Source organism: Oryza brachyantha, chromosome 9 (assembly GCF_000231095.2).
Source record: "Oryza brachyantha chromosome 9, ObraRS2, whole genome shotgun sequence".
NCBI lineage: Eukaryota > Viridiplantae > Streptophyta > Magnoliopsida > Poales > Poaceae > Oryza > Oryza brachyantha.
In genome coordinates, this window is record NC_023171.2 from 2391968 (window position 1) to 2463238 (window position 71271).

The 71271-nt window shown below is 47.4% G+C and overlaps 4 protein-coding genes across 5 annotated transcripts in view; 2 read left to right on the plus strand and 2 right to left on the minus strand.

The window, feature by feature from the left end:
• The first annotated feature begins 12416 nt into the window (after positions 1-12416).
• Positions 12417-16923, plus strand: LOC102704081 (SAP-like protein BP-73). The gene is made up of 4 exons (XM_040527526.1): positions 12417-12425; positions 12519-12647; positions 12753-12966; positions 15641-16923. Exons 1-4 carry the CDS (start codon positions 12417-12419, stop codon positions 16744-16746), a joined length of 1458 nt encoding a protein of 485 aa, XP_040383460.1. The 3' UTR covers positions 16747-16923.
• A 4210-nt stretch (positions 16924-21133) lies between these two features.
• LOC102701937 (protein CELLULOSE SYNTHASE INTERACTIVE 1) lies at positions 21134-25935 on the plus strand. The gene is made up of 2 exons (XM_006660980.3): positions 21134-22965; positions 25378-25935. The coding sequence occupies exon 1, from the start codon at positions 21199-21201 to the stop codon at positions 22945-22947; it is 1749 nt and encodes a 582-aa protein (XP_006661043.2). The 5' UTR covers positions 21134-21198; the 3' UTR covers positions 22948-22965; positions 25378-25935.
• A 786-nt stretch (positions 25936-26721) lies between these two features.
• LOC102704359 (probable tyrosine-protein phosphatase DSP4) lies at positions 26722-30557 on the minus strand. 2 transcript variants are annotated; one of them, XM_015841051.2, is made up of 5 exons: positions 30106-30557; positions 29925-30018; positions 27463-27559; positions 27345-27388; positions 26722-27254 (listed from the first exon to the last, which is right to left on the minus strand). In XM_015841051.2, the coding sequence occupies exons 1-5, from the start codon at positions 30549-30551 to the stop codon at positions 27078-27080; spliced, it is 858 nt and encodes a 285-aa protein (XP_015696537.1). In that variant the 5' UTR covers positions 30552-30557; the 3' UTR covers positions 26722-27077. The 2 variants fall into 2 exon arrangements, with proteins under 2 accessions (XP_015696537.1, XP_006660436.2); XM_006660373.3 differs by having other exon boundaries at positions 27463-27520; positions 30106-30555.
• Positions 30558-69281: 38724 nt separating this feature from the next.
• LOC102712960 (protein CLMP1) overlaps positions 69282-71271 on the minus strand; it is a 2495-nt gene continuing 505 nt past the window's right edge. The window contains exon 1 of the mRNA XM_006664893.2: positions 69282-71271. This exon is cut by the window's right edge and continues 505 nt beyond it. Coding sequence (XP_006664956.2) covers positions 69398-71271 — 1874 coding nt within the window. The 3' untranslated portion in view covers positions 69282-69397.

Below are 71271 nucleotides of genomic sequence, written 5' to 3' on the forward strand. Positions count from 1 at the left end.
ACCAGTTTAACAAGATGGTTCCCATATATCTGTTGTTTCCAGTTGCCGCCAAATCCGTGATAATCTTGTATTTTCGTCAACATGGTCGTGTGTTTAGGGATGAAAACGGTTGGAAACGGCTTCCATATTTTTTGTTCGGAAACGAAAACGGGGCGGTAAAGGTGTAAACGAAAATGATATCAATATTGTTGGAATTCCGAAAACGGAACAACCGGTACGAGAATATATCGATATCGGTCGGTAGGCAGAAATGCACATCAAAAATAACAATATATATAACATTACATATTTAGTATAAAGATGTGTACATAACAACACCACTTTATACTCGCATCATTTCAATTAATACCATACTAATTATAGAGAATGAGAGAGTAAGGGTTGTTTAGAGTTAGTGAGTTAGATGAGTTGATGGGTTGCGTAATCATGCCTATGATACTTGGCTAGGTTAGGGTTTTTGTGGGCTTTCAGAAATTTTTCGATAATTTTCGTAAATTTTCGGTTCAGCACGGAATTCTGACAAAACGGTCGGAAGAAATACATTACCGTTTCCGTTATTATTTCTAGACAACTTTACCATTTCCATTATTATTTCCATGAATTTCCATTACCGGCTAAAACGGTCGAGAGAAAGTGGAAACGACAGTCGGTACGGTTGGGATTTTCCGTACCGTTTTCAACTCTACCTGTGTTTATATGGTAGCGTGTGTTTGTAATTTTTGGTTGCTCAACTATAAAACCGTCCCTGTTAGGGATGGCAATCGGGTATAACGGGCACTGGTATTAGCTACCCATACCCGTACCCGTCATAAAAATCTATGCCCGCGGGTATACCCGTTACTACGTCACGGGTATAAAATCTGCCTATACCCGTTACCCGCGAGTGTCGCATTCCCACGGGCCTACCCGTTTACCCGCCTTTTCACGGGCACAAAATACCCGTGGGTATACCCGCCCAAAATCACCAGCATATATAGACACGCATATGCATCTGATGATCACATATGCCTCAAAATATACAGGCACACATATGAACATCATATACAGGAACATATGGGAATACAGGCACAATGTAAAAAATGTTGATATTATCAAAGAGGGAAGCGTACCATGCTGAAATTATCACTACTGCAACTAAAGAAGTTGTCAAAGAGGGCAGAATACAGATGTTTTAGACTTCCTTTGCATATTCCTAGCAGCACAGAACAAAAAAATCGAAACATTCATCAAAATATACCCAGCGTCGACGGGGATGGGGACAGGGGCACAGGGCGGCGGCCTTGGCCGGCGGTGGCGTCATTGGAGCCTCAGGAGGGGGGTTGGCGTTAGGGATGAAAGTGGTAAGGATAGTTTTCGAGTTTCGGAACTGTTTTTGAATTCGGATAGCTTCAGTTCGGATTTTTTTATATTTTTTCGGATTCGGATTTGAATTCGGATATTTTTTATCGGATACGGATTCGGACACGGTAGCGCTTTTATCCGGCGGATAGCAGAAACGGTCGAAAACTATCTGAGACTTTTTCCGGATATCCGCAGCACATATGCCAGCCCACCAGACCAAACTTCATTAAAGCCCAATAGCCACCAGTTAACCCTAGAAGCCCAATAGCCCATTACGTATTTACGTGCGTGCTGTATGTACCAGTACTACCTACTACGCCACTACGGTCACGGGTAACCGTTCACCGAGAGCAAGACCGCAAGACCGAGTCAGTAAAGTCACCGAGACACGAGACCGTGAGGGGCAGAGGGCACGCCGTGCTGCCGCCCCTGCCCCTGCCGGCTGCCGTCCTCACCCGGTTTTTCATAATGTGCTTCATTGGAAGTAGGTGGATTCTACAGCCATTTTTCTAGATAAATAATGAGCTATACCTCTTCATTGATTTTAGAAGCTCGGTTTGAGGGGTTTTTATACTTTGGTAATTATTCGTTACTGTATTTATTCCATCTCGTATCCACTCCGTATCTGTATTCGACAATATTCGATTTTGTTTTCGTATCCGGAGTTTCTAATTTCGATTCTAAAAAAAAATATGAAAACGAATATGGTAGAGCTAGTTTCCATCGTATCCGATCCATTTTCATCCCTAGTTGGCGTCATCGTTGGAGGGGCGGTGGGGGGCGATGGCCTCGGCCTCGGGCTCGACAGCCGGCAGCGCCGGTGGATCATCGTCGTCGGAGGGGTGTTGGGGGCGGCAGCCTCGGCCTCGGCAGCCGGCGTCGTCGGAGAGGCGTTGGGGGCGGCAGCCTTGGTCTTGGCAACTGCTGGCGGCGACGTCAGAGCCGTGCGAAGTCGAGGGGCGGTGGCGTCCGGAGCAGATCTGCATTAGATGACAGCGCTGGCGGTGAGGGGATCGACGACGGGGGAGGGAGGAAGTGATGCTACGGGACTGGAGGCTGGTGGGTGGGGGATTTGGGGCTAGTGGCTGGGGCGGTGAGAGGGAGAAACCCTAAAAATTATATATATATATATATATATATATATATATATATATATATATATATATATATATATATATATATATATATATGTGTGTGTGTGTGTGTGTGTGTGTGTGTGTGTGTGTGTGTGTGTGTGTGTGGATTGTTGGCCCCACATGTCAATCACTATAAATAGGTAATGCGGGTATGGGTAGGTGCGTACCTGTACTCGTACCCGTTGGGTATTGATTTTGACCCATTAAAATATCCGTGGGTATTAAATAGAGAACATACATGACCCTATTAGGGTTTTTACCCACGGGTAAACAGGTATAATTGACATCCCTAGTCCCTGGATGTAAGTTTAAAATGATGTGGCGTGAGTAGACTGACAGTTGGACTGAAGAACCAAAACCAGTTACCACAATGATCCGGTTCACCTAAAAGATCTATACAATCAGACTGCTAATGGAACCGATGAACCATTCGGTTTCATGTGACCCGAATTGGTTTGTTTTTTTACAATGGGGTCCTCTCTAATCGGTACAACTTATGGGTATAATTGAAGAGTAAAGTACATAGTCGATCTTTAAACTTGTGACGTGATACCACTTAAGTCCATAAACTTAGAAATACATGTTTAAGCCCACGATCTCGTTTCAATGTACCATCTCGGTTCAATATGCGCTTGACCGTGTCTGATCAGCCATACGTTTGCATCTGCCCCTCTCTGTAACATGTAGTAAGCACTGTGTCATATTGTAGCATATCAGAACTCCAAAATTCCCAAATCGGCTAGGATTTAGATGATAGGCAGCGGCGAGGTCACGGCCGGACATGGCCTAGTGCGGTGTCAAGGGCGTGACTGGAGGCGGCTTAGTGCGGTGGCAAGGTCGTGGAGGGAGACAGCCAAAGTGCAGGGCGTGCTTCCCATGGCTTCTAACTCAGCCTTCTCTTGCAGTCAACGGAAGAAGGTACATTGTCGTTGATCCTCTGCCCATTATGCAAGGATAAAACCATCGTTAAGCGTAAATCGAAGACCATTGCTAACCCGGACCACATTTTCTACACTCAACTCAGACTCACCTCGTGATCAAGGCAAGTGTAAAAAATACGGTCTTCGATATGCGTTTAACGATGGTTTTATCCTTGCATAATGGGCAGAGGATTAACGACACTTGTACCTTCTTCCGTCGACTGCAAGAGAAAGCTAAGCTAGAAGCCATGGGGAGCATGACCTGCACTTGGCCGCCTCCCTCCGCGACCTCGCCGCCACACTAGGCCACCTCCAGCTGCGACCTTGACGCTGCACTAGGCCACGTCCCGTCGTGACCTCGTCGCCGTCTATTGTCCATATCCTAGCCGATTTGGGGATTTTGGGGTTCTGATATACTACAATACGACACAATGCCTAGTAAATTTTGAGGAGGGGGCAGATGCAAATGTACTGCATGCGTGGAACGCCACGCTGGCGGTCAGGCGGTCAGACGCGTTCAAGCGCAGATTGGACCATAATGATACATTAAAATGAGATCGTGGACCTAAACATGCATTTTCTAAGTTTATGGATTTAAGTGATACCACACCATAAGTTTAAGAACCAGTCATGTACTTTACTTATAATTGAAAGTGAGTTTTTATCCACGTTGAGGATTTAGGATTATATGTGAGGAGCTGTGCTTGGGATTTGGAAGAAAAATTTGTGGCCGACCAGTGCGGCACCGACGAGCAGAATGACGGCAGCGAGCAACTGAGTAGGGTGCCGCCGGCGAGCAGGCGGCAGCGGTGAGCTTTGTGAGTTGGTTTGATTTTTGCAGTGTTTCCCCCTCTCTCTATGTATTGCAATACTTGGGATTTGGGAGTATAATTGAGGAGTTTTCTTTATCATGGTGAGGATTTAGGGTTACATGGGAGCACCTGCGCTTGGGATTCGGAAGAAAAAATTGTGGTCGAGCAGGGTGACACCAATGGGGCATTCAATATTTTGCTATAGTTATAATATCACATTTACAGATTGACAACTTCAAATATCTATATATGAATGATAAACCTATATTTCATAGACATATTGATTAAATGTAAATGTAAGAGTGACTATCAGTTAAATATCCTGACACCAATGAGCACAATGGTGGAAGCGAGCAGCTGAGTAGGGTGCAATCGTGTCACATCCAGAAATTTCTCACATAAATTTCTGAACTTAATTGTGTATTAAAATCCCTGTTCAGGACCAGCCAGGGTACACAAAAAGACAATATGGATTACATAACCATCGTTCTTAGAAACAACTGAAAATAACACTTATTCTAACGAAAATGCAGCGGAAAGAAATGTAGACTAGCTCCAGCGGGTACGGCTCCAGTCCACAGGCAAAGCTTCAACAGTAGGCCAGCTTACTCCTGAGAGTCACCTCCATCGGACTCAACTTCTAGCTCTGCAGGGGGAAATTGAGCAAGGCTGAGTACAAACCACTGTACTCAACAAGTAGCACGGAAAAGAGGGCAATAAATGATGCATAAGGATCATCAAGGACAGGCTTAGGGTTAGTTGCAATAAATCAGTACTTAAATAAATAACAGAGAATAAACCGAATAAAATTAATTAAATACGTTAAAGGATAAGTAAATAACAGTTGTAAAATACCACAACACTGTCCAACGTTACACCACGTTGCAACAGGCCCAACCACTACTCAACGTTACACCACGTTGCAGTAGTCCTAAGTGAAAACCAGTTTACCCAAGTCATTAAAGGTTCACTAATCACAGTGAAGCTGGGAGTTCACCCGTAACCGTGGGCACGGCTATTCGAATAGGTGTACTACTGTACCCACAAGACATGACTCCACTACTCTTGAACGTGCGCCGACATACCACCATGGCATACCGGAAAGGAGACCGTGATAGGACCCATCACATAACCCTCCCTATTTAATCGCACCGCACTTCAGGTTTCACCCCCTCCTTTACACCAAGTCGGGCAGTCTCCTCTTGTGCCTTGGTAGATCCGGAAGCAGCAGAGGCTTTCGTTACACCACGATTGCCCGTCCATACTCCATCACGCCTACCCTTGCCTTGGTACGTCAAATAGTTCGAAGCCATGCTTCAAATCCCACCTTACCCATTCAGCATGTGGTTAGCACTAACTTACTTCCAGGGTTTCCCGTGAACCGGTCCTTAATTGCGATGGGTGCGACTCTCAAAACCATGCACCCACAGCCCACCATTAGCAATATTTTATTTGCCATTAACCTGAACCGGGTAATTAATCATTATTACAGCTATTCAGAGCTAATCATGATTAGATTAAATGTGATCCCATGAGCTACTTGTTCTAAGCACGGCTAAGCATTAACCTAGGCCTAACTCTAATCAAGTTACCCTTGGTCTAGCATGAATAAAGTTGGATAAACAACGGCATAGTAATAAGGATTACCCGAGAAATAAATACAGTAAATACTTTAATTAAAACAATGCATATTTGAATAAATAAAGCGGGGAATTTGCAATAATGGGTTCAATATGATCAAAGCTGAGTGCCACTTGCCTTGCTTTGGCCCCTGGGGTACTTCGGCGACGATCTCGAAGTAAACCGGCTCTTCGGTGGGGTCCAAATCTAAGCGACAAAGCACAAAAATAAATAAAACAGGCACAAACTCTACTGAAATAGTAAAAGAAAGTATTTTTAATGGATTCTTGACAATTTTATGAATTTAATGAAATTTGAATGGACCTAAACGGAGACTAGATGAATTGCTTATGAATTTTAGAAGTTTTCTGGGTTTTAACTAAACAGAAAAGTCCTAAATCAATTATTGCGCAATTAATGTGGCTGCTGACGTCAGCGAGGAGAGAGGAGGCGCTGACGGCTGACAGGTGGGGGCCACCTGTCGGTGGGAGAGAGGGAGAGAGAGGCTGGCAAGCAGGCCCGAAGGAGGAGAGAGAGGGAGAGAGGGGCGTGCGGCTGCCAGGTGGGCCCCGGCCAGCAGAGGCACAAAACAGAGAAGGGAGAGGGAGACGGCGGCTTCGGCCGGCAGAGGGAAAAGGCGGTGGTCGGTCCGGCGAGCGGCGGAGGACGGCGACCGACGGCGAGCAACGGAGACGGCGGCCGCGCCGAGAAGAGGGCGGCGGCGGCTCGGAGAGGGCAACGGCAACGGCGAACCGGCGGGCGACGGAGACGGCGGCTGCGCCAAGAGGAGGGCGGCGGCGGGTCAGAGAGGGCGACGGCGTGCTACGGGCGCGGCGATACGCCGGCAGCGGCGGGACTACATTGGTGACGGCGAGGCGGAGGTGACGGCGAGCGAGAAGCCGACGGCGACGTCCTGGGCGCGGACGTGCACGGCGGCGGCACCGGCTTCGGCGGCCACGGGTGAAAACGAAAAGAGAGGGAGAAGGGAAGATTGGGGCGCTCACCGGCGGTGGAGGGGCGTGGTCGCGTCAGTGAGGACGAGGCGGCGGTGGTGACGGGGCTCCGCGGCGGTGGCTGGCGGCGAGGCATGAGTTCAGGTGGCGGCGGCGAGCTGATGCGGCACGGCGGCGGCTCGGGTCGGACGGGGAAAAGCGGCGGCGGTGCTCGGGAGAGGGGGATTTATAGGGGAAGGTGGCGCGGTTAGGGCGAGGAGGTGGTTGGAGACCGCGTCGTCCACGTCGCGGATTCGGCGGCGGCGTGGCGGAGGTGGAGTCAGCGCCGGCGGCTTCGGCGTGGACTCGGTTCGGCCGGCGCGGGGAGAGAGGCCGGACTTTGGCGCGTGGCGTGGAGCTAGGCCGAGGCGTGGCGGGGGAGGCGCGCTGGGCCGAGACGGCCCGGGCGAGGAGAGGGGTGCGCGGGGAGGAGAAAGGAGAGGATGGGCCGGCTCGGCTGGGCCGGCCCGAGAGGGGAGGAAGGAGAGGAAGGAGGAGGGGGAAAAAAGAGGGAGGCAAATTGGACTTCGGCCCAATTTGGGAAGGAAAGGAAAAAGAAAGAAAAAGGAGGGGAAAAAGGAAAGCCCCACTTTTGCCAAGTTTTAAATTAATTTGTTTGGCCAAATTTTATACTTCTTCAATTTGAGTTTAAATCCAGTTAATCGATTTGCGAACATCAATTTAATTAAATTAATTTCTTTTAGAGGGATTTTTCCTGAGTTGATTAGGCCAATTATTATTTACGAATTTCTTTTACGAATTTAGGCTTGGGATAAAACTCTGGGCGTGACAAATCGGCAAGCAGGACAATAGTAGTGAGAAGATGCCACTAAAAAACCTAGAAATAATAACAACCCTGAGAAGATGCCACTAAAAAACAAAACATCTTCGTAAAACATAAATAAGTTTTAGCATAATCACTTCTAAGACAAAAACGTCGCGGAAGCATTCATATATATAGAAATAATTGATCGGATATATTACGGAAACGTCATACATCAACAATACATGAGATCTTAACTTCTATATAACCATAACAATTCACATGAATAAACGAGTGTTTAAACATTTAACTAACATAAGTAATAGTTTCATCGTTCATTATGTGGTGAGAAAATGGTGTAACTACACCCATTTTCCCATGCTTGTTAACACATCAAGATAAACTTGGGTAGAGAGAAATAAGGGTGAGATTAAACAATATCAGCAAATAATTCTTTAACAAGCTATTGAAATATATAAATTTCTCGTCAAAATTAATACAGGTAGATCAATACTTCCAAGTATTATAAAGAATACTTTATTACAAGTCACAACAGATTTCTAATAAATGCACCTGTCATGACATGTTTTTCCTCACTGTACCCTTTCTCGACGACATACGGGGGTGTACGATACGGTCACAATGTTAATGTTACGTGACATAACTTCCAATGTATTATATGCAATACACGCTTAATACATGATAATTACTTGACTGACTTAACCAATATTTTTATTCTCTTACTCATTCTGAACAGAAGTATGAAAGATCAATAGCCATATGTAACACTCCGTTTTTAACCAACTTAATCCGAAAATTAGGGTACCCTAATCCTTTCTCCCAAATTTCCTAATCTCGAAATTCAATATCAAAATTCTATTTTTTTTGTTGCAACTCTCCAAACTCCAAATCTCAAAATCCAAATTTTACATCAAAATTTCCAACTCATCTCTCTCTCCTCTCTCTCTCTCTCACCGCCGGCGAGGGGCATGGCCAAGCAACTGCACCAGACTCGGCCGCCGCTCGTCGCCTCCCATCAGCCCGTCGCCCACACCGCATGAGCTACTGCCACGGCCCGTCGCGTCCCGTCGTCGCCGCTCACCGCCGCTCGCCGCGTCCTGTCGAAGCCGCCCGTCCCCGCACGCCACCGCTAGCCGAGAGCCGCACGCCATCGCCGCCGACCACCGGGCAAGCTTCGGCCACCATCGTATCCCGTCAACCGCCGCGTCTCATCGCCCTGCCATCGCTCGCCACCACCGCACGCCACCATACCAGCTCGGCCGCCGCGCGTCACCCTCTATCGCCGCCGCCGCGCCACGCCACCGCCGTCCGACGCGTCGTGTCACCGCCGCCCACACACCACCGTCTGAAGCACGCCACCGCCGCCGACCGTTGGACTAGCCCCGCACGCCACCGCTCCCGTCGCCACGCCACCCGCACGCCGCACCGCCACGCGTCATGCCACTCGCGGTCATGCCGCCACGCGCCGAGCCACGCCGGCGCTTCGAGCGAGCGTGACACCCTTGTCCCGCCCGTCACAGCCCCTGAAGCCACGCCACCGCAGCCGCCGTCCGGTCGCCGTCACGTCGCGCCAGGGGGCTACCGGCGTCGAGCCCGGGCGCGCCTATAAGAGGGGGGGAGGAGACGGCCTCCCGTCGCAGCGCCCTCATCCCGCGTCTGCCGCTCCCCTCACCTCGCTCCGCCGCTGACCCCCGGGAGCCGCCAACCGCCGCCGCCGCCGGTCAAGCCCCGTTCCCCTCTCCTCCTCTGTCCAAGCTCGCCCCACCCCCCCCCCCCCTTCCCCTTATTCTTTCTCTCTCTGTCTTGTGGGCCGGCCGGCTGGGCCTCAATGGGCCCGCCCCTCTTTTTTGCTCTTTTTCCTGTTTTTCCCCTTTTAAAACAAGTCTAAATTACCTCCCCACACATCCAAATTTCAGTAGCTAGTATTTATTATCTTTTAATTCTAAAAACCAAAATTAATTCCTTTTCTTCTTTTAAAAATACTATTTCTAGAATGTTTTAATTATGTCTTTCTTTCCTTTAAAATTTCTTATTTTAATACCAAACAATCTAGTATGTTATTTTAGAACTCAGACCAGTTTCGATTTAAAAATCTTTTGCCACCCGAACCAGAGCCATCAACTATATTTTCTTCGGCCACATTAATTCTAGACTTGCGAAATATTTTGGCTAGTCGGCACCTTTCCGTTACTTTCTTGACCACCCCAAGACCAATTTTTATCTCGCGACTTACCGACCCTTTTCCGTTTATCAGATTCCGAGGTCGCGAACGAGTTAGGCGAGGAACCGAGTTCGCAAGACTTCGAGCAAGGCAAGTCACCGCACCTTTGACCATATTGAACCTATGTTTGAAAATGCATTCTTCTACTTTAAATTGCATGCAAAACAATTAGAGACCCACTGTAGTTAGTTATACCCGTCGTATGTTTGATTACCCTGAAACCCTTGTAGCCTCATTACTCAATTATAACTTAGTCATGGCATTACTCAGTGGCAGTAATTGCATGACGGTGGGTGGAGACATGAGCACCACCCGGTTGTGTTGAGAATGAGTTGTTAAGATAAAAATTGTTTTTGATTGGGGCGGAATGGTGAGAATATGAGTGGTTCCAAGGAAAGATTACCCGCCCTGATTAGTTAAGGACCGAGCCATGCAACTATACATGAAACGACCACCGTACAACCGTGTTTCTCGAATGGGTACATACCTAGCTTAAATAGCCGAGCAGAGGTGGTGCCTAAGCCGTGGTGGTTCTTATGAGTAGTTGGGGAGCCTACTGCACATGGAATGGCCGGGTAGGTCAGTTCCAGTGAATTGTAGTATGTTGTGTTTATGTTGTTGGTTTACTCCTCCCTCGGGAATGTCAGAACTCCCATCACTGCTAGTAACAGTACGTCTAGAGTGCAATGGGAAATAAAGTTCATGGAGCGGGCACTCCAAAGTAAGGTTTTGCCACAACCGTCTCATGTGTTGGGACGAAGCTCATGTGTTGGGTAGTCGTGGAGCACGGGGAAAATGTACAACCACTGTAGTGTGTTAAATCTATTCGAATAGCCGCGCTCTTGGATATGAGCAACGAGATATGGCATACACTTGGCTACACTCATAAAACCCAACATATGAGTAGGAGATGAGAATGAAAGTGTTGTATGTGTGTCTAGGTGATTCACTCCTTGAGATACAAGGGGTTAAATTATCTAGAAAATGACATGGGTGTCGTGAAGGGAAACCATCAGTGGATGGCCGACATAACCTTTATGGCTATTTAATTACACTCATGGTATAGAAATTGCTGCTAGAAAATAAGTCTTGTGAAAACTATTTGCGAATGTTGCTTTTATACAAAAAACCCTATAGTTTCCTTGTTATAACCTTGCATGTGCATATTTCTGTGATGACCTGTTAAGTACCTCTGTACTCACCCTTGCTTTATCCACATCAGTGTACGAGGAGGAACCAGTCGCAGATTCCTACGTATGTTTCGAGGACTTCCCGGAAGGAGCAGACGCTTAGTGGAGCCTTGCCCTCCAGTTGTTGCCTGTGTGTACCGCTGCTTAGATGCCGCCATCTCTTCCGCTCTTGTTTAATTACTGTTGTCTAGTCCAGACTCTTTATCTGGTCAAGCGCCTGGTTGTAATAAGCCATGTGAGGCACTGTTGTATGAACTACTAATGCTACGACTCGATATCATGTGTACCATCTACTCAATCCAGAGAATGATATAATTAAGCACGAGGTAATCCCGATACTCGAGATCGGGGTGCCACACCATAACATAAACATCGGGTCATATTACGGAAGAATGTCACAACCTGATTTTTGCATAAATATCTTACCTTGATTGGCAGGGACCTAGGCGACCCTCTCAGTCACACCCTAATTTTCACATCTGAAAAAAAGAGTAGCATAGCTTACCACTTCTCGACAAAATTAGAGGGTGACATTCTTACACTGAGGGATTCACCTAGGTCCCTGCCAATTGCAAAGAAAAAAAAGTTCCCCACACCCCTCACAAGAAATAATTCTCTGCAGATTCCCCATCCATACTAAAACAACATAGCGTACATCTCAAATTATATATGTAATCGACACTTTCTATCAATAAATCAAGATATATATTCACTAATTTACATAATAAAAACACAAGATTGTTATTTATTAAATATAAAAATGAATACAATAACATGAGATAACAAAACAAATTAAACTTAAACTAATATATGCATATTAATCGGGTCTCCCCGAGTAGCAACGAAGAGGGATCAAGGATCATCCCCGTCCATACAAAATCTGATGGGTATATGTCTCTTGCATTTAATTCCTCGGGAAAAACCAATTACAACTATTCTAATCCCCTAATGGGAAAACTCCTTCGGGCAATGTGGCTCAGTGCCATATCTAGCGTTGAGCAATCTATATGTTCATGAGAATTGAGGTGGGTCCTACTAGGTAACGGTGGATATTGAGGAAATTGCAATACAAGTTTTTGTCTTGCATGTTTCAAACACATGATAGCATACAGTCCTAGGATACTTAGATTACGGAAGCATCGAAATGCGTAAATATAGTACTTAATTATCGATCACCATCCTCTATTAACGATACATCTTTTAATGTTCCCTAAACTGCAGGTGGGTCCCGCCCACACATTAGGTAACAATGAATGCTAAAATGTTATTTTGTGATAACGTAAACATTAATTTGTAGTTTTGTGACGATAGGAACACTAAAATTGTTGTTTTGTATGACAGGTGCATAATAGAGTAATCAAAATACCTGTAATTTTGTCATAATAGTTCTTAGAACTGTGATGGAATGGGTAAAATACTCGTATAAAATTTATTCAATTTATGAAGACAAATATCAAAATGTGTTATTTAAGGAGTATATCCACTGCAAGGGTGGCGAATAGTTAAATTTCCCTTGGTTAATTAGCTGCCTCTCACTCCCTCCCTCTCGGCCGGCTCGTCTCCTCCCGCGCCTATCTTCGGCGAGCCGGGGCGCCGCCGTCCCGTCCTCTGTTTCCGCTGCGTCCTCGCCGGTGAGAATCCATCCATCCATCATTCCGTTACGCAGCCACATCCTCTTTCTCATCTCTCTATCCACACGCTTTGTTTTTTTCTTCTGGAATTTGCATGAACCCTAGGTTCTCCTCAAGCACCGTCCTCCGTCGTCCCACAGCCAGCGGCGCCTCTCCAGTCTGCGCGCCATCCTCCCGGAGTCGCCGGCGCACGGGGACTCCTCCGTAGATCCGCAGCCGCGCCGGCCCATCTACCGTCTGCGGGTACGACGCCGCCGGCTCCTCCTCCTCCCCCCATTCTTGTCGTTTGTTGTTTGCCGCCGCCGGAGGAAGCCCACCGGTAATGACCTTTCTTCCTGTTTGCTGATTTTTCTTGCTGTACTCAGTCGATCTTGCTTGCTGTTTGCTGATTTTGGTTGCATGTTTCGTATGATTGGAGTGTTGTTTGTGTGATTGTTCTATACAAATATCATAGATGTACAGATCCATGGTTGCATAAGGCATCTTTAGACACTATCCTATATTTGTTCACATCCTAATAAGGTGTACTGTCATGCATGTGCAAACGATATGTGGCATTTATTTCCGTTCTTCACAGAAACTGCATGGATGCAACAGCGGTAGTGACCTACTCAAAATCAGAAATTTCCGTCAAGCAGTTTGTTGATTATTTGTGTTAAGGATATAACAACAATGGTGGTGCTTGATTATTTTTGTGACTGCTTGTGTTCTGTACTGGAATGCCTAACCAGTGCTACCATGTTTACTGACGATGCTTACTATTGTTTCGCAATTGACGGACTGCTGTTCAGCCATATATTTTACGTACAGTGCTACCATGCTCAAACCACTATCAGAAATCATGCCATATATTTAATTGTTCAGCACATGGTAGTATATATATAAGTCCTTTAGTTTATTTTTGCTAATAAACACTTTGTTCAAATCAACTACTTAAACTGGTTGTTAAAAAATTGCTACTCTCTACCCAAGATCATAGGGAAATGCATGTCAATGTTTGAAAAAATACAATAAATTTACTTGATATTTTGTTCACTAAGGACTTAAACAATTTTTCATTGGAATGAATCATGCGACAACCTCATCATTCCTAATAAGAAGAGGTGACTACACTTAGGGTCCAAACATCCAACCAAACACCATCTTTTGGATACAACATCCAGAGATACAACCAACCAAACACTACCTCAGGTCATCCAGGACAAATCCATGCAAGCAACCAAACAGGGTCAATTGGACTACTCTAGCCAGGCTGTCAGGCTGAGAGCAGCCTGGATGAAGGATACGAACCAGGCTGGGGATATGGTAACCAAACAGACCCTTAATACTCCGTCCATCCTTGGAAAAACAATTTCTAGGGATAAATCTGGACTATCCCTAGAAATTATTTTTTTTCCTGGGACTGAGGGAATACCAATAACAGTATTTTTGTTCCTAAAAACTTTGGGGATTCAACTGAAACCTTATGACACACGATAGATCCGCCCTGTGCTTGGTGCTGCACAAATTCTATTTTCACATTATAATTAAATGCTATATAACTAAGTTTTGTTATTTATTAGCTTAGTTTTGATTGTGATCAAATATATGTTGCTCCTTATGACTTATATATTGCACTAAGTTAAAGTATTTGTGCCCAGTTCAGTTTAACCGGTCCAAAACTATTGAATCGATGGTTCAACCAGATCTTCACGGTTGAACCAGTGAACCGACACCCTAGACACCCTTGCTGGTTCGATGACAGGCCAGTCCTAATAACGTGGTGGCCACTTCACTGAAAATAGTGATAACATGCACTAATTACAATGACATCAACATAGTAATAAATAAAACAAAATACATTAAAAATAAAGAAAAATACTATATTCCTCTTCTATCCCATACCCTATATATAATTTATTTTAGGGGTAATTTTGTTCTTGCCCCTGTTTTGAGCTTCAATTGTGATTTTACCCCTATATTTCAGGGTTTGTGATTTTGCCGTTGCTTTTCAAACCAAAGCTTTCGTTTGCCCCTGGATTGGATGTCCATCATGTGGGCCTAGATTAAACGAGTTAAAGAAAAGAAAAAAGTTGGAGATCACAGCCATTGGCAGGAAGATATAAGGCTAATTGCTTTTGCAAGTAATGTTGAGAGGAAACATTTTAGAGTGGCATGGTACTCGTAGGTGAACTAGAGTAATGCGGTTTGGTTGATGAGCTTAAATTGTAATGAACCTTCACACTGACATTAAGCAAGGGGTTCTGAAATTGAATGGTGTCTTCTTTTTCTTGATCTCCCGATTACCCTTCCTCTTCCCTGAGTCCATCCAGATCAGATTAAATTGTTAGGACACATAGCAGGGCTATATTAATTGGACCATACTTTTTGTACAATCTTATCCATGTCACCATGTCTCAGATGTATATGATTGGATGCTTTTATCTGCAGCAGCTTATATCTTTCTTCATTTGTTTGTAACTGATAAGTTGGGGTCAAGATGATTTTTTTATGTTTTGGCACTACAACCTTTATGTAAAATAGAAATCTTTTTTTTTAACATACAGACACTTCCTGTTTTTCATTTCATTTTTTTAAAAGTAATTATGTGCGAATAATCATAGTGGGTTATGCATGTGAGCACTGTTGGCTCAGTATAAAACTGCCACCGGCAGAAAAAAAAAGGTTTAGAGAAGGATCTGCCATTCTGGCACTAAAGAAGTGAAAATGCACCTGTCTTGTTTTATTGTATGCGCTTTACATACACGTATATTCCAACTGCCATGTAAAGAGAAGTCAGTTTCACGGTTGATTATTGTTTTGAGGTTGGTCTAAACAGAGACCAGGCCTCACTGATTTTGTTTTCCACCATGGCTATCCTTATATCCCAACTTCTATGCATGTATATGTATATCTAGTGTCCCAACTTCTCAACAATTGATTTTCACCTTTATTCATTAAGCATCTTCTAAAGCTATAATTAATTTGCTATGCTATTCTTTCCTCGGTTTCAGGCAGAATGTTACCAACCTATCATGGAGATAGCAGATTTCTTCTGGGAGCTTGTTTCCTGAGTAAACTGCCTACACTACGCCAAATGAAGGTGTCTTTGGTATGTAGTGCTAACCCCAACAACCATAGGTCAAGAAATTTGGATATCACACGCCAACAGAAGGTTGGATCAGCACGGAGGAAAAGTAAGTCTTACCAGGAGAAAGATGACTCTGAGAACATTTATGATTTTGATACTGATATTATGTCCTCCAGAAATGGACCACCCATCTCGTTAACAAGCAATTCCCGTCCTCAAGCAACATCAGTCCCAGGGGAAAGAGAGAAGGAGATAGTAGAGTTGTTTAAAAGGGTTCAATCACAATTGAGAGCAAGGGGGAAAGGCAGGGACGAGAAGAAACCTGAACCAACAAAAGCACAGGGTGAAAGGGGCAGTGTTGATTCCCTTCTTAATTTGCTCAGGAAGCACTCGGTGGACCAACGAAGGAAGAGCAGTGATGAGAAAGAACAGAGTGTTGACCAAACAAGGAGAAGCAATGAATCAGGAAATAAACAAAACTCAAGCATCTTCATAAAGAATGATACTCAGGAAGAACAGAAAAAGCCACAGCCTGCAGCCTTCAAAAGACCATCTTCGAATTTTAGGCGAAGATCACCTGTTCCTGGTGTAAAATTCCAGCTTGTTACCAGTGTGGATGCCGAGCGAGCCACCAATAACATCAATGATGCAGTTGAAGAAACTAAGGCAACTTTGGAAAATAAGGTTGCCGCAGATGAACCTGACTCGCTTTCTACATACCAACCTGATTCTGTAATACCACCAGAAAATCTATATTTGGGTGACGTTGGTCTTATTTCAGATGATGAAACTGGTGCTTCAGATACTGATGAACCCAATGGAGAATATGATGAGCCATCTTTGCAAATTCCTAATGTTCCAATTGCTGACGAATCTTGTGATATGAGTCTGGAACCTTCCACAGGAAGTTCTGATTTAAGCTCTTTGAAGGTCACAGAACTAAGGGAACTTGCGAAATCTCAGGGAATCAAAGGATATTCCAAGATGAAAAAGAATGACCTGGTTGAAGTGCTGAGCAATATGGCTTGATCCATCAGTAACCCTGTCAACTTGGCGCTGTTTCTTCCCTTTTTATTCACGTTGCCTTGGGCAAATGCACCATCTTGCCATTCCTATTTTGGCTATATCAACTTCTTTCAGATAGAAAACTGTAATTGAGCAAGGTAAACAGTATTCTGTTCTGGTTTTATTACTGCTCCTTTTGTTGCTTAGCTGTTAGGTTAGGTTTATTTCTGTGCTGTACTGTTTTTCTTCTAGGTAATCCTTCATCAGAGTTGACCCCTGGATTGGCTAGTTATCTATGTCATGCTGATTCTGTTCTGATATGTAGTGTTCTATTCTTATTTCTGTAAGAGTTGTCTCCTTGCTGATGGCAGCTCTTCTGTAATGTTGCTGCATGATCTTTATTTATTGGAGAACTTTTTCCTACAGTTCTCGCATAGAAAAAGATTTGCCACATTTTTCTGTGCTTTAATCGTGAAAACATGAAGTTTCATCACTTATTTTTCAGGAAAAACAGCTGAATGTTTTCAAGTAAAGAAAGATCCAGTGTTACAATCTGAAACTAAAACAGAGCTTAATATAAGATAGCCTTCTGGCAGTGTTACAAGCATACAACTTCGTCTTGTTCTGAATTTCGTATTATAGGCTAAGTCAACTGAATTGAGATTGGCTACAAAAGGTGGTCACTGCTGAGGGATCACTACACTAGGATCTAAAGGTGGTAGGCTGATTTGATAGATAAAACACATTTCATTGTCTAGTGCCAATACAAAAAAACTATGGTACCCTTTGAAACAAAGAATTATTTCTACCAATTACTTTTACTTCTTATGGAATGAGGAATTTGGAGGAAAATAAGCATGAGGTTTTACCTCATTTTTTCCCCTTCCTGTCCTGAGTTCTTGTGTTCTGTGCACCAATCAAATGTTTGTTTGGAAACTGTATTTCAAGATCCCATGGAAATCCAATGAGCATGACATTCTATTTCTATGCTTTTTTTATGTTCCTGTATTGACAATCCTGTGCTTCGAAGTATGGAACAAAACCTTTGTCCAATTGCCTGGTAATCAGTATGAACAAATCACATAAGTGTCGAGCAGATGCTTTGCATGTATTCTTATGTGGGTCCTCACTTGACCATAATGTTTAGTACAATTGTTTAAACCTGGCTTGTGTTCTGTTTATGGCACACTGGTCACTGAAAATAGTGCTCATTGTATTTTTGTCGGCTGTGCTATGGAAAGCAATGATGTTCCGTACTTTCTCTGATTTAGAGATTCTAAATGTAAACCATTTAATTCTTGTACACAAGAAATTAAGAAGTAGCTCAAACAATTAATTATGTTGCCTTCATTTATACTACTACATTGTGAAATAAAGGTTATTCCTTTATGAGAAGATACTACCTCAAAATACGCAGGCTTATGCTGTTTTTAGAGGGACTAATGATGAAGTGAGGAATGGATGTGATTGATCGAGACAAGAAAGCAAATGAAGAAATTAAAGTGAGGGGATGTTGTGAACTTGTGATTAGTTGAGATGATGAGGCAACTGAAGTTTTTATATTTTGAGACAATTTGAGTCTAGAAATAGCTATATTTTCAGAAAGAGGGAATATCAATTACTCTGATAAAAAATGTGGTTTAGGACCAAATTTAGTCAAACTTATAAATTCTAATAAATTATTTTTTGTTAGAATGAATTTATAAAATCAAATAAGTTTATGATATCATGATAGATTTCAAGGAACATCTTTTATCGGAGAGAGTACTTGGCAAGGATAAACAAGCAAGATGAAAATTTGTATTATTCAAATGTTGCATCAATTATTTTAATGATTTCATAGCCAATTAGATGCTTAGAAAGAGAATATAATTAATTCAAAATTAAAAACTGACTACTGAAGAAATTAAAAGTGAATCTTTTGATATCTACATGAGTATATTTTGGAATATAAAAGAGTTGGAAAGATTACAATACACATTTTTGGAATCAAATGGAGTATGATTTTAATAAAATTTTCATAAACAGGACAATAATTGGAGTTTTATTAGAGCACCTCTAATAGAGTTGATAAATATCTCTCCAAACTAAAATTTTACAATTTGGATTAAAATTTGTATTCTAACAAGCTTGCCAACCAGATGACCAAATCATCCAGTTAGCCAAACCACCCCTCCTCCTGGCTAAAGTTGGCAACCGAAATAGACTTGCCATATGTGGGCCTTGTGTGGGCCCCACACAACATCTCTCCATCCTCCTAGGCAGTGTTCACTGTTCATCCTCCCTGAGAGTGCACTGCCACCTCCCCTCTCTAGATCAAGGCTTGCCTTCATCGGCATTCGTTGTCTCCTGTCCTGCTACCGAGTTTGTTGCTGTTTGGGAAAAAAGGTAGCCATCACCGTTTGAGGAGTACGCCGCCACCCTCCCCTCTCTAGATCCTGTCCCCATGGTCATCGCTCCTTGACTAGCGTCCGTTGCGTCGTCATCCATAGTCGAGACGAAGGGTCGTCGGCCCTGGAGCAAGCGGTCGCCGCTGTTGTCTGCCCGGGAGGAAGTGGTTGCTGCTGCTGTTCGAGACCAAGAGATGGTGCTGCTGCAGTCATCCCTAAGCTTTTCATCCCGAAACCAATGGCGTGGTGCAGGCGATGACGTCCAAAGATACCGTCGCCGATGGCAGCCGAAAAGGTTAATTCGTGATCGGTCGCACGGGCCATGTACATGCGAACACATCTTCGACAGCCGCTCTACCCCAACCCGCAGGTACGTCTCTCTCACTCACTCACACACACTATAAAGTTTGCTTGTATAAATTTATATGTACAAAGATTGATATATATATGTATATATATATATATACACACACACACGTGTGTGTGTAATTTTACGTGTACAAAGTTTTGCATGTATAAATTTATATGTAAAATTTCTATATATTGGGTTTATATCTATAATGTTTCGTGTATATATATGTTTCATATAGAGAATTTATATAGATATATACAATATATATGTATGCACATCTATATGTATATGTATGTTTGTATGTGAAATTTATGAATATAAAGTTTGTACATATAAAGTTATATACGTAAAATTTATGTGTATAAAGTTTATATGCCTAAAAGTTATGGTGAGTTGCAACTCATAGGCTCCTACATAAGCCGGGGTCTAAAAACATATCAAATCATCTCTAAATTTCGATTTATATGACTCACTAGATTTTTTATCAAAATCTTATTGCACATAAAATTTTTTCATTTTAAAGATTTTTAAGTATTTTTTGAGATTTTTAAAAGAGTAAATATACGTATACGTACGTGTAGGGCCTACCCGATCGCCCGCGCGACCTCCCCGATGGTAGTAGCTCCCAGGGGTGGCGGTACTGGGCTGACTGGGCCGACCTGGCTGGTTGATTAGGCCCAGAAAGAAGACAGAGGATTCTGGCCCAAAAGAAAGTGATTGCTGGGAATTTTGTAAGAATTTAGAAGAATTGAAGTAATTTTGAAATGGAAAATCTTAAAAGAATTTAAATAAAGGAGTTGTTAGTGGACTTCTAGGAATTTTGAAATGGAATATTTAAATGAAAGAGTCATTAGTGGGTTTGTAATTTTTTTACATTTTCGAAAGACTTTATGATAGTATATATTTTAAAAAGGATTCACTTCAAAGAAAAGCCTTCATTTTACAAATAAATTTCTAAAATCGCATAAGATTAAAAATAAAACTTTTCTTCAGACAATTGGAAATTTTTAGTCCGTTACAAATTATATTCTAGAAAATTACACTATTTAGAAGACGAAAATCATATCCCTTTGTCATAAAACATAGGTCACGATCCACACCCATAGCAAGATAACCGAACCTCTCGTTTTCGGCGCGCACGCTTACCGAACTGCTAAATGGTTTATTTTTATGAACTTTTATATAAAAAAAGTTGTTTTGCAAAAATCATATTAACCTATTTTATATTTTTAGTAATTAATTAATTATATATTAATCTATTATTAGTGTCGGATAACTAACCACTTCTCGTGCTGCGGAACACAGCCATAATTAATTATGTTTAGAATTCAATATTTATAGCCGTGACTGACAGCTGTAACGACCCCACGAAATCTTACCCCAAGTGTCAGTGAGACCAATTTTCGTTGACCCCGCTGACTGCACGCGACGTGACCCCACCCAAACCAGTGACTACTGCCAGTGCCAGTGCCAGGCCATCATCCGTTACATCCACTGGGGAATCGTCAGCCCGTCTCACCAGCAAGGATGCCGAAGAGAAACGTGGCCCACAAGTCAGCGTCGAGAGGAGGTGACCACGCGAGTGCCAAGAACCCGCCCTCCCTCCGCTTTACAGCTTTCCTTCCCGCGGAAGCAAATCGTGTCCGTCCATCCCATGTGGTGTGATGTGATGCGCTCTGCTCTTTCCCTCGCTTTCCCCTCCCCTCCCCTCCTCCCCTCCCGCCGCTCGCCGTCATGCCGCCGCCTCACTCGCCGCCGCCACCGGCCGCCGCGGACTTGCTCGAGCAGATCTTGCAGGCTCTGCTTCCGCCGCTGCTCCTGGCGGCGGCGGAGTCCGTGAAGGCGCTCCACGCCCGGTGGCGCGCGCTCCACGGCACGCTGCTCGCGCTCCAGTCCTCGCTCGCCGCGGCCCCGGCGTCCGCCGTCTCGCACCCGCTCTTCACCGACCTGCTGGCCTCGCTCCTCCCGGCGCTCCGCTCCCTGCGCGCGCTCTCCACGCGCTGCCAGGACCCGGCCCTACCTGGCGGCCGCCTCCGCCTCCAGAGCGACCTCGACATCGCCGCCTCCTCGCTCTCTCTGCTCCTCCACGACCTCTCGCTGCTCCTCCGCTCGGGGATCCTCTCCGCCGATCCGTCGGCTTCCTCCCCCAACGCCATTGTGCTGCAGGTGCCCACGCCGGCCGCGTCCCGGGCGGACAAGTCGCTCTTCATCCGGGACGCGTTCGCGAGGCTCCAGATCGGGGGGCTCGACTTCAAGCTCAAGGCGCTCGCCTCGCTACTGGAGCTGCTTGCTAACGACATCGCCGCGGAGGCCGCACACATCGTTGCCAGCGATGGGGATGTTGCCGCGCTGCTCCGCCTGCTCGACGCGTCCTCCCACTCCGCGCTGCGGGACCGTGCGGCGGCCGCGGTGGCCCACCTCGCCACGGCCTGCGCGGCGTCGCGGAAGGTGGTGTTCGACGAGGGCGGCCTTGGCCCGCTCCTGCGCGTGCTCGACTCCGGCTCAGCGCCGGCCACGCGGGAGCGCGCTGTGGCGGCCATTGAAGCCATCACTGCTGACGTCGGCAGCGCGTGGGCTGTTGCGGCGTACGGAGGAGTACCCATCTTGATTAATGCGTGCCGACCTGGCTCCGGGTCCACTGTACTACAGGCTCTCGCTGTAGCGGCGCTCAAGAATGTGGCTTCCATCGAGGATGTGCGCTCAGCACTGGTTGAGGAGGGTGGACTGCCAGTTCTTGTTGATCTGCTTGCAAGCGGCAGTAGTGACACACAGAAGAGTGCTGCTCTCTGCATATGGTCTCTAGCATCCTTGGGAGACCATGAGACACAATACCAGATTGTGCAAGCAGGTGCATTGCTGCCACTACTGCAGGCACTGCACACTGCCTCTGGTCTCGATCTCCATGATGCTGTCCTACGAGCTATTCACGCACTCGCAGTGGTCCCTGCTGCTGCTAGAACTCTGTGTGCATCGCCGCTCTTCTTTGCGCAACTTACAGACCTCATGTGCTGTGGTGGTAGCATCTTGTTGCAGCAGATGGCCGCTGATATGGTTGCTGAACTTGCACCTGGAGTGAGCGATGACACCAAGCGGTGCATGGCACCTTGCATTTGCATGCTGGTTAAGATGATGGAGACGGCTAAGCCAGCAACTGTACAGGAGTCAGCTGGCCGTGCCTTGCTTGCTTTGATGACCTTGAAGTCTAACCGGAAGGAATTGGTTAGGGATGAGAAGAGCATGACAAGGTTGTTGCACATGCTTGATCCGCGGAATGAAGAGATCGATAAAAAATATCCAGTCTCAGTTGTTCTAGCTCTAGCCATGGGTGGTGGGAATGGGACACGGAGACGGCTTGCAGATGCTGGTGTTTGCCAGCATTTACAAAATCTGGCTGAGGCCGAGGTGCCTGGTGCAAAGAAGGCTCTACAGAGGATATCTGGCAATCGACTCAAGAGCCTACTCTCAAGAGGATGGACCAATTAGTCAATCTGCAATGTTGGGGTAAATATGGAACTTTCTATATCTCTCCTTTTGATCATGATTCTATTGTGTGATTGTGAAATTTACCACCAATTTTTCTCGTTTGGCCATCAATTGTGTTCCCTGTTTAGAAAGGATGAATTTTATGGAGAAGAGTTTTTCCGTACTGGAATTAGGAATAGTTCACATATTCTAAGATAGGACTTAGCAATTGTTTTACTTGTTAAAATCCTGCAAAAAATATTATTGCATAGAGGGAAGGTTACACTGTTATAGTCTGTTTTTTCATTCCCCTAGGCTGCATTTTTTGTTTTGTCATCCCATTGCTCTATGATTATCGAAGTTTGGTGGGAATAACATCGACTGTCATGGGAGGATTGAGCCACAATGATTGGATTTGGATAGTGTTGTGCTGTTATGTAGTACGTTGTAGCTATTTCCTTTATTGTATTTTTAAAATGCAAATGCTTGCAGAGGAATATCCTGTCATATACTAGTCTGTGGTACCAATTTTGTGTGATTGGTGGGGTTGGGTCGGTGAATGATATGGCAAACAATTGAGGGGATCAGGCAAAATAGTGCTCATGCCTCATAGCAGGACAGTAGCAGGATAAATGTCATCATAGCTATGATATTTGGAGGGGAGGGTTTATGTTGTCCGTAATTCCATATTCCTTACTTAGAATTGTAGAAATGATCAAGAAACCAAATCAAATGCTGCATTGAGGAAACCAGGGGAGGAGATTAATGGGAATAAGAGGAAGTCAAAAAATAATACTCTCTCCCATGTCATATTGTAAGACTTTCTAACCTTGCTTAAATTAATCCATTGATTCATATATATAGTTTGTATATGTGTCTAGATTCATTAGCATCTATATGAATCTACATAAGTTTAGAAGGTCTTACATTGTGAAACAGAGAAAGTAAAATAAAAAAAGTAGAAGGAAGATATTTAAGTGGTTTTGCACTCAACAGCATTGCTTTGTTTTGGATGTAGTTACAGAAACTATGGTGTTTGATGTATTTTTTCTTGTGCTCACATCATAATCTAACAAAAGTATGTCAATCGTGTAACATTAGAAATTACATTAACACTTGTGATCTCCCATCGTTTCGCAGTTGCAATTGCTTATAGCCAATAATTTAAATTTTAAAACTTAATTTTGTGTTTTTTCCAATCATGGGTTATTTTACAGCTTTTGATTTTGAGTTGCTACACACACATATATAAAAGTTTAACCTGCAAATTATTTTTTGTTTGCAAAATCATGATTTCACTTTTTCTTCCAAAAAGTGAAACGGTGTGGGCTGTGGTTTTGTTGGACTTTACTAATGTAATCGAACCTAACATGTGAATTGTATAAGTCCAGTAAATACATATAGATGTACCCCTGCATTTGCCAAAGGGCTAAAAACTGTGTTGTAGTAATTGGCGGAGCTAGAAAATAATATTATTGAGGTCACTCTTCAAATATTGTGGTGTCAAACTATGTTTATTAAAGCAAAATTTCAGTCTTAGAGTAGGATTAACAAAAAGTTGTTGGGGTCATATGACCCCAGTGGTTATGGTAGCTCCCCCAATTGTGCCTGGCATCTTACTCCCCCGTTCAACGGAGTGCATATCCTACAAAAAACTTATCTACATTTAGCTAAGCATATATTTTTACCTTTTGGATCATCTTATACACCATCCAATAGTTCATTATTAATAGAACATACTTACAATATCGTATGTATATAGTATGCTCAAATTTATGACCTGTAGAAGTACCATCGATTTTTTACTTTTTTTTTTGTTTGAGGTCATTTGTACTGCTCAGTTTGAATACTGATTTTCTGATATCTATTGCATCTGATTCTGATATATGGTGGCTTATTGAATGCTCGCGAGCATAGAAATAAGCATAGAGAACCCAAAACACTTTGTTAAGAGTATAGTTTGGATTTGGACTCTTTTGTGGACAAACTGTAACTTTTTATTAGTACAGCAGGATGCATCTGTTCTATTGACACCATTTCTACCTTTGCCTGTGGCTGCAATTGTTTCCAGCACTAAATTTTACTCTTTAGGTCCGTTTCACTTGCTGAATCATTTATTCGTCATTAGGTCAGTATACAGAATTCTGCAAAGAGAAAAAGGTCGTGTTTTCTTTCGGTCCATTAATCTTCTCTTACAAATTACTATTATGCCAGTAGTTCAATGGAAGTACTGGTTCTAGCCTTCCATCCCACTCTCGTCATTCCTGCACCGCAGTCGAGTCTGTTAAGATGTAGCATAGTGCAATGTGCATGCATACCGCGTTAGAGATTTGATGCTGTTGCTGATAACATTAATCTGCCTTTGTTTTTTCTCTACATTCCCGTGTTTCTGAAGTTCAGTGGAGCAAACTAATTCTTATGATCCCCCTCTGTATGTTTTTCAATGTGTAGTTGAAGAAAACCCAATGTGAAGAGCTTATAATTTTAGAAGAATCTTCAAGTATTTAAGTAGGAGTCACCATTATACAAGACCACCAAGCAAGAGAGCGAGGAGTTCTCAGTTTCTCTGCGGCCAAAAAGGGTGGGCAGTAGCTGGTATTTGTAGTATATTTGACAAAATAGAAGAGCATCGGATGCGGCATTTTAGGAAGTGTCCTTGAGCTTCTATTTTCTTTTTGACTATTTTTTCCTTCTCTTTTCTTTGCCTTTCCCTTCTCACGTGTAACTGACTCGTGAAGTTGCTGTGTGTTTGTGTGTTTATTTGGAATGAAGCAAACGTTTCTCCTACGAGATTCTCACATGTTGCTTACCAGTGCTTCATGTTATACATAAAACTGCTGCTTCTATGGTTTTTGGGCCATCCCAGAACAAAGCTCACAATCACGTAAGAATTTGGGGGAAATAAAATGAAAAAAACAAGTTCAGAAGCGCATTCCGTTGGAGTGTTGGGAATGGGATATTGACTATCATACCGCCGTTTTGCCTTTAAGCATATTTTGTGCAAATTTGGCTTAGGTCTTGTTTTGTTCCTAAAACATCACATCGAATTTTTGGACACATAAATGAAGCACTAAACATAGATGAAACAAAAAACTAATTGCACAGTTATGGAAGAAATCGTGAAACGAATCTTTTGAGCCTAATTAGACCATAATTAGCCATAGGTGTTACAGTAACCAATATATACTAACGACGAATTAATTAGACTCAAAAAATTTGTTTTATAATTTCTTGACGGAATCTGTAATTTGTTTTCTCATTTGTGTCCAAAAACTCTTTTCGACATCTGATCAAACATCTAACGTACATTTATTCCGAAACTTTTTGGAATCTAAAGGCACCCTTATTCATGGGGATCCACCGGTCGAACCTATTCTGTTTCTGCTTGCAATATTCTGTTGACACCGTTTTGCCTGTATTATCTTGTGCTACTTTGACTTCCTTCGGATCTAAAAGCTAATGCTAAAAAATAAACTTTGATTAAAACAAATCTCAAAATCAACTCTAAATTTAAAATCAACTCTAAATTTATGGTTGAGATTTAAATTTTAGCTTACAAGTATAAGGAGAAACGAAAAGATATATGTGCTAATTGTTTGCAACTCAACATTTCATTAAGCCAATTACTTGTCCACTGCTCTCGAAAACAGTTCCACAGATTTATTAAGAACCGACAACGAGGGTCCCTAACTATATTGATATTCTGTTCGATATATACAGTTAGCATAATTACTACATAAAAAAAATATAGATACACTTCCGAAAAATACATGCTGGTAGTCTGGTAGTGCTAAATGCAGAAAGAGCAATTGTATAACTCACAATGCATATTTCTCTTGTTCGCTTGAAAAACACTGGACTCGTACAGTGAAACTGCATTGGCAACCGAGAAAGCCTATGCCCATAACATCAACTACTCCGGAAGAGAAACTTACCATCTGCCTATCCTATATGCCTATTCTCCAAAAATGATAATGCTAAACTTGCAGCTATATGTACTGGGAAGTATAGTAATGATGAAAAGCACACTTAAACGGTATCGTTGACATTTTTCTTACCATGGCCGTTGTTACTGTGATAAACAGGTCTCAAGTGTCATCGACAGACAATTGCCAATCTTCGCACACAAGCCACTGAGGTGTGCCTCTTTCTCAACATGAGAATGATGCTGGTAAATGCTTTAAGCTAGAGGTATCAAATAGTTCCATAAACCTTAGATCAGATACTCTTGCTTTGGCAGCAGCAAAGCGCTGATATTCATCGAATATTGAAGTTAGGCACCAGCGTTGCAACTTCCTCAAGCAGCCAACCACACAACCAGTTCGATGCTGCACAGATTTTCTTTCACAATTCAAAACTCAAAACTTGTTGGATATTTGAGAAGATAACTGTAACGAATTGTAAATGGGCTGTTTTACCTTTCCACGCTTGCAGTGAATAAGAACTGGGTGGTTTGTGACATCTACAATAAGAATTCGATATCCAGTCAGGGGGGTAAACAATGCGATAAATTAGTAGCTTAGGTTATTTTAATACCTAGTACAACTTCTAGAGCCTCACGGATTCTATCTTCAGGAATGTTCACAAAGGGCTCCTGCAAGCAACATCTATTTTCAGTACCAAAACCTAGCTCCTGAACATGAAAATGACAATTTATGAAGAAGCATCTCAAGCTGCAGGAAAACGGAAGCAACTAACAAAATGCTGCAACATGAAATGAGAAAAAAAAAAAAGAAGAAATCACAGGAGATTCTCCTGCTATCCCCATGAAAAGAAAGGAGACCGCACATTACACTTTCTACACTTGGATCAAAATGATTAACTTGTAACTAACAGAAATATATTTGGAGCCTGAACTGGTTACTATTCTTCATTGAGAATGGTCCAATACTGCTCTCAAGTCTCAAGCTAAAATCGTTGAAGAGTGAAAAAATTCATATCTATTAAGCTGGATTTTTGCCACCACCAAAAATCGGTTCTTGCCAGCCAATTATAGAACATAATAATAAAAAAATTTGAAGCTGGATATTACTTCAACTTTCCAATCCAGTTCAGCAAGAAAGAGATTCCTATTCTAAATTTCAACTTTATCATACAAAAAGCATTTATAATAATCCAGACAGGCTTTTAGTTCACTTCAGACTTCACAAAATTGCAAGATCAAATTTAGCTTTAGTCCACTATGCAGTATTGTAGGTGGCATGCTTGGGCAATTTATTTTTAATTGCAATATTGTACGTAGCCTGCTTGGGCACACACTTTTAGGCTGTTACATCTTAAAGATGATTTAGACACTCGCACAACAAAGTGTGTGCCCAAGGATTACAACATAACTGACACAAAGGTTTTTCCAACAATCCCTATCAACTTAAACTTGCAGCAGACAACGAGAGAAAAAAAATGACTAACAAAACCTTTTAATGACAAAAAATGGTGCTGAACAAACAAGATGAAGCTTCATCTCCACACTGCTACTGGAAATTTCAATATGACATCCATTTATATGTTATGTATTTGCATTAAAGTCTGCAATAACTCCCATTCCAGAAAAGAACAATCTTTGTAAGTATAGCCTGAAAGAAAGTTATAGTTCGCTTATACACGTCGACAGAAGATCTAACAAACATGAATTCAACGAAATAAAAGTCTTTGTGAAGAACTTGATTACTCAATTTTCTTCCACTAGTCAAATCATATGATGTTTTGGGTTGTCCTAAGTCAAACTTCAAGTTGACCAAGTTTATAGAAAAATATAGCAATATCTACAACACCAAATTAGTTCCATTAAATCCATCATTAATTATATGTTAAAGTATATTTGTTTTGGATTGGAAGTATTGGTACATTTTTCTATGAAGTTGTTAGTGAATATGTGGTAGTGAATATGTACTAGATACTTGAACAAGAAACCAAAATAACATAATGGACCACATACAATATCCATGAGCTAATGCTAAACATATCTTGTATAGTTGAACATACAAAGCTGCTGTGCATCGTATCTGAATTTTGCTAACCTGAAAAATCCCAGATTATGAAATGATTACAGAACATAAATTTTTACCCATGCACAGAACAAAAGAATACTGTGGAAGTTCAATCATCATAGACTTTCAAATAATACTGTAATTCATTTTTTATGTCATGGTAAAACAGTAATAAATATCAGGTAGAAATAGTACAGGCATGAAAAAGAAATACAGTATAGCATCAAAATTCCCCCAAACCCAACATTCATTTAGCTAACAAGTAGTGGACCAATACAAAACCTGATGCATATATACAAGCATAGCTATACTCTTTAATTTTATGTAGTTTTTACACTGCAAAAAGAAGAAAGAATTGCTAGCACAATTCAACTGATGTTTTCTATGAATCTGGGCTTTCGATGGTAGCAGTAATGACAACCTATTTACCTCTGATTTGCAGCCACACATTTAAGAGTGAACTAATGTCAAATATCTGAAGGTGGCAAATCTACCATTACTTTAATAGCGATCTGCAATTAAAAATGGCTTAGTTGATTGTTGTAGTCTAGCACAATCAAACTTTACTATAGGAAAGTTTTAGTGGAGAGGTGCTTTCAGCAAAAAGCATGGAGTGGAGAGTGCAGAAGCTCAACTTGGCTAAGGCATCTATTTTTAATAATTTCACGGATAGCGCAGTACGTATTGGTACAAAAGTACTAAAAAGAAGATTCGAGAATATGAAGCACTGACAACATCAAGCCGTACACGATGTTGACAAATGTTACCAAGGAATCCGTGACTATCACGAGTATTAGCAACAATGAGAGGAGGAGGAGGAGGAGGAGACTCAATTAATTAATTAGCTCAGCTCCAAATAAATTAACAGTCGATCAAATTGAAATTAGTAATCTATATATATTTTGCATGTTCTGAGCTTAACAAGTAAATAAATAAGGCAAAGAAGCAGTTTTGAAGCAATTTAATCAGAGAGGAGAGCAGGTTGAATTCAATTCAATCTGTTTTGTTCACCTTGGAACCGTCGATTCCGAACTTGAACAGCCTGATCCCGTGAGCGCGGAGGAACTCCTGGTTCGCATCCGGGTACGGCTCCGGGCAGAGGCACCTGCGCGAATGGACCATGGAGGGTGAGAATACCATCTCGATGGAAGGAGGAGGAGCAGGCGGAGGCGTCGACCGGATGGGCACTCACAGGACGGAGCGGAGGCGGAGGGACTCGAGGAACGGCAGGTTGGAGACGTCGGGGAAGCCAGAGCGGTACACGCCGTGATCCACCATGGCGAAGTTGAGCGGCGGCACCAGCAGCCCCTCCCCCGCCGTCGCCTCGCCCTCCTGGCGGAGCAGGATCGTGCAGGACGGAGGCGGCAAGGCGTCATCGGTGTCCTCCCCAACGCCGCCGCCGTCGTCCTCCTCCGCCGGCGGCGAGTGATTCTTCCGGTGGTGGGCCAAGACGAGGCTGCAGGTGGCCTCCTGCCGCATACTAGCTCGCTCGACGGCGGATGCAAGGAGGGTGGATGTGGATCTTTGCTGTTCCGCTTGGCCCTTGGCAGGCACCGGAATGGGGAGGGAGGAATCCGACAAGAGAAGAGAGAGGAGGAAGAAAGCAGCTCCGCGGAATCGCTGCAGTGCATATTCCATGAATCTTCTTTCCCAGGGGCATTTAAGTATTTCCGTCCCCCAACAAACTTAATTCTTTCCGCAAAGTGCATACTTAACTATTTATCACTTTTAAATTTAACATTTAATCGATATGTTCCGCGCATTAATAATAAATATGTAAATGTGACACTGTACAGCGGCAAAAAATTGAATTCCCCTCAACAAAGTGCCCGCACACCCATCCAAAGTTAAAAAAAAGTTTGAAATAAGTAAATTTCACATTAAACCTTAAGGTTGACCCTTAGTTTTATAATACTACCTCCGTCTCCGTTTCACAACACATGACTTTGTAGCATTATCTAAATTTATATAGATGTTAATTAATCTAAGAAATGCTATTGATAAGTATCTAAGTCTAAAAAGTGTTATTGGCGAGTATGTGTTCTACAAAATATTAGAATTAATCTACTTTGTTTGAGGAATGCCATCGTCATTAGTGTTCCGTTCATCTCTGTTGTTAAATACACTGTTCATACTATAGTACTTAACGGAGAAATGCTAACATAACCCTCACAGTGATGTTATTTCTTAAACAAATTCGTTTGTAAGATGCTATTTTATAGAACTCGTATCCGTCAATGACATTTATTAGAATTAAGTGTTTGTCAATAACATTTCTTAGATTTTCTATATATACAAACAATATACGTTAATTAATAGATAAATCTATAAATAGCTAAAACATCTTACGCTACGAAATGAATAAAGTAGATTATAGCTAAACCATGGTTTTTACTTAACACCATGTTTATCTTCACACATGAGCATAGAAAACAATATGCAAGAGAATAGCTAGAATGTAACATCAATTTTAGTGCGTCGTAACATTTTAGAGGGTTATACTATTAAGTTAAGTGGCTCAAGAGCCCATCAAAACAGTCTTTTAGCAATCATAAAAACAAAATATTCCAGATCACACAACACAGTGATGTGAACAAGTATAAGAAATTGACCTATGTAGATTGGACAAATGAATCTATACTATAACGAAAACAAATAGTGTTTCTGCTGGAGGATTTTCATCCATCGTCTTCCTGCTCCTAATCAATTTTTTTTTTATCATGCAAAGTCATCCATCACTAGGATTATGGTGCACATGTACAGGACTGGATCCACGGGGAAGCTACAGGAGCTCAAGCCCTAAGAAACCGTTGATACTCAATTTGACGAGACTAATGACTTCCAAGAGCGGCATGAGAATTTGGATGATGGAAGTGATATTGGCTTTATGAAGTTGATCAATCTATGCCACCAAGAATTCACAACGACATTTCCAAGTAGCACCCAGTTAATAAGTTTTGGGTGATACGAGTAAGGGTGTTCAAACTAGATCATGTGAACATTACCCATTTATTTTTTGTCTTACGCTAAAACATATAGATGAAGCTCTTAGTGATGAAAGTGCATCTAGGCGTCTAATTTGTTTTTGGTGATTAATGACAACAAATGATGAGGACTAATGAGTTACGGGAGAATGTGAAAGTCTAGATAATTCTCATGAGAAAAGTTGCTGTTGCGTCGCCCACATGAAAAGAGAAGAAAATCGGTATATTCGTGTTGGCGCGTGTATTTATTTTGAGTTTGAGTGAACTAGGAATGTCATACTATAAAGAAGGGTGCGCAAACAAATTCTAGGAATGAATACCGTGCTCGGAAATATATTTAAAGTGCATCTTTTGCTACCTTTTTGAACTTGTGTTGGAATTTACGGAAGTTCCGAAGGTGTCTACGTAACTTTTGAAGTGGTCAGATTCGGGTTTGTAAGAATCATGGAAGTTCCGAAGAAAATCAATTTCGGTATAAAGATAGGCTAAGGTTAAATTGCACAAAGCTACGGTAATTTAGCAAAACAGTAGATAAAATAGACTGAAACAAAAGTAAAGTAACATTTAAAATAATCATCCACTGTCCAACGTTACACCACGTTACAACAGGCTGCAACCATTGTCCAGCGTTACACCACACTGCAATAGGGTCAACCCTCTGCCCAACGTTACACCACGTTGCGACAGACCCGAACCACTTCCAATGTTACACCACATTGCGCAGGGTCAAACCAGTTCCAAAATTCATCAAGTTATTAATGGTTCAACTAATCCCAGTGAATCTGTAAGTTCGCCCAATAACCGCAGGCATAGCTATTCGAATAGTTTTACTCTGTAGAGGTGTACAACTTTACCCACAAGACATGGCTCCCAAGCATGTTACTATGTCCCAACGTATCACCACGATACCTCAGTACAGAAACCATGATAAGACCTTTCACCTAATCCTCCCTAGACAATCCCACCACACTTCAGGTTTTACCCCCTCCTTTACACCAAGTCAGGCAGTCCCCTCTTGTGCTTTAGTGAATCTAGAAGCAGCAGAGGCTTTCGTTACACCACGATTGCCCGTCCATACTCCATCACGCTCACCCTTACCTTGGTACATCGAATAGGGGCAAGCTAGATTACGAGTCTCACCGTTGCCCATTCTAGCTTGTGGTTAGTACGTGTAAGACTTCTAGGGTTTCCCGAGAACCGGTCCTTAATTGCCATGGGCACGACTCTCAAAACCATGCACCCACAGCCCACTATAAGCAATATTTTAGTTAAATTAATCCCCATCGGGAAATTAATCATGATCTCAACCATCAAAGGTCTATCAAAGTCTAATCATTAATTAAATATGAATTGGTGAGCTAGTTGAACTAAGCATGGCTAAGCATTGCCTAAGCCTATTTCTAGTCAAAATTAACCCTAGGATTACAATAATAAGTGGAAATCAACGGATATAAAGGTAAAAGCCCAATAGGTAAATAAAGTAAATAGATTTGCATAAAACAATGCATGTTTAAATGTAAAGCGGGGAATTTTATAATCATGGGATCAATATGTTCAAAGAAGGGTGTCACTTGCCTTGCTTAGACCCATGAGGAACTTTGGCGACGACTTCGTGAACGAACGGCGCTGCAACGGGGTCAAAACCTACGACAAACAAGGCAAAACAAGCAAAAACAGACTATAAAACTACTGAAACAGAGAAAGAAACTATTTTTAATGGATTCTTGATATTTTTATGGATTTAATGAAATTTGAATGGACCTAAACGGAGACTAGATGAATTAGCTATGAATTTTAGAAGATTAACTGTGTTTTTAAACTAAAAAGAAAACCCTAATGATTTATTGCGCAATTAATTGGAGACGATGATGTTAGCAGGGAGAGAGAGGGTGACGGCTGACAGGTGGGGCCTACATGGCAGAGAAACAAGGGAGGGAGAGGAGGTACTGACAATGGGGGCCCACGGGGAGAGAGAAAAAGTGAGTGAGAGGGGAGACTGTCGGGTGGGGCCCACGGTCCAGTGAGGGAGAGGGAGTGTGATGGGTGGGCCCGACGAGGTAGTGAGAGAGAACAGAGGAGGGGGAAGGAGATGGCTCGGCCGAGCGGCGCGAGCGGGAGGCGGCGACAGCGGTGGCCGGCGGTGCAAGGCGAGGGCGGTGGACGACGGCGACCAGCAGCGCTACGCGTGGCGTCCAGCGCCGGCGAAGACGACGACAACGGCCAAGAGGCGGCGGCGACCGAACGCGACGCACGACGACGACGGTCGGGCGGCGCGCGGACGGAGGAAGAGGAGGATGATGCAGCGGGGCGGCGGCGCACGAAGGCGAGGGTGGCAAAACGACGGCGTGATCGCGACGGCGTCGGGCGGTGACCCAATGGTGGTGATGCGCGGCCCCTGGCGCCTGCCGACGGCACGAGGAGCCTGGCGGTGGCGTCCAAGAGGAAAGAGAGAGGGAGAGGGGAGAGGAGTTGCTCGCCGGAGGTGACGAAGACGGGGGTGCGTCGGCGAAGCGGTGGCACACGCGGTGATGGCCAGTGGTGAGCGAGGGTCTCGGCGGCACGCGAGATTGATCGGCGGCATCGGAACTTGGGTGTGGCGGTGGTGGCACGGCGGAGTCAGATTCGGCCGACGCGGGGAGGTGGCGATGCCGGCCAATGACGACGGCATCCGGCGGAGGGTGGCGAATGATGGCCGGCGACGACGACCGGCGGCAAGGAGGTGGAGGACAAAATGGTGGCGGCGACACCAAGGCGGCGCGCAGGGTGACCGGCGGCGCGGGGTGGCTCCGCGATGTTGGGCAGATGGGAGAGACAAAGGCGGGCGGTGGCGCAGCTCGGGGAGGTTAAATAGTAGCGGGAGGCGGTGGCGCTAGCGCGAACGGCGGGGAGGTGGTTGGCGGCTGGCGCGGGGAAAGCGGCGTGAGCGGTTGCGCCCGGCCGTTGCAGGTGGCGCGAGGGAAGCGGCGATGCGTGGCGAGCAGCACGGCGGGAGAAGCGGCACAGGCGTTGGGCCGGTGCGGAGAAGCTGCGGTGGTTGTGGCCGACATGCGGCGCAGCTCAGAGCTTGTGCGGCCAGCGACGCGAGGTGAGCGCGGCGCATGACGAGGCGGTGCAGCATGGCTCGGGCATGGCCGGCGCGACGCGACGGTGAGGGAGGCGCGCGGCAGTGGTGACGCGGCGAAGCAGCGTAAGGCAGCGCAACGCGACGGCGCTAGCGTCGTGGCAAGCGCGAGGCAGAGAGCCAACCGGGATGCGATGGTGCAGCGGTGAGGACACGGTCAGCAGCGGCGAGGCAGAGCGGCAGCCTGCGTGGGTGGAGGGTGTCCGGCGCGGCGGCGACGGCCGATGGCGCGGCACGGCGACTGTCACGCCCAGAAATTCCTCACACGAATTTCTGAACTTAATTGTGTATTAAATCCCTGTCCAGGACCAGCCAGGGTACACAAAAAGACAATGTTGATTACATAACCATCGTTCTTAGAAACAACTGAAAATTACACTTATTCTAGCGGAAATGCAGCGGAAAGAAAAACAAAGGGGTAGACTAGCTCCAGCGGGTACGGCTCTAGTCCACAGGCAACGCCTCGACGGCGGAACAGCTCACTCCTGAGAGGCACCTCCATCGGACTCGACTTCTAGCTCTAGGGTGGGAAAGTTAAGCAAGGCTGAGTACAAACCACCGTACTCAACAAGTAACACGGACAAGGGGAAGATAAATGATGCATAGGGATTAACAAGGACAGGCTAGGGTTAGTTGCGATAAAGCAGCAGTTGAAACAAATAACAGAGATTAAAAGAATAAAGGTAATTAAGTACAGTAAAGCATAAATAAATAACAGTTGTAAAATACCACAACACTGTTCAACGTTACACCACGTTGCAACAGGCCCAACCACTACTCAACGTTACACCACGTTGCAGTAGTCCCGAGTGATAACCAATTTACTCAAGTTATTAAGGTTCACTAATCACAGTGAGGCTGGGAGTTCGCCCGTAACCGTGGGCACGGCTATTCGAATAGTTTATACTCTGATCAGAGGTGTACTACTGTACCCACAAGACACGACTCCACTACACTTGAACGTGCGCCGACATACCACCATGGTATACCGGAAAGGAGACCGTGATAGGACCTGTTACACGACCCTCCCTATTTAATCGTACCACACTTCAGGTTTCACCCCCTCCTTTACACCAAGTCGGGCAGTCCCCTCTTGTGCCTTGGTAGATCCGGAAGCAGGAGAAGCTTTCGTTACACCACGATTGCCTGTCCATACTCCATCACGCCTACCCTTGCCTGGGTACGTCAAATAGTTCGAAGTCATGCTTCAAATCCAACCTTACCCATTTCGGCATGTGGTTAGCACTTATTTACTTCCAGGGTTTTCCGTGAACCGGTCCTTAAACGCCATGGTTGCGACTCTCAAAACCATGCATCCATAGCCCACCGTTATCAATATTTTAGTTGACATTAACCCGAACCGGGTAGTGAATCAATGTCTCAGCTATTCAGAACTAAGCATGATTAAATGTGATCCATGAGCTATTTGTTCTAAGCATGGCTAAGCATTAACCTAGGCCTATCTCTAGTCAAGTTACCCTTGGTCCAGCAATGAATAAAGTTGGATAAACAACGGCATAATAATAAGGTTTACCCGAGAATAACATAAAGTAAGTACTTTAATTAAAACAATGCATATTTGAAATAATAAAGCGGGGAATTTGCAATAATGGGTTCAATATGTTCAAGGATGAGTCTCACTTGCCTTGCTCTAGCCCTTGGGGAACTTCGGCGACGATCTCGAAGTAAACCGGCTCTTCGGCGGGGTCCGAATCTAAGCGACAAAGCACAAAAATAAATAAAACAGGCACAAACTCTACTGAAACAGCAAGAGAAACTATTTTTAATGGATTCTTGACAATTTTATGAATTTAATGAAATTTGAATGGACCTAAACGGAGACTAGATGAATTACTTATGAATTTTAGAAGTTTTCTGGGTTTTTTAACTAAACAGAAAAGTCCTAAATCAATTATTGCGCAATTAATGGGGCTGCTGACGTCAGCGAGGAGAGAGGAAGCTGACGGCTGACAGGTGGGGACCACCCTGTCGGTGAGAGAGAGGGAGAGGAAGAGACTGACACGCGGGCCCGGGGAGGAGAGAGAGGAGGCGGGCGCGGGGACGACTGATGGGTAGGGCCCACTCGTCAGCGAGAGGGGAACAGAGAGGAGGGGAGCAAAGCGCGCGGCTCGGGCGGACGGCGGCGACCGGCGGGAGCTGCGGGCGACGCGGCGGCGGCGGCGCACGGCGACGGCGGCGCGACGGCGACGACCGGCGAGCGGCGACGGCGCGACGACGACGACGGCCGAGGCGGCGACGCACGCGGCGCAACCCGGCAGAGCAGCGGCGACGGCGCGGCACGCGCGGGCGCAAGCGACGGCGGCTAGACGTCGGCGACGCGAAGGCGACGACGACCGCGGCGGCCGGCAGGAGGGGCGAGCTTCGCACTCGTCCGGCGACGGCGCGCGACTCGGCGGCGGTCGGCCGGAGAGGGGGAGAGAGAGAAGAGGAGGGTGCGGGTGCTGACCGGCGGCGGCGAGAGCGCGGGCGGGTCGGCGAGACCGAGGCGGAGGTGGCGACGCGGGTGGGAGCGGGAGATCGGCAATGGCGGCGGAGATCGACGGGTGACGGCGACGGGCGAGACGCGGCGGCGGAGAGGTCGGAGGAGCCGCGGCGGGCACGAGACGTCCACCGGCGACGACGAGAGCCCGGGAAAGGTCGGCGACACCGAGGCGGAGATGATGACGGGGCTAGGCGGCGACGAACGGCGACTGGTGGCGAGATTGCGCGGCGGCGGCGAGAGGCGGCAGCGCGGCGGCGACACGAGCGACGGTGGAAAGTGGGCGACGGCGCGCGGCGGCTTAGGATTTATAGGGTGGCGGCACTGGCTAGGGCGGGCGGAGGTTGGAGACCGGGTCGGGGACGACGCGGTCTCGGCGGCGGCGGTGGTTGCGGCGGCGGCGCGGAGTCGGACTCGGCCGGCGCGGCGCGGGCGCGGGCTGGCGCGGAGGCGGCGAAACGGTCACTGACAGGTGGGCCCCACCTGTCAGTGGCGCGAGAGAGGAGGGAGCGGCGATGGACTTCGCGGCGCGGGCGAGCGGGCGAGCGGGCGAGCTGGGCCGGAGCCGCGGCCCAGGCGGGGGCGCGCGCGAAGAGGGGGAGGGCGGCCGGTCGGCTGGGCCGGCCGAGGGGGAGGCGGCGGGCCGGCTCGGCTGGGCCGGCCCAGGAAGAAAAAGAAAAAGAAAAAGAAAAGGAAAAAGAAAGAGGGAGGAAAATTGGACTTCGGCCCAATTTGAGAAGGAAGGGAAAAAGAAAGGAAAAATGAGGGAAAAAGGAAAACCCCACTTTTGCCGAGTTTTAAATTAATTTGTTTGGCCAAATTTTATACTTCTGCAATTTAAATTTAAATCCTGTTAGTCGATTTGCGAGCCTCGATTTAATTGAATTAATTCCTTTTAGAGGGATTTTTCCTGAGTTGATTAAGCCAATTGTTGTTTACGGATTTTTTTTTACGATTTAGGCTTAGGACGAAACTCCGGGTGTGACAGCGACTAGCGCGGCAGAGCATCGACGCAACGAGATGCGCGCGATGGCGACGACGGCGCAAGGCCGCGGTGGCGAGGCGAGCGAGGGGCGGCCCAGACGGCTTGGCAGCAAGGGGTGGGCGACGGCTGGAGGAGAGGGAGGTGGCCCAAACTTGGTGCGAGCGAGGTGGCGTCTGGGCCGTGGCCTTCGGCTGGCCCAGAGTGGGAAGGGAGGGAAGGAAGGAAGGAGAGGAGGAGAGCAGGCCTGGCCGGAAGAGAGGGGATGGGCCGAAGGGGAGGTGGGCTGGCGACCTGCTTGGCTGGGAGGAGAGGGAAAAGGAGTTGGCCGAAGGAGGCGATGGTGACTTCGAGCGCGGGTTGGGCCGGCTCGGGAAATTGTGAACAGAACGCGCCTTTGCACGACAGAAACGAAACGTACACGAATCAAAGATTCGCATGACGAATCAGATCCGAAACAGGAAAACGGGAACTGTTAGCAAGACAACGGCAGAAGTTAGTGACACGTTAAATCTCGATTTAACGACTCGCTAAACTGGAAATTAAACGACTTTAACATAAAATCAATATACGTGTACGAAATTAAACTCCGGTCTGTAGATCAATCTTGTGTTAGCTAATTAGATTAGAAAATCTAAGCAATTAAACAGTAGATAAATTTAGATTGATTTGCAAGAATAAAATATATGCGAACCTAAAATTTGGTGAAGAGATCAACGACGAATTGCTGTTGTTCCTCGCTGTTCGGCTAGAAAACCTAAACAATTAAACGATAGATGAATTTAGATTGATTTGCAAGAATAAAATATATGCGAACCTGAAGATCGGTGACAGATTAGATCGTCTTTCGCTGCTACGAACAGGGATGCAGCAGGGCTGCTAGCGGCTTTCTGCGCAGCTGTTGGATAGGGGGCAGCACAGCTGTATCGGAGGCGCAAGAGGCGGCTGGAGGTGAACGGGAGAGGGAGACGGGGGAAAGAGGTCAGGCTGTGGGGGGTATTTATAGGGGGGAGCTAGAGATAAATCTAGTTATCCATCTCCTATTAAAATGGGATAGATAAGGTTTCAAAGGGATAAGAAATAGAGTCATAATTTATTGGAAATTGGTTTTACCGTGAGGAGAGGAGGTGGTGGGGCTGTTCACGGCAGGGGAGGACATCTACTCATTTCTTGTTCTAGATCTGGTGTTGTTGGAAGTTCCGAAGATCAACAGAACTTCCGAAGGCTGGAAGTTTCAAAGCCCTGACCAAAACTTTCGAAAGTTTCATCTTCCGCTTTTTAGGTTTAATTTTTACATCGCCTATTCACCCCCCTCTAGGCCGTGATATACTCTTTCAAGTGATCTAAATTGGATAAATGCTATGTATGAAGAGTTCAACAACTTTGCAAGAAACAAGGTGTGAACTTTGGTTAAAATATATAGAGAACACAATATCACATGGATAAAGTAGGTTTTTTTTAGGAACAAGCAATATGAGAATGGGTTGGTAGTAAAAAAACAAGACAAGATTGGTGGCACATAGTGATCAAATTGTTGGGTGCATTCAATGCACTTCAACGTCTATTATTTGAACTGTTGCCCTAATGGGCAATCTAACTGGCTATCCCATGGTAGTCAAACTGACTTGCACATGAGTTACGGAATTTTGCCCCCAACCACTAGTTTTTGTGTGGGAGAGTATAAATACACCCCCACCAGTAGCAAGGGACCTTTCTTGGCAATTGATCCTTCATATGTGTCCTTGTATTCACTGTCACACCATTTAAGCACTTCATTTGTATTCATGGGTGTTTGTGTGTAGGTTTAAGTGCATTGCATCACTATTTGAGCTAGTATGGTACTTGATTGTCACGCCCAGAAATTCCTCACACGAATTTCTGAACTTAATTGTGTATTAAAATCCCTGTCCAGGACCAGCCAGGGTACAGAAAAAGACAATGTTGATTACATAACCATCGTTCTTAGAAACAACTGAAAATAACACTTATTCTAAAGAAAATGCAGCTGAAAGAAAGGTAGACTAGCTCCAGCTGGTACGGCTCCAGTCGGTACGGCTCCAGTCCATAGGCAAAGCTTCGACGACAGACCAGCTCACTCCTGAGAGTCACCTCCATCGGACTCAACTTCTAGCTCTGGAGGGGGAAATTGGGCAAGAATGAGTACAAACCACCGTACTCAACAAGTAACACGGAAAAGAGGGTAATAAATAATGCATAAGGATCATCTGGACAGGCTTAGGGTTAGTTACAATAAAGCAGCACTTAAATAAATAACAGAGAATAAACCAAATAAAGGTAATTAAATACATTAAATGATAAGTAAATAACAGTTGTAAAATACCACAACACTGTCTAACGTTACACCACGTTGCAACAGGCTCAACCACTACTCAACGTTACACCACGTTGCAGTAGTCCCAAGTGAAAACCAGTTTACTCAGGTCATTAAAGGTTCACTAATCATAGTGAAGCTGGGAGTTCGCCCGTAACCGTGGGCACGACTATTTGAATAGGTTATACTTTGATCAGAGGTGTACTACTGTACCCACAAGACACGACTCCACTACACTTGAACGTGCGCCGACATACCACCATGGTATACCGGAAAGGAGACCGTGATAGGACCCGTCACATTATCCTCCCTATTTAATCGCACCGCACTTTAGGTTTCACCCCATTCTTTACACCAAGTCGGGCAGTCCCCTCTTGTGCCTTGGTAGATCCGGAAGCAGCAGAGGCTTTCGTTACCCCACGATTGCCCGTCCATACTCCATCACGCCTACCCTTGCCTTGGTACATCAAATAGTTTGAAGCTATGCTTCAAATCCCACCTTACCCATTTCGGCATGTGGTTAGCACTGAATTACTTCCAGGGTTTCCCGTGAACCGGTCCTTAATTGCCATGGGTGCGACTCTCAAAACCATGCACCCACAGCCCACCATTAGCAATATTTTAGTTGACATTAGCCCGAACCGGGTAATGAATCATTATTACAGCTATTCAGAACTAAGCATGATTATTAAATGAGCCCATGAGCTACTTGATCTAAGCACGGCTAAGCATTAACCTAGGCTTAACTCTAATCGAGTTACCCTTGGTCTAGCATGAATAAAGTTGGATAATCAATGGCATAATAATAAGGATTACCCGAGAAATAAATATAGTAAATACTTTAATTAAAACAATGCATATTTGAATAAATAAAGTAGGGAGTTTACAATGATGGGTTCAATATGATCAAAGATGAGTGCCACTTGTCTTGCTCTAGCCCCTGGGGTACTTCAGCAACGATCTCGAAGTAAACCGACTCTTCGGTGGGGTCCGAATCTAAGCGACAAAGCACAAAAATGAATAAAACAGGCACAAACTCTTCTGAAACAGTAAAAGAAAGTATTTTTAATGGATTCTTGACAATTTTATGAATTTGATGAAATTTGAATGGACCTAAACGGAGACTAGATGAATTACTTATGAATTTTAGAAGTTTTCTGGGTTTTTTTTTTAACTAAACAGAAAAGTTCTAAATCAATTGTTGCGCAATTAATGGGGCTGCTGACATCAGCGTGGAGAGAGGAGGTGCTGACGGGTGGGAGCCACCGGTCGGTGGGAGAAAGGGAGAGAGAGAGGCTGGCAAGCGGGCCCGGGGGAGGAGAGAGGGGCAGAGAGGGGCGGGCGGCTGCCAGGTGGGCCACGGGGCGAGGGAGAGAGGGTGAGGCCGACGGGTGGGGCCCGTCGGTCAGAGGGGAGAGCAGGGGAGCAGGGAACGGATGCTCGGCTGACGTCGGCGACAGCGGCGGCGCACGGCGCGGTGGTGATGACACGACGACGCAGCGACGATCGGCAACCGACGGTGGCGGTCAGCGGAGGGAGGGCGACGACGGCGATGGCCGGCGCATGGCAACGGGCGGTGGCGCACGGTGTCAGGGCGATGGCGATGGTGCATGGGAGGTGGAGACGTCGGTGGTCACCGGTAGCGGCGGCTTGGCGACCGCGCGGCGACAGCGACGTCGGGCAAAGATGCGGCGGCGAGCGCCAGCAGCGCACGGCACCCGGCGACGGCGCGGGTTCGAGGATACCCGGCGGCGACGGAAAAAGAGAGGGAGAGAGGAGGGGATGGCTCACCGGCGGCGACGGGAGGAGGCAGCAAGTCGGCGAGGACCCGAGACAGGTGATGATGGCCATTGGCGCGGTTGATCGGTGGTGGCGGCGGAGATGGCTGGGCGGCGGTGAGGAGGTCGGGTGCAGTGGCGGAGGGGAGGAAGAGGCACAAGGGCGTTCGGGTGTCCTCCGGCGGCGACGGGGGCGGCGGAAGGTCGGCGAGACGGTGTGACACGGGGTGACAGCCGGCGGCGAGGGTGGCGAGGCGCAAGCGCCGAGATCAACTGCGGCGGCGAAGTGATGCGGCACGGCGGCGGCTCGGGTCGGACGGGGAAAAGCGGCGGCGGCGCTCGGGATAGGGGGATTTATAGGGGAGGGTGGCGCGGTTAGGGCGGCGAGGTAGTTGGAGACCGAGTCGGCGACGAGGCGGACTCGGTGGCGGCCGTTGCGGCGGCGCGGCGAAGGCGGGGCGGAGGCGGACTCGGTTCGGTCGGCGCGGGGAGGGAGGCCGGACTTCGGTGGCGCGGGCGAGCGGGCGTGGAGGCTGTGCCGAGGCGGCCCGGCCCAGGCGGAGGAAGGCGCGTGCGGCGGGAAAGGCCGGCTCGGCTGGGCTGGCCAGGAGGGAGAGGTGGGCCGGCTCGGCTGGGCCGGCCCGGGAAGGAAGAGGGGAAAAAGAAAGAAAAGGAAAAAGAAAAAGAGAGAGGAGGAAAATTAGACTTCGGCCCAATTTGGAAGGAAAGAAAAAGAAAGAAAAAGGAGGGAAAAAAAGGAAAAGCCCCACTTTTGCCAAGTTTTAAATTAATTTGCTTGGACAAATTTTATACTCTGTAATTTGAGTTTAAATCCTGTTAATCGATTTACGTTCCTCGATTTAATTAAATTAATTTCTTTTAGAGGGATTTTTCCTGAGTTGATTAAGCCAATTATTATTTACGAATTTCCTTTTACGAATTTAGGCTTGGGACAAAACTCCGGGTGTGACAAACCTACCCCCCTTAAACGGAATCTCGACCCCGAGATTCGGAGGTACTAGCGAAGAGGTGCGGATGGGCGGCCTTGAGCTCATCTTCTCTTTCCCATGTCACTTCTTCTTCTGAGTGGTGACTCCATTGAACTCTGCAGAATCTGATCACACGGTTCCGAGTCTTCCTTTCACTGGTTTCTAGAACCCATGCTAGTTTCTCCACATAAGTCAGATCTTCCTGCAGATCGATATGCTCAGAGTTGGTCTGTTCTTCAGGCACACGGAGACACTTCTTGAGCTGCGACACATGGAACACGTCATGGATTCCGGCCATGTTAACCGGAAGTTCTAACTGATACGCAACTTCTTCCCTGCGTTCAACTATTCGGTATGGTCCCACGAAACGTGGTGCCAACTTTCCTTTGGTTTGAAACCGGTGCACTCCTCGCAAAGGTGTGACGCGGAGGTACACATAGTCTCCTGCTTCGAAGGCTAAGTCCCTTCGACGATTATCTGCATAACTTTTCTGTCTGGTTTGGGCTGTTTTCAACCTTTCACGGATTATTCTGACTTTTTTCCACCTGACTTAAAACTTCAGTCCCAAAAACTTGACGTTCTCCGGTTTGATCCCAGAAGAGGGGTGTACGACACTTTCGCCCATACAACGCTTCAAAAGGTGCCATCTGCAAACTGGCTTGATAACTGTTGTTGTATAAGAACTCTGCATACGACAAATTCTTATCCCAAGTTCCACCAAAGTCGAGAGCGCAAGCACGGAGCATGTCTTCAAGAATCTGGTTTACCCTTTCCGTCTGACCATCTGTTTGCGGATGATAAGTTGTGCTTAAATTCAGTCGGGTTCCCAATTCTTTCTGCAACTTCTGCCAAAACATTGAGGTAAACTGACTTCCTCGGTCAGAAATGATCTTTTTAGGTACTCCATGTAGACACATGATCCTAGCCAAGTAAATCTCAGCTAGTCTTTTCCCTAAGTAGGTAGTGTGAACTGGTATGAAATGGGCGACCTTCGTCAATCGATCAACGATTACCCAAATCGAGTCATGACCGGCAGCGGTCCTCGGTAAACCAGTGATGAAATCCATCCCGATTTCTTCCCATTTCCATTTTGGAATCTGAAGAGGCTGCAACAGTCCTGCTGGCCTTTGGTGTTCTGCTTTGACTCGTTGACAAACATCACACAAGGCGACATATTCTGCAATTTCTCTCTTCATACTGACCCACCAAAACTTTTCCTTGAGATCCTGATACATTTTAGTACTCCCGGGGTGAATAGAGTACTGGGTTTGATGAGCCTCTTGAAGTATCAACTCCTTTAGCTCCTTGTTATCCGGTACACTGTCACACCCGGAGTTTTGTCCTAAGCCTAAAATCGTAAAAGAAATCCGTAAATAACAATTGGCTTAATAAACTCAGGAAGAATCCCTCTAAAAGAAATTAATTTAATTAAATCGAGGCTCGCAAATCGACTAACTGGATTTAAATTTAAATTGCAGAAGTATAAAATTTGGCCAAACAAATTAATTTAAAACTCGGCAAAAGTGGGGCTTTCCTTTTTCCCTCCTTTTTCCTTTCTTTTTTCCTTCCTTCTCAAATTGGGCCGAAGTCCAATTTTCCTCCCTTCCTTTTCTTTTCCTTTTTTTTCTTTTTCCTCTCCTCCTTCCCGGGCCGGCCCAGCCGAGCCAGCCCATCTTCCCGCTCGGCCGGCCCAGCCGACCGGCCCCCTTTCCTCACGCGCGCCTCCCCTCCGCCTAGGCCGCCGCCTCGGCCCAGCTCGCCCGCGCCGCGCCTGCGAAGTCCATTGCCGCCTCCCTCCTCCCTCCTCCCTCGCCCCACCGAGCCCTCGCCAGCTCGCGCGCCCGTGCCGGCCGAATCCGAGCTCGCGCCGCGCCGCCGCCGCGTCGCAACCGCCGCTGCCGAGTCCTCGCCGCGCCCGACTCGGTCTCCAACCTCCGCCCCGCCCTAGCCGGCCTCCCCGTGCTATAAATCCTCACCGCCGCCGCGCTGCCGCCCACTTTTCCCTCTCCGCCCGAAGCTCCCGCAGCCGCCGCACCTCGCCGCAGCCGTTCGATCTCGCTGCCGGACGCCCTTCGCCGCCGTCCAGCCGCGTCACCATCTCCGCCTCGCCATCGCCGACTTGCCGCAGCCTTCGTTGTCAACGGCGGGCACCCCCAGCACCCTCGCTTCCTCTCGACACCGGTTCGCCGCCGCGCCCGATCTCGCCACCGCCACACCGACCCCATCGCCCGGTCGTCGCCGTCCACGCCGTCGGACGTTGCCACCTGTCCCGCCACCTCGTCAACCCGTCGCCGTCGTTCCCATCGCCGGTGAGCCTCTCCGCTCCCCTCCTCCCCTCTTTTCCTCTCCGCGGGATGCCACCGAGGCCGCCGCTGCCGCCGTGCGCGTGCGCGCCTTGGACGTTGCCGTCGCCTCTCCGCTTGCCGTCGCCCCCGCCTCGCCGTCGCCGCTCTCCGCCGGCGCCGCTCGTTCCCGCCATTCGCCGCACCGCGGCGCTCGTCGCGCCGTCGTTGCCTCCACGAGCCGCCCGGCGTCCCCGTTGTGCCGCCGCGGTGCGACGCATCTGCCGCCGGCCGCTCGTTCCGCGCCGTTGCCGCCGGTCGTGTCGTCGCCGCCGCGTCCGCCGTCGTCGCCACCGCCGGGTCGCGCCGCCGCTGTGTCACCCGAGTCGTTCGCCGCCGGCCACGCTCTCCTCCGCCTCTCTGTTTCCCTCTCGCCAGCCGACGGGCCCCACCCGCCAGACTTCTCCCTCTCTCCTTCCGGGCCCACCCGTCAGCCTCTCCTCTCCCCTCTCTCCCACCGATAGGTGGCCCCTACCCGTTAGCGCCTCCTCTCTCCTCGCTGACGTCAGCAGCACCATTAATTGCGCAATAATTGATTTAGGACTTTTCTGTTTAGTTAAAAAACCCAGAAAACTTCTAAAATTCATAAGTAATTCATCTAGTCTCCGTTTAGGTCCATTCAAATTTCATTAAATTCATAAAATTGTCAAGAATCCATTAAAAATACTTTCTTTTGCTGTTTCAGTAGAGTTTGTGCCTGTTTTATTTATTTTTGTGCTTTGTCGCTTAGATTCGGACCCCGCCGAAGAGCCGGTTTACTTCGAGATCGTCGCCGAAGTTCCCCAGGGGCCAGAGCAAGGCAACTGGCACTCATCTTTGATCATATTGAACCTATTATTGCAAATTCCCTGCTTTCTTTATTCAAATATGCATTGTTTCAACTAAAGTATTTACTGTATGTTATTTTTTGGGTAAACCTTATTATTATGCCGTTGATTATCCAACTTTATTCATTGCTAGACCAGGGGTAACTTGATTAGAGTTAGGTTTAGGTTAATGCTTAGCCGTGCTTAGAACAAGTAGCTCATGGGATCACATTTAATCATGCTTAGTTCTGAATAGCTGTAATAGTGATTCATCACCCGGTTCGGGTTATTATCAACTAAAACATTGATAATAGTGGGCTGTGGGTGCATGGTTTTGAGAGTCGCGCCCATGGCAATTAAGGACCGGTTCACAGGAAACCCTGGAAGTAATTAAGTGCTAACCACATGCCGAAATGGGTAAGGTGGGATTTGAAGCATGACTTCGAACTATTTGACGTACCGAGGCAAGGGTAGGCGTGATGGAGTATGGATGGGCAATCGTGGTGTAACGAAAGCCTCTGCTGCTTCCGGATCTACCAAGGCACAAGAGGGGACTGCCCGACTTGGTGTAAAGGAGGGGGTGAAACCTGAAGTGTGGTGCGATTAAATAGGGAGGGTTATGTGACGGGTCCTATCACGGTCTCCTTTCCGGTATACCATGGTGGTATGTCGGCGCACGTTCAAGTGTAGTGGAGTCGTGTCTTGTGGGTACAGTAGTGCACCTCTGATCAGAGTATAACCTATTCGAATAGCCGTGCCCACGGTTACGGGCGAGCTCCCAGCTTCACTGTGATTACTGAACCTCTAATAACTTGAGTAAACTGGTTTTTAACTCGGGACTACTGCAACGTGGTGTAACGTTGAGTAGCGGTTGGGCCTGTTGCAATGTGGTGTAACGTTGGACAGTGTTCTGGTATTTTACAACTGTTATTTACTTGTCCTTTACTGTATTCAATTACCTTTATTCTTTTTAATCTCTGTTATTTGTTTAACTGCTGCTTTATTACAACTAACCCTAGCCTGCCCTTGTTAATCCTTATGCATCATTTATTACCCTCTTTTCCATGTCACTTGTTGAGTACGGTGGTTTGTACTCAGCCTTGCCCAACCTTTTCCCCCTTCAGAGCTAGAAGCTGAGTCTGATGGAGGTGTCTCTCAGGAGTGAGCTGATCTACCGTCGAAGCTTTACCTGTGGACTGGAGCCGTACTCGCTGGAGCTACTCTACCTTTTTCTTTCCGCTGCATTTCCGCTAGAATAAGTGTTATTTTCAGTTGTTTCTAAGAACGATGGTTATGTAATCAACATTGTCTTTGTGTACCCTGGCTGGTCCTGGACAGGGATTTAATACACAATTAAGTTCAGAAATTCGTGTGAGGAATTTCTTGGCGTGACATACACACAACCTGTTTCCCATCTAGATTGTTCCATGTTCATCTTCTGAAAAATCTCGAGCTTTACCAACTCGCATATTTTTCTTTAGTTGTCACACCCGGAGTTTTGTCCCAAGCCTAAATTTGTTAAAGCAATTCGTAAATAATAATTGGTTTAATCAACTCAGGAAAAATCTCTCTAAAGAAAGTAATTTAATTAAATCGAGGTTCCAAATTGATTAACAGGATTTAAACTCAAATTACAGAGTATAAAATTCGGCCAAGCAAATTAATTTAAAACTTGGAAAAAAGTGGGGCTTTTCTTTTTCCCCTCCTTTTTTCTTTCTTTTTCCTTTCCTTCCCAAATTGGGCCGAAGTCCAATTTTCCTCCTCTCTCTTTTTCTTTTTCCTTTTCTTTTTCCCCTCTTCCTTCCCGGGCCGGCCCAGCCGAGCCGGCCTTCTCCCCGCTTGGCCGGCCCAGCCAAGCCGGGCACTCCCCTCCGCGCGCGCGCCTCCCTCCGCCTGAGCGGGCCGCCTCGGCCCAGCCTCCGCGCCCGCTCGCCCACGCCGCCGAAGTCCGGCCTCCCTCCCCGCGCCGGCCAAACCGAGTCCGCCTCCGCCCCGACTCCTCCGGACGCCGCGCCGCCACCGCAACGGCCACTGCCGAGTCCACCTCGTCGCCGACTCGGTCTCCAACTTCCTCGCCGCCCTAACCGCACCACCTTCCCCTATAAAATCCCCTCGCCGCCGTGTTGCTGCTGTTTTCCCCTGCGCCACCGAGTCGCCAACGTGCCCCGCCGTTTGCCACCGACGTGCGATCTCGCCCTCTGCCGCCCGTTGTCGCCGTCCAGCTGTGACGTCGCCAACCCTCCTCCGGCCTTCATTGCCACCGGTGGGCACCTCGCGCCCTTCGTCGCCCCTCCGTCCCCTTCGCCGCCGCACCTGCCCGTCTCGCCGCCGCGTTCGTTTCCTTGCGTCGTTGTTGTTCGCCGGCGCGGAGCTGCGCCATCACACGTTCCCGGTCCTCGCCGACTCGCCACCTCTGTTGCCATCGCTGGTGAGCGTCCCCACCTCACTCTCCTCCTCTCCCTCGTCCACGCCGTCACCGCCGGGCCACCCGCGCCGTCGCCAGGAATCGTGCGTCGCCTCCTCGCCGTCGCCGCCATCGCCACGCGCTCGCCGTGCCGCCGCTGCCGGAGCCCGCCTCCAGCTCCAATGCGCCGCCACCCATCGCCTTGCGCTGGCCGCCGCCATCGCCGTCATTGCCCTCCGGTCACCGGCCGATGCCGTCGCCGTCGTCGCCCTCGCGCCGTCGGTCCTCGCTGTCGCCGCTTGCTCGCCGTCGGTCGCCCCTCTCGCCCCTCTCTCTTCCCCACGGGTCCCGCGCGTCAGCCGGTCCCCTCCCTCTCTCCTCCCGGGCCCAGCTGTCAGCCCCTCCTCCCCTCTCTCCTCCCGGGCCCAGCTGTCAGCCCCTCCTCCCCTCTCTCCCTCACCGACAGGTGGACCCCACCTGTCAGCCGTCAGCGCCTCCTCTCTCCTCGCTGACGTCAGCAGCCCCATTAATTGCGCAATAATTGATTTAGGACTTTTCTGTTTAGTTTAAAAACCCAGAAAACTTCTAAAATTCATAAGTAATTCATCTATTCTCCGTTTAGGTCCATTCAAATTTCATTAAATTCATAAAATTGTCAAGAATCCATTAAAAATACTTTTTTTACTATTTCAGTAGAGTTTGTGTCTGTTTTATTTATTTTTGTGCTTTGTCGCTTAGATTCGAACCCCACCCGAAAAGCCGGTTTACTTCGAGATTGTCGCCGAAGTACCCCAGGGGCTAGAGCAAGGCAGGTGGTACTCATCTTTGATCATATTGAACCCGTTATTTATTCAAATATGCATTGTTTTAATTAAAGTATTTACTGTATTTATTTTTCGAGCAATCCTAATTATTATGCCGTTGATTATACAACTTTATTCATGCTAGACCAAGGGTAACATGATTAGAGTTAGGCCTAGGTTAATGCTTTGCCGTGCTTAGAACAAGTAGCTCATGGGATCACATTTAATCATGCTTAGTTCTGAATAGCTGTAATAATGATTCATTACCCGGTTCGGGCTAATGTCAACTAAAATTTCTAATGGTGGGTTGTGGGTGCATGGTTTTGAGAGTCGCACCCATGGCAATTATGGACCGGTTCACGGGAAACCCTAGAAGTAATTCACTGCTAACCACATGCCGAAATGGGTAAGGTGGGATTTGAAGCATGGCTTCGAACAAGGCAAGGGTAGGCGTGATGGAGTATGGACGGGCAATCGTGCGGTAACGAAAGCCTCTGCTGCTTCCGAATCTACCAAGGCACAAGAGGGGACTGCCCGACTTGGTGTAAAGGAGGGGGTGAAACCTGAAGTGTGGTGCGATTAAATAGGGAGGGTTATTTGACGGGTCCTATCACGGTCTCCTTTCCAGTATACCATGGTGGTATGTCGGCGCACGTTCAAGTGTAGTGGTGTCGTGTCTTCTGGGTACAGTAGTACACATCTGATCAGAGTATAACCTATTCGAATTGCCGTGCCCACGGTTACGGGCGAACTCCCAGCTTCACTGTGATTAGTGAACCTTTAATGACCTGAGTAAACTGGTTTTCACTTGGGACTGCTGCAACATGGTGTAACGTTGAGTAGTGGTTGGGCCTGTTGCAACGTGGTGTAACGTTGGACAGTGTTGTGCTAATTTACATCTGTTATTTACTTATCCTTTAATGTATTTAATTACCTTTATTGGGTTTATTCTCTGTTATTTATTTAAGTGCTGCTTTATTGCAACTAACCCTAGCCTATCCTTGATAACCCCTATGCATCATTTATTACCCTCTTTTCCGTGTTACTTGTTGAGTACGGTGGTTTGTACTCAGCCTTGCTCAATTTTCCCCCTCCAGAGCTAGAAGTTGAGTCCGATGGAGGTGACTCTCAGGAGTGAGCTGGTCTACCGTTGAAGCTTTGCCTGTGGACTGGAGCCGTACCCGCTGGAGCTAGTCTACCTTTCTTTCCGTTGCATTTTCGTTTGAATAATTGTTATTTTCAGTTGTTTCTAAGAACGATGGTTATGTAATCAACATTGTCTTTTTGTGTACCCTGGCTGGTCCTGGACAGGGATTTTAATACACAATTAAGTTCAGAAATTCATGTGAGGAATTTCTGGGCATGACAAGTTGGTATCAGAGCCTCCTTTGACCGTAGGATCAGCCCAATGGAAACCGTAAGAGCCCTCTGCTTTTCATGTTTGTGCATAGTTTGTGAAATTTAGAGTTGATTTGAAAATGGGTTAGTGTTTTTCAAAGGCGTGAGTTATTTAAAAGCTAAATCCCTTTGGTTGAAAAGCGTGAGTAAATTGATTTACGGGTAAAACCTTATTTACTTTGTTTCTTTTATGATTTATTTATCTTGAAACAAAATTTTGCATCTATTGATTCCAAATCCTTGTGTTATTTAGATGGCCAACCACCCCTTGTATCATCGTGGACTTGGAATGGCTGGATTTGTGGCAGAGTTGGCAAGAGTGTCCTTCACGGTAGGATACCCCTATGAGCCGGAGTACACCACGATCCATCCTCTCGAAGGCGAGTTTCCCCACCGTGTCAGGTTGGAGCTACACGGAATCCCCGGTTACCTCCCTAACTTGGAAGCAGAAGGAGCCGGAGGCTGGCATGAGCATGCCTGCCAGGAGGCCGCCTACAGTCTGATGACAACGCTCAGGGCTAGGCACGACCTGACGTTTCGGCATTCGGCTTACTGGTATCACCCTGGTTGTGGACCCAATTCCATGGTCAGTAGGTTTCGGTCTGCCCGGAGTGAGCAAGACCCTACCTTCGGTAGGATGTGCACGGTGCTGCAAGGCCTCGACCAGATGCATCACGACCTCCATGAAGCGTCCAAGGCCTTGAACGACGCCAAGCTCACTCAGATCGTCCGTCTGCAGGATGAGATCGACCATTTGAAGAAGGAGAACACCAGGCTCAAAGGACTCCCAGAGCCCGGTGGTGCGAGGCTTCGTCTCACGGCAAGGAAGCGAACCCGTGGGCCACCAAGAGTTCAGTCTTACCCTGGTGCCCCGGATGAACCAAGACCACTGATGCAGATGGTGCCGACGTCTCCGACCCCGGTTCCCGAGGAAGGTGTCTCCCCTTTCGACACTGCAAGAAACCGCAATGGTACCGTCACAGTCTCTAGCAGCAGTGAGTCCGCCTCTGGTGAAGATGAAGACGACCTCCCCAACAACTCCAGGAGCCGTTCCGAAGACGAGGAAGATTCATCCCCTGTCATCGATCGTCGCTCTCCCTCCGTGCACTAGACGTCACCTTTAGCTTCGTTCTTAGTCGTTGTGTGCTAGTTTTTGTGTGTTAGGTTTGCTTCGCTTGGGGCTAGTGGTGAACCATAGCAGTAGTGGGGTTATGGTTGTACTGCCAGGAGTTGTGTGGTTTTTAAGCGTGTTTCTTAAGCAAGACAATTTACAGTTCATTAATTAAATAAAGCCCCTGTTTGCTTAGCCGTTTCTTTTTCTTCTTTCCCTTTCTGTTCCCTCCCGCTCCTACAGATGGTGAACACTCGCAACGGTAACCGCGACACCGACCAGTCTAGCACCGGAGGACCTCCACCTCCTCCACCAGAGAACCCGTCACTTGCTCAGATCCTCGCAAGCCAGACACAGATGCTCACCCTCATGATGCAGCAGATGCAGTAGCAGCAACAACAGCATCAACAGGTGCTACAGCAGCTTATGAACCAGCACCAGAACAACCAACAGCAGCATGGACCACCCCCTGTGCAGTCAAAGTTACCAGAGTTCCTCCGCGTCCGTCACCCAACCTTCTCAAGCACCACCAACCCCATGGAGGCAAATGATTGGCTCCATGCCATTGAGAAGAAGCTCAACTTACTGCAGTGCACTGACCAGGAGAAAGTCTCATTTGCTACGCATCAACTGATGGGTCCCGCCTCTGCTTGGTGGGATAACTTCCTGGTTACCCTCACGCTACCACAGAATTGACATGGGCGGAGTTCTGTCTCAACTTCCGCAAAGCTCATATCCCTGACGGGATAGTCACACAGAAGAAGTGTGAGTTCCGCGCTTTGCAACAAGGTACCAAGATAGTGACAGAGTACCTTCATGAGTTCAATCGCCTAGTGCGATATGCCCCCAAGGATGTCTGCACTGACGCTGAAAGACAGGAGAAGTTTCTCGGAGGTTTGGATGATGAGTTGAAGAAGTAGTTGCTTTCGGGTGATTATGCTGACTTTGAGAGGCTGGTCGACAAGGCCATCCGTCAGGAGGACCATCACCTCCAGATGGATAAGAAAAGGAAGGCCTCCTAGTTCAGGTCCAACCAATAGCACCCGCAGAGGCCCCGGTTCCACACTGGCCCCCATCCTCAGAATCAGCAGCACGGGCAATCGACCTTTATTGTACGCCAACACCGTCCCTGCAACCCCAACAACTTCTACAGTGGTGGCTTGTCCCAGCGTGCTCCATCTGAGCGTGCTCTCCCTGCACCAGCTCCTCGCAACAGAATGCACCTCCACCAACAGCTCAGCCTCCTCCCGCTAGGAAGGATACAGGTTCTAAGCCTGGGGTGTGCTACAACTGTGGCAACCCAGGTCACTTTGCCAACAAGTGCCCGAAGCCGAAGCGCAGCGGGCAGAGGTTCGTGCAAGCCCGTGTGAACCACGTCACCCCAAAAGAAGCACAGGCTACACCAGAAGTAATACTGGGTACGTTTCCTGTCAACTCCGTACCTGCTACAGTACCTTTTGAGATGGCAGAAGTGAAGAAGCAAGTGGATGAACAGCTTCAGAAAGGTTACATCCGACTGAGTACCTCGCCTTGGGGTGCCCCGGTTATCTTTGTGGAGAAGAAGGACAAAACTAAGAGAATGTGTGTAGACTATCGTGCTTTGAATGATGTCACCATCAAGAATAAGTATCCTCTGCCAAGGATTGATGATCTGTTTAATCAGTTGAAGGGAGCCAAAGTTTTCTCCAAGATCGATTTGAGATCAGGGTATCACCAGTCGAGAATTCAGGAAGAAGATATTCCCAAGACGGCATTCACTACTCGCTACGGCTTGTATGAATGTACGGTAATGTCGTTTGGACTTACTAATGCCCCGGCATCATTCATGAATCTCATGAATAAGGTGTTCATGGAATACCTGGATATGTTTGTGGTTGTCTTCATTGATGACATTCTTATCTACTCCAAGTCAGAAGAAGAGCACGAGCAACATTTGCGGATCGTGCTAGAGAAGCTAAGAGAACACCAGTTGTATGCCATGATCAGCAAGTGTGATTTCTGGCTGCGTGAAGTGAAGTTTCTTGGTCATGTGATCAATGCGCAAGGTGTAGCAGTGGACCCCAGCAATGTGGAGTCAGTAACAAAGTGGACCCCGCCTAAGACGGTTTCCCAGATCAGGAGTTTCTTAGGACTTGCGGGCCATTACCGCCGGTTCATTGAGAATTTCTCGAAGATAGCCAAGCCAATGACACAGTTGTTGAAAAAGGAAGAGAAGTTCAGATGGTCAATTGAGTGCGATAAGAGTTTTGAAGAGCTCAAGCAAAGGTTGGTGTCAGCACCCGTGTTGATTTTGCCAGATCAAAAGAAAGACTTCCAGGTTTACTGTGATGCCTCCAGGTCAGGGCTTGGATGTGTGCTGATGCAAGAAGGAAAGGTGGTTGCTTATGCCTCTCGTCAGTTGAGACCACATGAGGGTAACTACCCGACCCATGATTTGCAACTAACAGCCGTAGTGCATGCCCTAAAAATCTGGTGACACTACCTAATAGGCAACAAGTGTGAAGTGTATACGGACCATAAGAGCTTAAAATATATCTTTACACAGCCGGATTTGAACCTTCGCCAGCGAAGATGGTTGGAATTGATCAAGGATTATGATTTAAATATCCATTATCATCTGGGCAAAGAAAATGTAGTTGTAGATGCTTTAAGCCGGAAGAATTACTGCAGAGCCGCTGTGGCCACGGAAGTTTGTGAGCAGTTACAGCAGGAATTTGAACGACTAAATTTAGGTATAGTCGAAGAAGGTTTTGTGGCAGCCCTAGAAGCGCAACCAACTTTGGTGGATCAAGTTCACCAATTACAAGCAATTGACCTGGAGATAGCTGAACTAAAGAAAAATATGCGAGTTGGTAAAGCTCGAGATTTTTCAGAAGATGAACATGGAACAATCTGGACGGGAAACAGGTTGTGTGTACCGGATAACAAGGAGTTAAAGGACTTGATACTTCAAGAAGCACATCAAACCCAGTACTCTATTCACCCCGGGAGTACCAAGATGTATCAAGACCTCAAAGAAAAGTTTTGGTGGGTCAGTATGAAGAGAGAAATTGCAGAATATGTCGCCTTGTGTGATGTTTGTTTACGAGTCAAAGCAGAACACCAAAGGCCAGCAGGACTGTTGCAGCCTCTTCAGATTCCAGATTGGAAATGGTAAGAAATCGGGATGGATTTCATCACCGGTTTACCGAGGACCGCTGCCGGTCATGACTCGATTTGGGTAATCGTTGATCGATTGACGAGGGTCGCCCATTTCATACCAGTTCACACTACATACTCAGGGAAAGACTAGCTGAGATTTACTTAGCTAGGATCATGTGTCTACATGGAGTACCTAAAAAGATCGTTTCTGACCGAGGAAGTCAGTTTACCTCAAAGTTTTGGCAGAAGCTGCAGGAAGAATTGGGAACCTGACTGAATTTTAGTACAGCTTATCACCCGCAGACAGATGGTCAAACGGAAAGGGTAAACCAGATTCTTGAAGACATGCTCAGAGCTTGCGCTCTCGACTTTGGTGGAACTTGGGATAAGAATTTGACGTATGCAGAGTTCTCATACAACAACAGTTATCAAGCCAGTTTGCAGATGGCACCTTTCGAAGCTTTGTATGGTCGAAAGTGTCGTACACCCCTCTTCTGGGATCAAACCGGAGAATGTCAAGTTTTTGGGACTGAAGTTTTAAGTTAGGCGGAAGAAAAAGTCAGAATAATCCGTGAAAGGTTGAAAACAGCCCAAACAGACAGAAAAGTTATGCAGATAATCGTCGAAGGGACTTAGCCTTCGAAGCAGGAGACTATATGTACCTCCGTGTCACACCTTTGCGAGGAGTACACTGGTTTCAAACCAAAGGAATGTTGGCACCACGTTTCGTGGGACCATACCGAATAGTTGAACGCAGGGGAGAAGTTGCATATCAGTTAGAACTCCCTGCTAACATGGCCGGAATCCATGACGTGTTCCATGTGTCGCAGCTCAAGAAGTGTCTCCGTGTGCCTGAAGAACAGACCAACTCCGAGCACATCGATCTATAGGAAAATCTGATGTATGTGGAGAAACCAGCACGGGTTCTAGAAACCAGTGAAAGGAAGACCCGAAACCGTGTGATCAGACTCTGCAGAGTTCAGTGGAGTCACCACTCAGAAGAAGAAGCGACATGGGAAAGAGAAGATGAGCTCAAGGCCGCCCATCCGCACCTCTTCGCCAGTGCCTCCGAATCTCGGGGCCGAGATTCTGTTTAAGGGGGGTAGGTTTGTCACACCCGGAGTTTTGTAAAAGAAATTCGTAAATAATAATTGGCTTAATCAACTCGGGAAAAATCTCTCTAAAGAAAGTAATTTAATTAAATCGAGGTTCCAAATCGATTAACATGATTTAAACTCAAATTATAGAGTATAAAATTCGGCCAAGCAAATTAATTTAAAACTCGGCAAAAGTGGGGCTTTTCCTTTTTCCCCTCCTTTTTTCTTTCTTTTTCCTTTCCTTCCCAAATTGGGCCAAAGTCCAATTTTCCTCCTCTCTCTTTTTCTTTTTCCTTTTCTTTTTCCCCTCTTCCTTCCCGGGCCGGCCCTGTCAAGCCGGCCTTCTCCCTGCTCGACCGCCCAGCCAAGCCGGGCACTCCCCTCCGCGCGCGCGCCTCCCTCCGCCTGAGCGGGCCGCCTCGGCCCAGCCTCCGCGCCCGCTCGCCCGCACCGTCGATGTCCGGCCTCCCTCCCCGTGCCGGCCGAACCGAGTCCGCCTCCGCCCCGACTCCTCCGGACGCCACATCGCCGCCGCAACGGCCGCCGCCGAGTCCGCCTCGTCGCCGACTCGGTCTCCAACTACCTCGCCGCCGTAACCGCGCCACCTTCCCCTATAAAATCCCCTTCTCGCCGCTGCGCTGCCGCTGTTCTCCCCTCCGCCACCGAGTCACCGCTGTGCCCTGTCGTTTGCCGCCGACGTGCGATCTCACCCTCTCCCGCCCGTCGTCGCCGTCCAGCCGCGCCGTCGCCTCCGCCTCGACGTCGCCAACCCTCCTCCGGCCTTCATCGCCGCCGGTGGGCACCTCGTGCCCTTCGTCGCCCCTCTGTCCCCTTCACCGCCGCACCTGCCCATTTCGTCGCCGCGTCCGTTTCCTCGCGTCATCGCCGTTCGCCGCCGCGGAGCTGCGCCATCACACGTTCCCAGTCCTCGCCGACTCGCCACCTCCGTCACCGTCGCAGGTGAGCGTCCCCACCTCACTCTCATCCTCTCCCTCGTCCACACCGTCACCGCCGGGCCACCCGCGCCGTTGCTAGGCATCGTGCGCTGCCTCCTCGTCGTCGTCGCGTCTTCGTCTGTCGTCGCCGTCGGCACGCGCTCGCCGTGCCGCCGCTGTCGACGCTCGCCGTGCCGCCGCCACCGGAGCCCGCCTCCACCTCCCATGCGCCACCGCCCATCGCCTTGCGCCGGCCGCCGCCATCGCCTTCATTGTCCTCCGGTCGCCGCCGGATGCCGTCGCCGTCGTCACCCTCGCGCTATCAGTCCTCGCCGTCGCCGCTCGCTCGCCGTCGGCGCCGTCTTCCCCTCCCGGCCGAGGCCGCCTCCCCCTCCTCCTCTGCTTTGGGCCGCTGACGAGTGGGCCCCGCTCGTCAGCCGTCGGCCGCCCCTCTCACCCCTCTCTCTTCCCCGTGGGTCCCGCGCGTCAGCCGGTCCCCTCCCTCTCTCCTCCCGGGCCCAGCTGTCAGCCCCTCCTCCCTTCTCTCCTCCCGGGCCCAGCTGTCAGCCCCTCCTCCCCTCTCCCTCACCGACAGGTGGACCCCACCTATCAGCCGTCCCCGAGCCGTCGCTGCGCCCTTTGCCTCGCCGCCGTCAGTCGAGCTCGCGCCTCACCTCCGGTCGCCGTCGCGGAGCCGCGTCATCACCCATCCCCGTTCGACGCCGACTTGCTGCCCCCCTTCGCGCCGCCGGTGAGCATCCCCTTCCCCTTTCCCTCCTTTTCTTCCCCTTAGGCCGCCGTCGTCGACGGGTGTGTCGCCGTCGCACGCGCGCGCCGTTTGCCGCCGCCGAGGCACCCTCTCGGGGCCGTCTCCATCGCCTCGCCATCGCCGCCGCGGAACCGCCGTCCTTCGCCGCCCTCCGCGCCGGATGCCGCCGCCCTCCTCTGCCTGCACCCCTCACCGCCACGGCACAAGCCGAGTACCCACGATGCGTCGCCCGTTGCCGCGTCGTCCTCGCCCTCGCGCCGCTGCGCTGCGTCCGTCCAACCTCCTCTGCTTGCCACCTCGTCGGCACCATCGTGCTGCGCCGCTGCCGCGCCTCGCCGTGCACCGCCGCCCCGCTCCATCACGCCGGCGCAACCACCACTCTGCTTTCCCCGGTCGCCGCCAAATCCATTGCCCGGAGTAACCACCGCCCCGCCTCTCCCGGCCGCCAGCCGCCGCCTCGCGCCGCCGCGCTCTCCGGATTTCCCGCGCCGAAGCCGCCGCTGACTCCAACTCCCGCGCCCGCAACGGCCGCCGTCCGCCGCGCCCGCGTGTGCAACGTGGTCTCTAACCGCCGCCTCCGCCCTAGCCGGCCGCCCCTATAAAATTCGCCTCCCTGCCCACCGCCGCCATTTCTTTCCCCTCTCCGCCCGAGCCGCCGTTGTGCCTAGCCACCTCGCCGCCGCGCCCGATCTCGCCACCTGTGCGCCGCCATCCACGCCGCCGGTCGTCACCACCCGTCCCGCCACGACGCCGACTCACCGACGTCGCCGCCGGTAAGCCGTCGTCGTCCCCCTTCCCTCTCTTTTTCCCTCCGCACGATGTCGCTGAGGTCGCCGCCGCCGCCACGCGTGTGCGTGCCCCAGACATCACCATCGCCCCTCCGCCCATCGTTACCCTCGCCTCGCCGTCGCCGATGCAACCTCGCCGACGCCGGAGCGCCGTAGCCCTCCCATCGCGCCGTCGTCGCCGTCGGGCGCCGTTGCCGCCGTCGGCCATGCGCCTCCTCTCTACCTCGGCCGCCGCCTCACCTCGCCGATCCTTAGCGCCGCCGCTCGCCGCGCCGTCGGTCGTCGCCGCCGCCCGCTGCCGTTGCGCCGACGTCGCCGGTCGCCGCTCGCGCCGCCGCCCCGCCGCCTGCCGCGCCTGCGCTCTCCCCTCCCTCCTCTGCTCTCTTCCTCTGTCCAGCGGGCCTGGCCAGTCGATCTCTCTCTCCTCGTGGGCCCCCGTGTCAGCCCCTCTTCTCCTCTTGTCTCACTGCCAGTGGGCCCCAGCCGTCAGCCTCCTCTCACTCCTGCGCTGACGTCATGCCTCCGATTAATTGCGCAATAATTGATTTAGGACTTTTCTGTTTAGCTAAAAAACCCAGAAAACTTCTAAAATTCATAAGTAATTCATCTAGTCTCCGTTTAGGTCCATTCAAGTTTCATTAAATCCAGGAAAATGCCAAGAATCCATTAAAAATAGTTTCTTTCTCTGTTTCAGTAGTTTTTTAGCCTGTTTTGTTTGTTTTGCCTTGTTTGTCGTAGGTTTTTCCCCCGTCGCAGCGCCGTTCGTTCTCGAAGTCATCGCCGAAGTTCCTCGTGGGTCTAATCAAGGCAAGTGGCACCCTTCTTTGATCATATTGAACCTATGTTTATAAAATCCCCCGCTTTTACATTCAAACTTGCATTGTTTTATGCAAATCTATTTATTGTATTTATCTATTGGGAATTTACCTTTATATCCATTGATTCCCATTTATTATTGTCATCCCAGGGTTAATTTGACTAGAATTAGGGTTAGTCAATGCTTAGCCATGCTTAGTTCAACTAGCTCACCAATTATTATTTAATTATTGTTGCACTTTGGTACACCTTCAATGGTTGTTATCATTATTCATTTCCTGAGGTGGATTAATACAACTAAAATATTGCTTATGGTGGGCTGTGGGTGCATGGTTTTGAGAGTCGCACCCATGGCAATTAAGGACCGGTTCTCAGGAAACCCTGAAGGTCTTACATGTACTAACCACAAGCCAGAATGGGCAACGGTGAGACTCGTAATCTAGCTTGTCCCTATTCGACGTACCCAGGCAAGGGTAGGCGTGATGGAGTATGGACGGGCAATCGTGGTGTAACGAAAACTTCTCCTGCTTCCGGATCTACCAAGGCACAAGAGGGGACTTATCACGCCCCAACCCTAGGAACCCCCTAGGTCAGGCCTGTGCTCTAGGATATCAAGACTTCCCTCACACAACCAACACACATGTCTTTTCTGCGCACTTTGTCGCCAAGCACACTTAACCTTGGAGTTCTCTCGAGATAAGCTTCCGGAAAAGAAGTTGCAACTTGTTGGTATGAGTATCTATCAAATCCTATTAAGGCTTGGGCTGGGATGTTACATACACCCACCCTCAAAGGACCCGACGTCCCCGTCGGTCCAACATACCCACACTTGGGCAAACAACCAGGAACGTTCCCCTCTTGGCCACGTCCGTGTGTCCAGGTCCGACCCATGTGCCATGCCGTGTCCCCGCAGGGCCCACGCGCCATGCGCAACATGCTCGCGCCCCTGCGCCCACACGCGCCCATGAAACCGCGAGGGTCGGCTCTGATACCATTCTATCACGCCCCAACCCTAGGAACCCCCCTAGGTCAGGCCTGTGCTCTAGGATATCAAGACTTCCCTCACACAACCAACACACATGTCTTTTCTGCGCACTTTGTCCTCACTCATGCGCACCCGAGAAATGACTTCCTGGTCGGTCACCCATCCCAAGATTACTCCAGGCCAAGCACACTTAACCTTGGAGTTCTCTCGAGATAAGCTTCCGGAAAAGAAGTTGCAACTTGTTGGTATGAGTATCTATCAAATCCTATTAAGGCTTGGGCTGGGATGTTACAGGACTGCCCGACTTGGTGTAAAGGAGGGGGTGAAACCTGAAGTGTGGTGCGATTGTCTAGGGAGGGCTAGGTGAAAGGTCTTATCATGGTTTCCGTACTGAGGTATCGTGGTGATACGTTGGGGCATGGTAACATGCTTGGCAGCCATGTCTTGTGGGTAAAGTTGTACACTTCTGCAGAGTAAAACTATTCGAATAGCCGTGCCCGCGGTTATTGGGCGAACTGACAGATTCACTGGGATTAGTTGAACCTCTTTAATAATTTTATTAATCTTGGAACTGGTTTGACCCTGCGCAATGTGGTGTAACGTTGGCAGTGGTTTGGATCTGTTGCAACGTGGTGTAACGTTGGACAGTGGATGATTATTTTAAATATTACTTTACTTTTATTCCAGTCTATTTTCTTTATTTACTGTTTTGCTAAATTACTGCAGCTTTGTGCAATTTAACCTTAGCCTATCCTTGTTACCCTATTGCATTCATTATTCTCCCTCTCTTGGGTGTTACTTGTTGAGTACGGTGGTTTGTACTCAGCCTTGCTTAATTTTCCCCCACCAGAGCAAGTGCCAGAGCCTGTGTCAGAAGAAGGTTGTTCCGAAGGTTGAAGTAAGGTTCAGTCCGCCGTCGAGGGTGCCTGTGGTGTGGAGCCGTCTTCGCTAGCTGAAGCTGAAGATTAGATGGTTTAGTTTGTTTTCCTTTTCCGCTGCATTTCGATAGATAATTGTTTTTATTTGTTTTTAAGTCGTGGAACTGTGTATTGATTTGTCATAGTGTGTACTCGGGCTGATGCCTGGACCGAGATTTAATACATGCTATTGTTCAGAAATTTGGTGTAAATTTCTGGGCGTGACAAGTTGGTATCAGAGCCAATCTTGACCGTAGGATGAGCCAAATGGAAACCCTAGGAGCCTTCTTTCATATGCATTAGGTTTTGCAAAATTTGAGTCGTTTGAAAAGAAAAAGGTGTCGAGTCTTTTGGTTTTTAAAATTTAGTTGAGCATACTTGCTTCTCAAACCTTGACCTCTCTCTATAGATGTGTGTCATCCCATCGACGAGCCCGTGCCTTCGTCGCAGCAGTCGTCAACGACTTCAGCTGATCAAGTGTCAAGACCGAAGAGTCAAGTTCTTCCAGAGGTGAAGAGTCAGGTCTTCGCTACTCCAAGCGTCGCTCTCATGTTGAAGATGGAGTCGTTCAAGAGTCAAGCGTTGCTTCTTCAGTCGTCGCAGCCGTTTCGAGCCGTAGACGTTACCCTAGCATCGTCTTTTAGTCGTTGCTTGGTAGTTTTTGTGTGTGTAGGTTTGTTTTGGGGTTAGCGGTTCACCATAACAAGTGGAGGCAGCAGAGGCTTTCGTTACACCACGATTGCCCGTCCATACTCCATCACGCCTACCCTTGCCTCGTTACGTCAAATAGTTCGAAGTCATGCTCCAAATCCCACCTTACCCATTTCGGCATGTGGTTAGCACTTAATTACATCCAGGATTTCCCGTGAACCGGTCCTTAATTGCCATGGGTGCGACTCTCAAAACCATGCACCCACAGCCCACCTTTATCAATATTTTAGTTGACATTAGCCCGAACCGGGTAATGAACCAATATCTCAGCTATTCAGAACTAAGCATGATTAAATGTGATCCCATGAGCTACTTGTTCTAAGCACGGCTAAGCATTAACCTAGGCCTAACTCTAATCAAGTTACCCCTGGTCCATCATAAATAAAGTTGGATAATCAACGGCATAGTAATAAGGTTTACCCAAAGAAAATAAATACAGTAAATACTTTAATTAAAACAATGCATATTTGAATAAAGAAAGCAGGGAATTTACAATAATGGGTTCAATATGATCAAAGATGAGTGCCACTTGCCTTGCTCTGGTCCCTGGGGAACTTCGGCGACGATCTCGAAGTAAACCGGCTCTTCGGCGGGGTCCGAATCTAAGCGACAAAGCACAAAAATAAATAAAACAGGCACAAACTCTACTGAAACAGCAAAAGAAAGTATTTTTAATGGATTCTTGACAATTTTATGAATTTAATGAAATTTGAATGGACCTAAACGGAGACTAGATGAATTACTTATGAATTTTAGAAGTTTTCTGGGTTTTTAAACTAAACAGAAAAGTCCTAAATTAATTATTGCGCAATTAATGGGGCTGCTGACGTCAGCGAGGAGAGAGGAGGCGCTGACGGGTGGGGGCCACCTGTCGGTGGGAGAGAGGGGAGAGGAGAGGCTGACGGGTGGGCCCGGACGGAGAGAGGGAGGAGAAGTCTGGCGGGTGGGGCCCGTCCGCCGGCGAGAGGGAAACAGAGAGGGGGAGGAGAGCGTGGCCGGCGGCGAACGACTCGGGCGACGCAGCGGCGGCGCGACCCGGCGATGGCAACGACGGCGGACGCGGCGGCGACGACGCGACCGGCGGCAACGGCGCGGAACGGCGGCCGGCGGCAGATGCGTCGCACCGCGGCGGCACAACGGGGACGCCGGGCGGCTCGGGGAGGCAACAACGGCGCGATGAGCGCGGCGGTGCGGCGAACGGCGGGAACAAGCGGCGCCGGCGGAGAGCGGCGACGGCGAGGCGGGGGCCACGGCAAGCGGAGAGGCGACGGCAACGTCCAAGGCGCGCACGCGCACGGCGGCAGCGGTGGCCTCGGCGGCAAGATGAATTACTTATGAATTTTAGAAGTTTTCTACGTTTTTTAACTAAACAGAAAAGTCATAAATCAATTATTGCGCAATTAATGGGGCTGCTGACGTCAGCGAGGAGAGAGGAGGCACTGACGGGTGGGAGCCACCGGTCGGTGGGAGAGAGGGAGAGAGAGGCTGGCAAGCGGGCCCGGGGGAGGAGAGAGAGGGAGAGAGGGGCGGGCGGTTGCCAGGTGGGCCACGGGGCGAGGGAGAGAGGGTGAGGCCGACGGGTGGGGCCCGTCGGTCAGACAGGAGAGCAGGGGAGCGGGGAGCGGGTGCTCGGCCGACGGCGGCAACCGGTGGCGGCGCACGGCGCGACGGTGACGACACGACGACGCAGCGATGACCGGCAACTGACAGCGACGGTCAGTGGCGAGAAGGCGACGACGGCGACGGCCAACGCAAGGCAACGGGCGGCGGCGCACGGTGTCGGGGCGATGGCGACGGCGCACGGGAGGTGGAGATGAAGGTGGGCACCGGTAGTGGCGGCTTGGCGACCGCGCGGCGACGGCGACGTTGGGCAGAGATGCGGCGGCAAGCGCCGGCAGCGCACGGCACCCGGCGACGGCGCGGGTGCGAGGAGACCTGACGGCGACGGAAAAAGAGAGGGAGAGAGGAGGGGATGGCTCACCGGCGGTGACGGGAGGAGGCAGCAAGTCGGCGAGGACCCGAGACAGGTTATGACGGCCGGTGGCGCGGTCGATCGACTGTGGCGGCGGAGATGGCTCAGCGGCGGTGAGGAGGTCGGGTGCAGTGGCGGAGGGGAGGAAGAGGCGCGAGGGCGTTCGGGTGTCCTCCGGCGGCGACGGGGGCGGTGGAAGGTCAGCGAGACGGCGGAACACGGGGGTGACAGCCGGCGGCGAGGGTGGCGAGGCGCAAGCGGCGAGATCGACTGTGGCGGCGAAGTTTTAAATCAATTTGCTTGGCCAAATTTTATACTCTGTAATTTGAGTTTAAATCCTGTTAATCGATTTGCGAACCTCGATTTAATTAAATTAATTTCTTTTAGAGGGATTTTTCCTGAGTTGATTAAGCCAATTATTATTTACGAATTTCCTTTTACGAATTTAGGCTTGGGACAAAACTCCGGGTGTGACATTGATCATCATCGAGCCATGGTTGTTATTATTACTCTCGGAGGTTGCCACCTCCTAGACTTCTTGGAGGAATTGTCCGATGATCTCTTTGGGAAGATTATGGAGGAGATCCAATGATTTTTGAGTGGTTTGGAGTTCACCACCTTCGAAGGGGAGAAAGAGAAAGTCTAGTGATCAAGGCTTGGGAAGACCACTTCAAGGCTGGCTCCCACGATACCTATCTCTTAACGAAGAGATTAGGAGGCTTGGTGGTTCGAGCGGTGAAGTTTGGCTTGGGGAGAAGGAAATCGATGAGTTTTCCAAACATCAGGTGAAAAACTCTTGCGTCTTTTGTCTCCTTACTTATTGCATTTACTTTTGTATAATTTACTTTCATAGAGATTGCTTGAATCCATGTGACCCTAGGATAGTTAAACTTAATCTAGTTAACTACTACTCCGTCGCAAGAAAAGACAATTTCTATGTTTTGTACGTCGAGCGTTTGACCATCCATCTTATTTGAAAAATTTATTAAAAAATTGAAAAAAATAGTCGTATGTAAAGTACTATTTATGTTTTATCATGTAGTAACAATAAAAATTTTAATCATAAAAAATTTTCAAATAAGACGAAGAGTCAAAAATTCTATCTAAAAACATAGAAATTCATTTATTTTGGGACGGAGGTTGTAGTGATTGATCCCTACCAAGCCTAGCTACTTAGGTTAGCTTATTCACCCCTCTAGTCGACATCTTGATCCTACAACCTCCTCTCATGAAGAGCTAACATGTATTGAGGAAGCCTGCTACCCACCGCCCGTAAGCGTGATGCACCCATAGGTCTCAATGGGAGCCCCACATGGAGGGCCTTGCTATGTTTCTAACATCCCATGTCTACCGTGTTTAATGTTGTGCACGCATCTTGTTAGGCACACATGGTATATGACACGCTCTGCCTCATGCAACTGGATTAAGAGTGATGGAAGGACACACGTTATTTTCTTCAGCAAGCATGGAAAATGGGGGCGCCCCTGTCCAGACGTCTAGTCCCATCCCTCTCATCAACATCATCACCCTACTCATGATGGATGACGGATGGAGATTCATCCCCGTGGACCATCCACCAACTTTCGTAGCGACCAGTCGTATCATCTGTCCCGTTGCCAAGGACATAACTACTTTCCTAGAAGATCAAGACGTATTTATTAGGTTCCGTTTGTCACACTCTTCCTGATGGCCACTGTGGTATCCACTTGACACTATAAAAGAAAAGCGTGGGCCAACAGGAGAAGGAAAGGGGAGAACTATCAACTATCCCCTTGAATCATATTCCAAAAACATCAATAAGAACATCCACAGGAGAAAAGTATTACACCTCCGCATAGCTCAAACCTGTATAATCAACTTGTTCATGAGATTCCTTCTACACATTCTTTTCGTGCACCGCGCCATAGAATCCGCAATCGCGGTGTCCCCTTCTTTCCTTTGGCCGAAAACAAAAAAGAGGGGGCATTGAAAATCATGATCAATGGGAAGCCAAGTTTCAAGAACTCCCACCAAATCATTCAATTCTTTATCATAAACTGTGTAATTCAATTGAGTTTCCCAATTTTTGACTAAAATAAAAAAATGTTTTTGTCCTTGTATTACAACACCTATTCCAGTTCAACCAGCATCACATTCGATTTCAAAAGTTCTAGTGAAATCAGGAAAAACCAACAAAGAGGCTTAACTCAAACATTTTCTTAACTTTTGAAAAGCATTTTCTTATGATTTACCCTATTCAAACACAACACTTTTCTTTGTCAATTCATACAAAAGAGTAGCTATAGTGCTAAAATATTTCACAAATCTCCTATAAAAACTAGCAAAACATTGGAAGCTCGTTACCTTACTTATATTTAGAGGGTTGGCCAATTCTTAGTTGTTTCCACATTCAATTCATCCACTTGAATTCTGATATGCTCTCTAGTGTCCTGATCTTTCAATGAGAGTGGATAAATCAATTGGGTGAAGGAAGTGATGAACTAACTACAATCGTTTGGGGACAATGCACCTTAGCAATTGCTACACCAACTTGAGAGGAATTCATGATCTTGAGGGAGCACAATCAACCCAACCGTGAGGATACATTTTCCTTCAAGGAATTGAGAAGTAGCAAGAATACACTAAACAAACTAATCCTCATCTCCACGAATAAGCCTTCACAAGTGAAGTGGAGTTTTGAACAAGTAACTATCCTTCATGCACAATTATGAGCGAAGTAGCGGTACCTAACTTTCAATCTATTAAAACATTTCGAAAAACTAAGTGGCAACTAGGTATTCATGCACGAAAGGGATATGAGAACGTTCCCCTTGATTGTGGAACTCAACCCTAATTTGTAGAAGGCCCATGGACCCAAGTGTGGGTGTCGCAACACCTTTAGTCTTCGTCTTAGGAACAAGCCAATGCTATTTTGACAATTTGGATGATTCTGGCTTAATTTTGAGGTGAGGCCGGATTTGTTGGAAAGAAGACTCTGAGATCTTACCATGAAGTACCTGTGAAGTACAAATGAATATCTCGATTAATGAGAGTGCTTGTTGGATGTTGGGGCTATCTAGGAGGTTACTAGAATCTTGTGTTTTGAAGTATCATATCTCCTGGGTGCACCTTCTCTTTCATTCAATAACATCATCCTGAGCATTAAGTAGTATTACATTAAGTAAATCATGCTTATGCAATTGTAAGAACACATTCACTCGATAATTTAGCTGACGGACACGAGGTCAAGTAATTGTTTCTAATGTATCTGTGTGTATTTATAGTAGAGATGTCCTCATCATCCTCCCCATCTTAAATTGGGTTCAGTCATTGACTCAAGATCACGAATTTAAATTGGCAACATTGAATGTATCATTGACATCCTAATCCGCAGATAACTCAATCTTATATAGATTTTCATTTATATTAGCAATCAATTTAAAATGAGCATCAGATCTAAACATCAATATATACTTACACAAATCAGGAAATCTATCTTTTCGCAAATCCAACTTGCAAAAGTAGCTCCTAAAAGATATTTAGCCTCATTGTTTTGCCTACGACTGATCTAAACAGAATAGAGATGATTAGGGCAGCATGGGGGATAGTGCCTAGTTTTCCAAAGCGATAGGCTGCTTTTACAGAGAAGCCCAAGACATGTTAAGCCGTTATAATTAATTTAACAATTTGTTTCAAAGATTTTGAATTACACGGAAGGGTTTTGCAATTGATACTAGACCTCTTGACAAGAAAATAAATTAAAATTTCTACTCCCTCCATCTCCCTCGGTCTTAAAATAAGTGAATCGTAATGGAAATTTTATTCTCATTAAATAAGGTGCCATGTAAACAAATTTGATAACACTGTAACATAATTATAAAGGAAGGAAATGAGTTTCATGTAAGATGAAACTGAGTATACAATAACAAACTACTTGATATTTAGCATTATAGGATATAATGTTTCATTTACTGTATATTCAACCAATCATATGTACCCGCAATTAACGGCCAAAAACCAAATTTTGCTATTAACACTATCCTATAGGCTGCATTCATAACACTTGTAAGGCTACGAATAAAGTTGTATTTTGGGGAAACATAACAAATATTAGCATACCGTATCAATCTCATCAGAGCAGTCCATCTCACAGAAAAGTCCTGTTGATATTATAAATGTCATTTTGTCCAGCAGCCTGTAATCTTTACAAGCATGGACCAACTAAATCAATTTTGCAAGGTACAAAGGACAGAATAATTAATAAACAAACGGTTTGCTGTCTGAGATTAGCATGCGATGTCAGCACTGAAGTACACTCAGACAACAGTATTAGCATGCTGATAATAATTTGACTTGAAACTGAAAACTTCATAAGATTCCATGCCAATGCAATCACAAGCACACCATGACCTAAAATTGCCTTAATGCACAAGGTTCACAATGACACATGCAGAAACTGCAACTATAGATTTGTGGATGTGTGTGTCGGCTGAAACTATTGACAAGACAGAACCAAATGGTCAGCCACTCAGCCTTAGTTCCTTAAAGGGGTAGTGAGCAAGGGGATAAGTTATCTCTTATTAGTCATTTCATAAAATCCATGACAATATGTCTCAATGGTCATAATCTTTGTACTTCTCATAATAATAGGCTATTTGAGTGGACACTTCTTAAACAACATTAAGGAGCAGGAGCATGCAGCAGTTCTGCAGGTCACGGAAATTCATTGGGCTATAGTTTCTAATTATGCGGTCATAAAACAACTTCAGGAAACATTATCAGGAATATGGGCATGGATGTTATCCAACTTAAAACCATGAAATCCTAGCTTTCAACAATACATTTATCCTCAATACTGTCACTTGTTTGGGAAATTCCTGTACTGGAAGTCATGACTTTCTGATCTTCACAATCAGAAACTGCATTAGAAAAATGGTTCTTCAACACTGCAGAGATATCTGATTCTGAAGCTCCGGCCAACTTAAACCTTTCAACAGATGCATCAAGATTCTTCTTCCAATCAGCAATTGCGAGTTTGAACTCCACTTGAGAGCGCTCAAAAAGCATATTACCCCAGAAGAGGTGGATTTGTTGTCTCATTACTGCTGCCTGCTCAGCTGCTTCCTCGGGAGTCAACTCCCCTTGACCATCAGCACCATGTTGCTTCCTCTTTTTCTTCAGTGCCTCGCCAGATGTTTCTTTTAATTCCTCCATTCTTTGCTCTTCTACTTTCTCCCACATTTCTGTTGCAGCTCTCATCTTCTGCTCAGCACTCTCAAACAGCTTGAATGTCTCTGAAGAATCCCAGGCAGACAGGTCAACCTTGTCTGCTAATGAAAATGACCAATGAAGCTTTGCAGTCTCAAAATGTTGCTGCCCTAAAGCAAGTAGCCCTTCATAAAAGTCTGGCTTGATTTTAAGAGCCTCCTCATACTTGTTCCCTGCTCTAGCATACCTATCTTGCACCCAATCATAAGCCGTGCGAAGCTGAGTCGACATGACTTCCTTTGGAGCTGATTCATCCAGGGGAATGCGTTTCCTTGCTGCACACATGTGCACATTTCCCCAGTTGAATAAAGCCAAAGCAGCAACCTCCTGGAATTTTAATGCAGCCATCTCAAAGAGGGCCTGTGCTTCCTCACTTGTCACTGTTTCCTCAAGGGCCTCAGAGCACAGCTCCATTCCCAGTTCATGCAGGTCCAGATGTGCATCTGCATCAATGCCAACCTGGTTCCGGAATAAATCTGCAAACTGAAGAAGCCAATCATCAATCTCAGCTTCCTTGCACTCAGCATGGCCACAATCTTTCTTCCCTGTCAGGGTGCTCTGTTCAGCTTCAGCAACTATATTCTCCATATCTTGTTTCGTCACCTCCGCATCACTAACCTCTGCTGTTGAAGTATATGGATGGCTATCTTCGCCCTTCGCCAACAACTCATCATCCTGCTCCAGCCTCTCCTCTTCTGTTGGCATTGGAGGCTCCTGATCTGGGCTTACCTCAACAATGTGAAGTCTCAACATTGGAAGTTTCTGACCACTCCGCGCACCATCTTCTACCACCTCGCTACCAGTTATATCAACAGAGGACTCGGCCAATCGAAGTTCTGCGGAAGAAGTTATTGTAACTAGATCACCATCAGCATCCTTATACTTAATCAGCACTGCCTTGGACGATGGGAATCGTGACGCCACAACTTCACGCAGTGTCCGGAAGCTGCATTTTTCTGGCATTTGTGCAAGCCTTATATCATGATCATACACCAGCTTGAGCGGCCTTGATCTTGCCACAACCTTGTTGTCCATCAGCGACTTGTCCTTCACTGAAAGTGAAGGGGGAACCGGCGCTGTTGGTGCGACCTTCTTGGAGCTATCAGCACCTGATGCATTGGCATTGGCAGAAGATGGCAGGGTGTTGGAGAGAGGTACCAACTTGGGCGATGGCGACGGATTAAATTTGGACATTGGAGGAACTGGTTGCTGCAGTGGAGCAGACGGCGGAGGAGGTGATGGTTTCTTGGGGAAAGGGCGAGCCGGGAGGGATGGGCCTAGGCCGGCGACGACAGCGGAGGCACCAAGGGCAGCAGGGGAGGGGCGGCTGGTTGGTTCAGGGGTGGAGGTGGAAGGGGATAAGATGTGGGAGCGGAGGCGGTGGACAAGGTCGACGGTGTCCTGATTGTCGGGGTCGAGAGCGAGGAGCG

Coding starts and splice junctions, on each gene's coding strand:
- LOC102704081 (XM_040527526.1), top strand. Junction 12,648..12,752: donor TTTCCGCTGCGTCCTCGCCG/GTGAGAATCCAT, acceptor CATGAACCCTAG/GTTCTCCTCAAGCACCGTCC. Junction 12,967..15,640: donor CCGCCGGAGGAAGCCCACCG/GTAATGACCTTT, acceptor CCTCGGTTTCAG/GCAGAATGTTACCAACCTAT.
- LOC102701937 (XM_006660980.3), top strand. CDS start 21,199: ATGCCGCCGCCTCACTCGCCGCCGCCACCGGCCGCCGCGGACTTGCTC.
- LOC102704359 (XM_015841051.2), bottom strand. CDS start 30,551: ATGGAATATGCACTGCAGCGATTCCGCGGAGCTGCTTTCTTCCTCCTC. Junction 27,560..29,924: donor TCGGAATCGACGGTTCCAAG/GTGAACAAAACA, acceptor TTTCATGTTCAG/GAGCTAGGTTTTGGTACTGA. Junction 27,389..27,462: donor GGCTCTAGAAGTTGTACTAG/GTATTAAAATAA, acceptor TTCTTATTGTAG/ATGTCACAAACCACCCAGTT.